The sequence below is a fragment of the Nyctibius grandis genome, chromosome 3, assembly GCF_013368605.1.
Source record: "Nyctibius grandis isolate bNycGra1 chromosome 3, bNycGra1.pri, whole genome shotgun sequence".
NCBI lineage: Eukaryota > Metazoa > Chordata > Aves > Nyctibiiformes > Nyctibiidae > Nyctibius > Nyctibius grandis.
In genome coordinates, this window is record NC_090660.1 from 50735716 (window position 1) to 50807804 (window position 72089).

Here is a 72089-nt window from a genome sequence, read left to right on the forward strand (position 1 = left end):
AAATTCAGCAACGGTAACAAGCAGCAAGAATAGGATTAATCCACTCCTTTGCATAATCTGGAAAATTTTATTATTGTTTTATATGGATTTTAAAAAAAAAAAAAAGACCAAAAAACATATACATTAATTAAACTAGCTGATATATATGTCATTAATTCTTTGGGAATTCTAGAAGTAATATCACTGAAGTGTCTGCCATATTGTATGCAACCTAAACTGGTCAATGAAAATGAACCCATAAACAGTCCTTTCTGTAAGGAAAATAGAGCAGCAGCACTGTAATACACTAGGATTATCATTAATCAGCCATATAAAATGCAACCAGGACAAATAGCCAGTGGAGAGAGTACAAATGAACAAATGTATGGTTGAAAATATGAAGGTTTCTATGCATTCAAGCTCTTTCTAACACAGTAGTTTGTAGGTGTTTGTTAGTTACCAATATCCTTTCTTCTTTATCTTAATAAGTGAAAAATAAAAATAGCAACATAGAAGAGAGACAAATTTCACTATAATCATACTAACACTGATGCACAAACCAGGACTTGCAACTGAAACAACATCATGTTAGGCCTCTGCTTGAGATAAGAAATATATTTCAGAAGCTGCATGTTAATGAATTAGATTAGATTGGCTTACATGAATTTTTCTACTTTGTTATTGTCATTTGCTTGTTGTTATTAAAGCAAGCAAAGACAACACCAAATTCCACAAAAAAAAGAATATCTTTCATTCTGGCACTTTTGGTTCTGCTCAGTACTTTGAAGGACAGAGAGTTTTGTTTTTCTCAGGAGTCACTGTTTCAAAATCCTTCTGTAAAGTAGGATTGAGTACATATACCAGATGGTCCTAATGATCTCTAAGGAGATTAAGGAGTATCTACCACATCCGTTGTTACCGTGTTGCAGTGTTTTGTTACCTCTTAATTAAAAGTTTTTACCTATATCAAATTATGGGGTTTTTGTTACAAAATTAATCTGTTTTTTCCGTATTATTCAGCTAACAGAACTGGAACAGAATTTATCCTCATCTTCACTGTAATCTGTTGTTTGAGGTTTTCTTAGTGCTTTAGAAGGCCGTTGTTTTGTCTGCCACTAGTGGTTTATTTTTTCCACCAACAAATATATAACTGCACTATACCACAGAAGCTCTATTTCTTAAACCTCTTATTCTTCCTATTGTTATTCTTGCAATGCTAGGCAGTAACAGGTATTATTTTCACAGAGTAAGAATCACAGGATAGTTTTGGTAGGAAGGGACCTATAAAATCATCGAGTCCAACCATTAACCTAACACTACCAAGTCCACCACTAAACCATGTCCCTAAGCACCACATCTACTCATCTTTTAAATACCTCCAGGGATGGTGACTCAATCACTTCCCTGGGCAGCCTGTTCCACTGCTTGATAACCCTTTCAGTGAAGAAATTTTTCCTGATATGCAATCTAAACCTCCCCTGGTGCAAACTGAGGCCGTTTCCTCTTGTCCTATCACTTGTTACCTGGGTGAAGAGATTAGCACCCTCCTCACTACAACCTCCTTTCAGGTACTTGTAGAGAGTGATAAGGTCTCCTCTCAGACTCCTTTTCTCCAGACTAAACAACCCCAGTTCCCTCAGCTGCTCCTCATAAGACTTGTTCTCCAGACTCTTCACTAGCTTCTTTGCCCTGCTTTGGACTCGCTCCAGCACCTCCATGTCTTTCTTGTAGTGAGGGGCCCAAAACTGAACACAGTATTTGAGGTGTGGCCTCACCAGTGCTGAGCACAGGGGGATGATCCCTTCCCTAGTCCTGCTGGCCACACTATTTCTGATAAAATTCAGGATGCTATTGGCCTTCTTGGCGACCTGGGCACACTGCTGGCTCATATTCAGCAGCCATCGATCAACACCCCCAGGTCCTTTCCCACCAGGCAGCTTTCTAGCCACTCTTCCCCAGGCCTGTAGCAGTGCATGGAGCTGTTGTGACCCAAGTGCACGAGCTGACACTTAGTCTTGTTGAACCTCATACAGTTGGCCTCGGCCCATAGATCCAACCTGTCGAGATCCCTCTGCAGAGCCTTCCTACCATCAAGCAGATCAACACTCCCGCCCAACTTGGTGTCATCTGCAAACTTACTGAGGGTGCACTCAATCCCCTCATCCAGATCATTGATAAAGATATTGAACAGAACTGGTCCTAATACTGAGCCCTGGGGAACATCACTTGTGACTGGACGCCATCTGGATTTAACTCCATTCACCACAACTCTTTGGGCCTGACCATCCAGCCAGTTTTTTACTCACTGAAGTGTACACCCATCCAAGCCATGAGCAGCCATGGGGAATGCTGTGGAAGACTGTGTCAAAGGCTTTACTAAAGTCCAGGTAGACAACATCCACAGTCTTTCCTTCATCCACTAAGCGGGTCACCTTGTCATAGTAGGAGATCAGGTTAGTCAATCAGGACCTGCCTTTCCTAGGCCTGATGGCCTGGTTGTCCTGTGTGTGCCCCATGATAACACTCAAGATGATCTGCTCCATAATTTTCCCTGGCACTGAGGTCAGACTGACACACCTATAGTTCCCTAGATCCTCCTTCTGGCCCTTCTTGTAGATGGGTATCACATTTGCTAATTTCCAGTTCCCTGGGACCTCCCTAGCCAGGACTGCTGATAAATGATGGAAAGGGGCTTGGTGAGCACTTCTGCCAACTCTCTCTGTACCCTTGGGTTGTTCCTATCCACCCCCATAGACTTATGCATGTCTAAGTGGCATAGCAGGTCACTAACCATTTCCCCATGGATTATGGAGCTTCACTCTGCTCTCATCCCTGTCCTCCAGATCACAAGGCTGGGTATCTGGGGAACACCTCGTCTTACTACTAAAGACTGAGTCAAAGAAGGCATTAAGCACCTCAGCCTTTTCCTCATCCTTTGTCACCATGTTTCCTCCCACATCCAGTAAAGGATGAAGATTCTCCTTGGCCCTCCTCTTGTGGTTAAGGTATCTGTAGAAACATTTTTTATTGCCTTTTATGAAAGTGGTCAGATGAAGTTCTAGCTGGACTTTGGCCCTGGTAATTTTTTCTCTACATAGCCTCAGAACATCCTTCTAGTCCTCCTGAGTTGCCTGCCCCTTCTTCCAAAGCTCATAAACTCTCCTTTGTTTTGCTGAGTTCCAGCCAAAGCTCTCTGTTTGACCAGGCCGCTCTTCTTCCCTGCCAGTTTGTCTTCCGGCAGATGGGGATGACCTGCTTTTAAGAGGACACTCCTTCTTGAGGAGTGTCCAGCTTTCCTGGAGTCTTTTGCCCTCCAGGACTGCCTCCCAAGGGATTCTGTCAACCAGTCTCCAAAACATGCCAAAGTCCGCCCTCCAGAAGTCCAAGGTAGCGGTTCTGCTGACCCCCTTCCTTACTTCTCCAAGAATCGAAAACTCTACCATTTCATGATCACTATGCCCAAGATGACCTTCAACCATCACATCACCCACAAGTCCTTCCCTATTTGCAAACAAGAGGTCAAGTGGGGCACCTTCCCTAGCTGGCTCACTCGCTGTGTCAGGAAGTTATCTCCCACACACTCCTGGAACCTCTTAGATTGTTTCCTCTCTGCTGTATTGTATGTCCAGCAGTCATCTGGTAAGTTGAAGTCCCCCACGAGAACAAGGGCAACTGATTGTGCAACTTCTCCCAGCTGCTTATAGAATATTTCATCTACCTCTTCATCCTTGTTGGATGGTCTATAACAGACTCCCACCATAATATCTGCCTTGTTGGCCTTCCCCCTGATCCTTACCCATAAACACTTGACCCTATCGTCAACATCCTCAAGCTCTAGACAGTCAAAACACTCCCTAATATACAGGGCTGCCCCACTGCCTCTCCTTCCTTGCCTATCCCTTCTGAAGAGTTTATAGCCATCCATTGTTGTGCAAGTCATCCCACCATGTTTCTGTGACAGCAACTGTGTCATAGTTTTCCTGCTGCACAATGGCTTCCAGCTCCTCCTGTTTGTTGCCCATGCTGCGTGCATTGGTGTAGATACACTTCAGTTGGGCTATTGATCCTGACACCTTTTTTGGGGGAGAAGCCCTAATTCCTGTATGTCCACTCTGGGGCACTTCCATGGTTTCTAAATCATTGCTAACCCTTGTGTCCATTGCCGCGTGGCTCTCCATCCCCTTCCACCAGTGAGCTGGCAGACTGAAGGACCTCAGTAGCACACCGTCCCTCAAACACTGGTGTGCTGTCTCTCTAGCAAGCCTGGTTTTATCCCCTTCCCCCTTCCTTACATTGTAATGTAATGTCATGGTTATAATTTAAAATAAATTACTATTATTAAAACACAGGGAATTCAGAACCAAGTTAGACTACCAGCACACCTAAAACTAATATCCACTTTCAAATGATGACAGGATGTCACTTGGTAATGGTTCCAGAAAAAACCTAACAAAGGACTCCTCATCTTTGTGCCAAGAAGGTAAATCTGTTCCTAGTCTACAGGAAACTCGTGATTTGCATTAGGTATAAAAGGAAAATATTACTTTAAAAGCTATAGCCTGTTTATTACAACTGCAACTGATATTCTCATTATTCTGTTCTAAGTACCATCTTCATTATTGCAATCCAATGCAAGTGAGAAAGAGTGGAGAGGTACTTCCTGAAGAATAGGACAGGAACAGAACAATGGTCTCCATTTCTCTCATTCCCTTGGGAAATTATTAGTGATAGCTCATTTGCTCATCTCTGAAAATATATTTGTCTTTTTCTTTTTTCAATGAGAGATTATTCTATTAAAAAATTATCTATTTGTGCATATTACTATAGCAGCTAAAACCTCTGTGCTTTTAGTAATCCTCCCTTTTGCGGCATATTATAATTATAACATAGAGTACAAGGTCATTTCATTTACGAAGACCTTACAAATTGAGTGTAAAACAGGAGACAACTGATGGATAGGGAAAGACAGAGGAGTACAAGGGAATAATGAGACAATGCTAGTCACTGTGATGTCTCAGCAGTCTCAGCACAACGTCACCTTAAACACTGTGAACACTTTTTTTCCTTTAAGCAGGTAACACTGAAATTTAGTTTTTTTATGGAAAGACAAGAAATAGAGGAGGGAATAAGAGATTAATTTCTGTATATTTTACAAGACCTGCTTCTGAGAGTGAGTTACAGTTTGTGGAACAGAAAAAAGGTGATCGTTTCACAAGGGAGCAATTTGATTTATAAAGAATGGCGATATGTGCTGGCCAGAGGCTGGAGGCACTGTCTCAATGCCAAATGAGGAGGAAGATGTTGGAAGTAAATATGCTTTGAAAGGTCCTGAAAGTGAAGGCAAATTGAGTATGTCTGATATAGCAGGGAAGAGAAAACCAGAAATACATATAACTCTCAATTCCATTACATAGCTTTATTTTTTTTTACAATAATTTTCCTACTGTCTGTATTTTCAAGTTAAAGTATTTTCAGACATATAACGGTGTGCAACATGTCAAAATATAAAAATGTTTGTTCCCCCTCAATTTGTCTGAGATGCGGTGCTTGAATATATGTATCATAAGCTATTAACATAAATCAGTAAAAAGGAGACACTGAAACGGACCAAATATTATTTGTGCTCTTTAAGCTGTTCATTGCTGATGGCTAACTGCTGAGTGCATTACTAAAAGGTGGCCAACAGTAGACCAGCATAGCCATATTCTGTACCCTCACTATGTTGATGTGTATATGCGGTGTCTGTCAGATGAGTTTGATAACAAGAAGCTGTTTGGTATTCACTCTGCATGAAATACTGCCCTACAAGCCTGAAATACTTTGTTGAGCAAGGTGGGTAGTATCAGAATAAGCAGCCAAAACACCAGCTATGTCGTAGCCAGAAGCATTTGCTATGGCCCAGTCTGAACACCTGTCTCCCCATTTAAACAGTGATTGAAATAAATTGCTTTATAATACATCAGAAAGATCTCTTTGACTATTCAGCTTTCATTGTTTGAGTTGTCTGTGTTTGGTAAGTACTGCAATAAAATGAATGTTCATTTTCAAGATTAGTTTCTGTGCAAGTTGCTTAACATTAAATACACCTGTTGTACAGAGAGACTCTCCAAGGCCTTTAGGCTTTCTAAACCTCACTCAAGTATTATTTGACAGCCAAGTTGAGCTTTGTTGGCCTTTTCTTCCATGTCACAAATATTATTCTTGCATCTTCAGGTAAATGAGCAATTTTCCACAGAAAACTGAAACAAGAGAGTACCCAAGTCACATTCCTTCTATTGAAGTCTTATCTTGCACTGTTACAGTTTTACAGTTGAAAACCAGAAAATGTTAAGAAATCGGAATGCACACTTTAATGCCTACAATTCTATATGCCTTATTATTAGAACTCTTTTATCTTTTTCTCGGTAAATATACATATGTAGATTATTTTTTAACAGAATAGTGTTCAACATCATGTAAAATTGCTGGAAGGAAAGAAATAGTTTTCTATATGACCTGTCTGTTATTTTAAGCAATTATGGTATTTCCCTTTGCATAAAGATAGGTATTTATAACATTATTATTTAAATCATGATCTTAAAATACATAAATTAACATTTTTTCCTGGACAGATAAAAGGCTCATGGATTTTTCAGGCCTAAAGTAGACGAATATTTTTTCCAATGTGTTTTACAAACTGATTGGCACGTGATAAATTCATAAACCAGACTGCTCCTGCACAGGAAATGTTATTCTTCAAGGCTAGAGCCTTGAAAAGAATGGTGAATACCATTGCCAAGTAAGGTTTTAAGACTTGAAACGTGTATGATAAGGATTTTCAAAATTTTCCTTTTTGCCTCATAGAAGGTGGCTGTTCTTAACTGAGCATTGCACTTTATTTATAATTCAGTTTCACTTATTGTACCAAAAATCACTGAAAAGCCAATAACAGCATATAGTTTGTGCAAAGCCTTCTTTTTCTGAAAGAATACTTTGTGCCAATGAAACTACCTGCAGAAGACTGGAGCTTTCAAGATGCATTTGCCCTTTGTCTGTTTAACTGAAGACAAGTATGCCAGAGGTGGTAAAATCAATTAAGGCAATTTCTATTGACCAGGAAGGAGAAAGATGCACATTTTTGCTGCTTCTTCATGGTACCCTACCACCTTTGGCATTTTTGCAAGCATTTTGCTGAGTTGGGAAAGGGGGAAAGTAGAGGTTAAAAAAAATATCTGCACTGCTCTGTTTCAGCTGTCAGTCATCATGGCCACTAAGGCTAGATGTTCACCCTTTAGGCAGTTCTGTGACTGCAGCTCAAAATGAGCGCTGTCTAAGCAGAAACACACTTCAGGAGGGCCAACTTTGGCCTTTTCAAGCAATTGCTAGGGGAAATCCCATGGGACAGGGTACTAGAAGGTAAGGGGGCTCAAGATAGTTGGTTAGCATTCAAGGACTGCTTCTTCCGAGCTCAAGATCAGAGCATCCCAACAGGTAGGAAGTCAAGGAAGGGTACCAGGAGACCTGCATGGTTAAACAGGGAACTGCTAGGCAAACTCAAGTGGAAGAAGAGGGTGTACAGATCATGGAAGGAGGGGCTGGCCACTTGGGAGGAATAGAAGTCTGTTGTCAGAGGATGTAGGGAGGCAACTAGGAAAGCTAAGGCCTCCATGGAATTAAACCTTGCAAGAGAGGTCAAGGACAACAGAAAGGGCTTCTTCAAATACATTGCAGGTAAAGCCAACACTAGAGGCAATGTAGGCCCACTGATGAATGAGGTGGGGGCCCTGCAGACAGAGGATAAAAAGAAGGCAGAGTTACTGAATGCCTTCTTTGCCTCTGTCCTATACTGCTGGAGGCTGTCCTGAGGAGCCCTGGACCCCTGCGGCCCCAGAAGAAGTCAGGATAGAGGAGGAATCTGTCTTGGTAGATGAGGGCTGGGTCAGGGACCAATTAAGCAATCTGGACGTCCATAAATCCGTGGGCCCTGATGGGATGCACCTGCGGGTGCTGAGGGAGCTGGCGGAAGTCATTGCTAGGCCACTCTCCATTATCTTTACTAAGTCGTGGGCAACTGGAGAGGTGCCTGAGGACTGGAGGAAAGCGAATGTCACTCCAGTCTTCAAAAAGGGCAAGAAGGAGGACCTGGGTAACTATAGACCGGTCAGCCTCACCTCCATCCCCGGAAAGGTGATGGAGCAACTTGTCCTTGGTGCTGTCTCTAGGCACATCAAGGATAGGGGGATCATTAGGGGCACTCAGCATGGCTTCACCAAGGGGAAGTCATGCTTAACCAACTTGATAGCCTTTTATGAGGATGTAACCCGGTGGATAGATGATGGTAAAGCTGTGGATGTGGTCTATCTTGATTTCAGTAAAGCGTTTGACACAGTCTCCCACAGCATCCTCGCAGCTAAACTGGGGAAGTGTGGTCTGGATGATCGGGTAGTGAGGTGGATTGTGAACTGGCTGAAGGAAAGAAGCCAGAGAGTGGTGGTCAATGGGACTGAGTCCAGTTGGAGGTCTGTGTCTAGCGGAGTCCCGCAAGGGTCGGTACTGGGACCAGTACTATTCAATATATTCATTAATGACTTGGATGAGGGAATAGAGTGCACTGTCAGCAAGTTCGCTGATGACACCAAACTGGGAGGAGTGGCTGACGTGCCGGAAGGCTGCGCAGCCATTCAGAGAGACCTGGACAGGCTGGAGAGTTGGGCGGGGAGAAATTTAATGAAATATAACAAGGGCAAGTGTAGAGTCCTGCATCTGGGCAAGAACAACCCCATGTACCAGTACAAGTTGGGGGCAGAGCTGTTGGAGAGCAGCGTAGGGGAAAGGGACCTGGGGGTCCTAGTGGACAGCAGGATGACCATGAGGCAGCAGTGTGCCCTTGTGGCCAAGAAGGCCAATGGCATCCTGGGGTGTATTAGAAGGGGTGTGGTTAACAGGTCGAGAGAGGTTCTCCTCCCCCTCTACTCTGCCCTGGTGAGGCCGCATCTGGAATATTGTGTCCAGTTCTGGGCCCCTCAGTTCAAGAAGGACAGGGAACTGCTAGAGAGAGTCCAGCGCAAAGCCACGAAGATGATTAAGGGAGTGGAACATCTCCCTTATGAGGAGAGGCTGAGGAAGCTGGTTCTCTTTAGCTTAGAGAAGAGGAGACTGAGGGGTGACCTCATTAATGTTTATAAATATGTAAAGGGCAAGTGTCAAGAGGATGGAGCCAGGCTCTTCTCAGTGACATCCCTTGACAGGACAAGGGGCAATGGGTGCAAGCTGGAACACAGGAGGTTCCACATAAATATGAGGAAAACTTCTTTACGGTGAGGGTGACTGAACACTGGAACAGGCTGCCCAGAGAGGTTGTGGAGTCTCCTTCTCTGGAGACATTCAAAACCCGCCTGGACGCGTTCCTGTGTGATATGATCTAGGCAATCCTGCTCCGGCAGGGGGATTGGACTAGATGATCTTTCGAGGTCCCTTCCAATCCCTAACATTCTGTGATTCTGTGATTCTGTGATTATTCCAATCAAATTATTCCTAGGCTATGTGATACAATTACCCAGCTTAATTTGGAAAATGACTTAATTGAAGGATAATTTTCCTTTTTGCATAGAAAGGTCTTGTGTAGGATATTCATAAAGGAAAGTTGAACACTTGACTTTCATACCAGGGTCTCTAAGAAAATCTCTGTTTTAATCAGAAACAGACTTTGTTACAGCTCTTTGCTTTTAGGGAGAGGAGGAGGTTTTAACACTGCAAATCAGCTCTTATATTAGCACAGAATCAACATATAAAAGTGGAAAGACAAAAATGATGTTTTGTCGAAGTTTTTTTCTTTTTTCTCCTTTTCCACAGACGAAAATTGATTGAAAGAAGGGTTCAGCATGAATTGCTACACTTTGCTCTCTCTCGTGCTGACGCTGGTTCAACTTTGGCCATGCTCTCCAAGCACACAGAACCGCAGTGCTCAAAACACGGATCAGTCTTTCACAGCAGTTCGAAGAGTGAAACGTGGCTGGGTATGGGAGCCACTTTTTGTGACTGAGGAGCAGACTTCAATGGTGCCTGTGTATGTTGGACAGGTATGATAATGATTCAAGGACAGTACAAGGTTAGATTTAACATACTGATTAGCAGCTTACTACCTTAACTTGGAAGACCAAGCATCTCCAGTGACCTGGAAATATCAAGAAAGGTAGAAAGAGGAGCTCAGGGTGCTGTAATTAGGCAGCACAAAATCTCTGCTTTCCTGTGACCTGGCTTAGGGCCAGAGAACTCCAAGAGCTAGAGGTTGTGGCAGTACCAAGGACCTTCCTTCACCTAGGTCTGCTGTCAAGGAAACTCCACATTCACTCTGTTACTAAAACTAGTTCCATACACAGCAGATGAAGGTATCAAGCTGAAAAGTTCCTTTCTGTCTTCTGAATGAAAGTTAAGGACTCATTTATCAACATCTGGCAATTTGCTTGTGCTATTTTTGGCACTGCATCAAAGCAGCCATACTGAGTGCAGTGTAGTTTACAAACAGTATTTAGCATGATTTTCTATTACACGAAGTAGCAGCTGATTTACCCCTCATTAATTTTTAATGAAGCAGATTAATACTAAATCCTTTTACCACTGAGAAACTACAGGAATCTGCATGGTTCATTAGATTAATGTAGGTTTAACACAAAGAGCAATTATTTTTTACCCTCCTTTAAAAATGTGCTTTAAGATAATTGTCTTAATGAGGCTTTATCTGCCCCTATTTTCTCTCTCTACTTATTATTATTATTTATTATTATTATTATTTATTATTATTATTTATTTTTGTACACTAGAAGTAACTGTAATCTTGAGATCTAGTTTTCTTTTCTTTAAGGCACTTTCTAGATGAATGAACCAAAGTAAGTTTAACTGCTAATTAACTAGCACTAAAATTTAATTGGGCCCAAAGGGTGAAGTGCTCAAAATTCATTAATTACTTTTTCACAGCCCCTTCAAAGTAACTACTATGGAAGTGTAATGTCTTACTTCTGAAAGAACAAGTGTAGACATACTCATTTTTTAATTAGTATTACTTTTCCCATAGCTAGAAAACAGTTTCTTGTAAAGAAACTTCACAAATGCCATGTATTTTCATACAGCTTTAGAAAAACTTCATAATCTTCCCTTTCTATTTCTCACAGGTTAACTATGGGGAATTTTTCTTGAAGATTAAGGTTAATTTATTGCGGTCTAACCATTGTCTAATCAGACATATTTACTTGCATCTTTTTATTGAGCAGAATATGCTCAGCTTTCAGTAAATGAAGTCATAGCCTATGATCAACACACAAATTTTTAGTAAATAAGGCCCTGAAGGAAACTGCATCAATGAAAATACAAAGGTAGACAGTCTCTGTTTTTAAGTCACTATACCATATCAACTTCTTTTCACAGTCAGATTCAGAGCTCAATCTTAAAATTTCCTTTAACATAGACTCAAGAATAATTTTCTACTATCATGTTTAAAAGAAATGTATCCATCAGCACTGCAGTGGCAGATGTATGAGGGCAAGTACATAAATTCTTGATCCCAGCTCTCGTTTACAACAGAAAGACCATTTATTGTTTTGTGTCTAGCTTAATAAAACAGGTAAACTGAGAACCTTCAGTATGCTTTCTTATCAAATGTAAGAGTCCTCTCATTCAATGTCATGAAAGTCTTTTGTGTATAAATGATTCTGAGTGAAGTGGTTCAACACAGGTTGTGTCTAAACAGCCAGTCCAAGCCATGTTTCCGGTCTCTAAGGGTTAGACGCACTCTGTGATCGCATCTGAACCCCATCTTAGGTTAAAGATCTAGGTATTCATCACCTTTCTCATACTCTGGGGTTCAGGACAAGGAAACCAAGATTTATGTATCAAAAAGAGTCTGTGGTGCCCCTTAGCCAGATGCCCGATTTAGATGGTGTTAAAATGATTTCGGCCAGACCACTCATAAAGGGGTGAACCTGTCCCATATCTTACACACAACTACTCAAGTTGAAAACGTTTGACTTTAAGTTGTTCATTTTTAAATGGTTCTAAATTCTCTAGCCTTGAAAATTCTCTCTTTTGTACTGGCAAGGGGAATTAACTCTGTATAATTTAGGGCTTAAATACTCTGACAGAACTCAGAGCAGGAACTCAAAACTGTTCCTCATATCTCAGAGCAGTGTCCCAGCCACATGCTGAATAAATTATCCATTTGATGCATGCAGACAATTATGCATTATGAAAATCTTCAAAAAGCATGGGCACTGTTCCTAAGAAAAGCTAAAATTATTTTTTCAACTTCAGAAGCTATTACAAAATATGTTGAGTAGATCCAATTGGGAAATGTGTGCTTTACACCCCATAGTTACTTCTTTTCCGCTCTGTGGCCTCATATCCTACCCTGAGCTGTAAGGTTAACAAGCACGAAGCAAAACAGGGAGATTATTGAAGTCAACAGGTAGACATACTATTTGTATGCAAAACCTGCTGCTTTGTAGGAGAAGTAGGTTGAATAAAACTCTCTTCTTTTTGTTGTATTTTTCAATTATTATCCAGGCTCTTAGAGATTTTGACATCTTTTGTTCTAAACCCAAAATAAATAAAGAAAAAATTAGAGATTAATGAGACAATGGAAATTGCTGTTCCCGTAAAATTCAGCTAAAGATGCTTGACATGTTAAGAAATTAAGTTATTGTTATTTAAAAAGTACTGTTACATATTGTTAACATTAACAGAACTATTTTCTTGGCACGAACAAATGCAGCTGGACCACAATGGTCTCCAGGGCTCAGCTTCATCAGAGGAATCATCATCATAAAGTTCATCTTAGCAAGACAACAGAGGATGCAGATCATCCTGGAAGGAAATGGAAAATGTCTATCAATTTGTTTCAGAATATATAATACAGGCTTGTACCACAGAATGGCTTTTCACCTCTTTAATATTTCAACAGAAGTAAACCACCATTGTCTCTCATATTTACACTTAGTATTGCTGAGTACAAAAAGAATATATAAACTTTATATAAAATATAAAACTTACAAAGTAGACCTGTCATTCGTAATAATAAAAAAAACATATAATGTTGAATGACCTTTGCATCGTTTTCAGCAGTTTATGGGAGCTGATAAAGCAATGAACTAAAGTAGGTGCTTACATACATTCCCTTTACTTTGAAGTGGCTGAAGCATTTTTTTTTTCAGGTTTACCATGCATTTATATGTCGGTTATATCAATACTTTAAAACCGAGCCATAACTGGTTGAAAATGTGACAATACCCTCTTTTAAACATTAGTATCCAAGACAGCTCACTAGTGACAGGATTCACTGTAGAATGAAAACAAACAAAGCCTAAAATGAATGTTCCAAAACTTTGTTACTCCCAAAATGTGGCTTATTTTTCTGTTTTGTTCTTGCAGCTGAAATCAGATTTAGACAAGCAGGATGGCAACCTAAAATACATTTTGACTGGGGAGGGAGCTGGAAGTATTTTTATCATAGATGAAAAAAATGGCAAAATTTACGTGACACAAATGCTGGATCGAGAAAAGAAACCCTTCTACACTCTAAGAGCACAAGCAATTAACAGGAGCACTCAGCTTCCTGTTGAACCTGAATCAGAATTTATTATCAAGGTTCGAGATGTCAATGATCATGAACCACAGTTCTTGGATGGACCTTATGTGGCCACTGTTCCAGAGATGTCACCTGAAGGTATGACATGCTGTGACCCAAAGTCTTTATTTCCTGATTTTTTTCTAGATAGCTATGTTGATATAAAATCTTAATAACGTATTTTATAGACTGCCTTTCAGTGAGAAGTAAGCAAACTATTTTACAAGCTTGGAAATTTGCAAAGGTATATGCTTAAACTGAAGGTTGTGCATACCTCTACTTAACATCCATGCCTTTAAATATTTAGGTATCTACATGTGTCCAAGTCCTTTTACAGAATCTGGATACATGCTTGGAATGACTATAGAGAGTTACCTTTCCCTTCAGTGATTCAGCCTTGAAATTGGTACTTTTAAAAATATATTACCATTCAAAATAGGCAGAGTACTATAACCAGTTCGTACTGCAAAGGAGATTTGGGGCTGACAGATTTCACTACTTTTTCAATCCGTATACCACCCTAGTCCCTAGAAAATTGTTCAGTGTACCATTATTGTTACAACCTGCCAGCTCTTCAGGCTTCTACCAATCTGAAAGAAAAGTAACATGTGCATAAACTTTGAAGATCTCTGACCTCAGTTGACTCTTTTAAGGACATAAATATAAGCTTAGCTGAATTGAAAAGTACTCAACAGCATCCTTCAGTCTACTCTGATTCTGCTAAATAATTAAACGATATGTCTTTATTATACTCTGTGTAGTATAAATCATACTGTATTGTAATTGGAAAAGAATCACATTCACATCACAGGCACTCATGATTTCCCCCCAAAGACAGGGATAGTTTCCTTCCTATAAGTAATGGTTTCAGAACAGAAAAGGTACTAATCTGGTGTGGGGCTGGTATGATGACCACCCTCAAACCACGTATGATGCGTACCTATTTATACTGCCAAGCCTCTTTCCTTATCAGTCAGCTTCTCTTCATTTGAATTAGATGGTGTGCAGTGAAGGACTGCCTTCTGATTTTCTAAGCCCATGAATTGTAATTTTTCTGTCAAGAGGAACAACTTAATTCCTGTACCTCTTCTTTCCCACCTCCACACAATTGAACAGGCCTGTACGAGGATCTGTCAGGTATCTGGAAACTTAATACAACAAATACAAAGCAAAGTCAACATCTGACAAATATAGGTGTATATATATACATATATGTGTACATACACATATGCATACATAATGTGTATACACATACATTTAAATCCTTAAAAAATCCAAAGCGTGAGGGCAGTTGACATAAACAAGCATGTTATAGATAGATGCTGTTATCTCCAAGTAGCTATCTTCAAAATCAAAGGAAAACTGGATTCTTTAACTCTTACAGAAAGAATCCCAGTAATCTTTTAAATTTGTACCTCTGTCTCTTTTGGTTGTTTCTATTGCAAATATTACTGAAAATAAATTCAAATATTGTGCTACTTAAAACAGTATGAATTAATGAAGTCATTAATGTAATAACATCAGGGATCACAAAAGGTAATAAAAACTATGTTTCATTCAGTTTTACTCATTCAACTTTTAGGCCAGATTCAGTGAATATTTTACAGGGTGCTGTAAACTTTATCTTCTTCTGCCAGCCTGGATAGCAGTTGCAAGAAAAGGATATTCTTGACTGGCGTTCAGTCAAAAGTGGGGTTAGTATACTAAATTCTGCCAGGAAGTAGCTCACCATCACTACCAGCAATAGCTACAAAAGACATCCATTTAATCCATTTATTTCCTAGTCATCCTGCTTATACCACCTTCTACCAGGGAAATCACGTTTGAGTGTATGACTGTTTCTTCACTGCCACTTTCTTTCATGCAGGCAGACTTATTTGTCTCAAGACTTCTGCATCTGAGCTATTGGTCAAATAACTTTTTCTAACATAATCAGTTGCTTTTTCAGAGGGTACTTTTAGCCTTTGCATCTTGCTCAGTCACTCAAGTTTGGAGAAGAGAAGATAGGTGCCTTGTCAAGGACCTTTGCATTTTTTTCATGTGCTCACAGTAGTAATGGGCCTAATTTATTGTCTAGATTTATCTGCGTATCTTTATCTGGGGTTATACAGATTTAGGACTTTGACAACGCTCTTTTTTATTTTCTTTTTTTTTTTTTCTCTGTGGTAAAACGTTGTTTATGAGGCACTTGGTGTCTTATAAAAATGTTTTTTAAATAGCTAATAATTTAGTATGGCTTGATTTATACTCACACAGACCTGTAACCATTCACAGAAGTATATCAAGCATTGACTTATGGATGCCTTCTATTTTATTTTCCTGTCTTAATGGTGAGCTTCTGTCTTAATGACGGTTATATGGAAAAAAAAGAAAAAAGTTAGGTAGGATGCTACTTATGGTCAAAAACAACAGTAGTAATCTTTTCCCGTATACCTCTGTTTCTCACCTGAAACCATCAACAAGCAGTTGACAGATGAGAAGTTTCAATCTATATTGACTTGATTTGGCTATAAACTGATACCTTAAAAATAAAAGGCTCAGCAGTCTTTATTGAATCTCCTGTGTCTTCTATTATATATTTAAATTCCTAAAATACCATATCAGTTCAGCATAAGATCAATTAGACTGCAAAAACCTTAGTTTATTTTGTGATATTCCTATAAAATAATAATAAAAAATTCCAGAAAAATGTAGAAATATATGAAATGGAAAAAAAATCAGGAGTAATACCACCTCCCATTTCTCAGAATGGGTGAAAAATAAAACAAGATCCCTGTGTGCCTCCTCTCTCAGACATGGACTACCTGAAAGAGTAAAATCAGAGTTTTGCAATCATCCAGTGTATGATATGTGAATCTAAGTCAGTCCTATGGATCTTGACATATTTTCTACATTGCTGCTTCTGTGTTTGACCTCTCCAGCACTAATACCATAGCTATGTCAGAGATCGTTCTTTCACCTACTTCTTCCATGTAGATGCTACTACACTTCTGGCATACTAGTGTATGTCTGACATATAGAATGTAAGTGGAGTGGTATATAATAGTATATGCCTTAACAGTGGTCAGCTCCAATGAAACAGCCGAGCCACACCATGAGGACTTTTCTGGGCTCACTTACCCTGCTTCTCAAAGGGTAGGGTAAAGCACTAAACCTTACAAGGAAATTTCTAACCTCCCAATAGACAGAAACAGTAACCAACTAAAATTTGCAACATTGGTACCATAACAGTTCATTATATCAGTGCTCTTCTCTCAGTAAAACAGAACATCATCTTGTATAATAAGGGATGTAAACCAGAATTAGTTTAAATGGTATGGTGCAATAGAGAGACTTGGCCTTAGCTCTGTTTCAGTGCTCTCTAGCAGCAGTGCAGCTCACTGATGCTGGACCTGGGATGTCCTAGTAATTTCCTCATAAAAAACATGTTCAGGAAGCGTGGTCAATACTTGGGAAAGCAGTTCACGGTTCTGAACATTTTGTCTGAATCTAAGAAAGCAAGGAATGAATAATTCACAGCCGGCCACTTGCCTCAGAGAAACACAGGAAAACAGAAAATAGGTACAGATAATTTTGCTTAAAGTTAGGTACAAATATCTATATATATATATACACTAATGTGTCAACAAATTAGAATACATTTTACTACTTTCTTAGCTCTCTTTTATCTTCAGTACTAAATTTTATTAGGATTTTATACGCTAGTGTCACAGCAAATGAAATGTGTGTCAGCAAATGGACTCTCTTCTGAGAACACAGGACTGTGGTTTTACCTCAGGCATTTGGTACAATTTCACATTAAGTGTCTTCCACATAGTTGTTAAACTTGTACAAATGCAGTATATCTGATGGAATAGTTAAGAGTCAGATGCAATAATATATCAGTACTTAATGTTTTCATAGATTTCAAGCTCTAGTTAGAAAAATGAATAACTATTTGTCTTATGAGGGCCCTATAGTTTACCAAATGGGCTCCAATATTCAAGTGGCACTACTATGTTTTGCACAAGAAGGGTAAAACCGAAGCTGCAGGAAGACAAAAAAAAATCTTATAGAGCAATCAGCAAAATATAGTTTGCCTTAAATGAAGCTAATAAAAAGCAAAAAAAAAAAATGTGTAAGCATGTTTACTATCTAGCTTAAGACATTACTGTGTACATAAAACACATATTTGGGGCTAAACTTTATATCAACATCACATAGACACCCATATTCAAAAATGCATGTTTGAAAGCCCACATATTATTCAGTTATTTTGTCTCTGCCATGATATCCATTTTCACATAAATGTTCTGAAACTATATCATGATTGGATTGTCAATTATATCATGTCATGGCTGGGCTGTCAAGAGGTGGAGTTTTGGGGTTTTGTTTGTTTGTTTGGGAGGAGGGTTATGTGTTAATTGATTGTTTTAAAAGATATTACTTGTATTTGATCAATTATTCTTCTCCCAACCACAGAGTTACAAAAAATGGTTTTTTTGAGTTTTTGAGTACCTAATATTAACACTGTAATTTCTATCACTGAAATACAGATGTCTAGGTAAACATGATTCCATTCAGCAAATGGCTTGCTTTGTTTGCTGCAGGTTAGATGTATAAAGAAATACAGGCTTCATGGCAGTGAAAAATTAAAAACTGAAAAAGTATTCTAAACCCAGGATAACATTTTTCTTCTTATTATTACATAGTCCATATTAAATGTAGAGGTATATATAGTGATCATAAAATCTTTCTCCTAAAAAACTGTGAGAAACCATAGTCCTCTCTTTACATGGTTTCCTGCCACCCCAGTTTAAAAACAGTTTTCCTCCCGAGAGGCAGGAGATCTGTTATTTCTTCCCTCCAGGTTGACTCCCTCTTTACCAGATGCCCCTTGCCTGCTCACTTTTCCATTATATCCACCAGCTGCATCTCGCTGAGCCCAACTGAGCAAATTCCATGCTTCTGCCTTTTGTTATATTCTGGAAAAGTCAACAGGCAAGCAGAAAAGTAGGCTGGGGCTTAGAGAAGCAGCAAATGCTGTTTTAGATTCAACATTTCTTTCTAGTAGTTAGAAACTGTGCAGAAGATAAATCTACCTTTAAATGACAGAGAGATGCAAAAAACTGCTATGATAACTTTGCAGTCCTATATTTGTTGGATTTTGTTCCTGATTTGTTAAATATGGTGCCTAAACAAGTCCATTTCTAAACGTGGTTGTGGGCATTTGGGTTTATTTAGTAGAAAATGGCATTTATAACAGACTGTACCTATTGGATTATTCATAGTTCTTGAACCCTTTCTAGCTAGCACTCCATTTTTTTTTCAAAGCAACTGCATTCTCGTCATGATAAATTGTCTTAGAGGATGAATTTTCTGTATTACTTAGAACAGTTTCCATAAACCATAGATGATAAGAAGTTAACAGTTGGGTAGATGAGGATTTCCTTTACCCTTCAGTCTTATTAAAGAATACTGTTATTTCTGAAGCATGTATGTGCCCTGATTAAATATTAATCTGTCATTTTATCTTTAAATTTCTTTAGGGCAATAGGGAGCGATATATATACATGTATATGTCTATACACACACCTAATATACACCTAAATATGAGAAGTTTGGTATTGCAAGTATGTTTTGAAGGACATGTAACTCCAAAAGTTGGTGGCATTTAATAACATTTTACTGTACCTGCACTCTTGGAGAAGATAACATGCATTATAGAATCACTTGGAGTGCTGCTGAATAAATAGAGAAAAAATGTAAAAAGTATTTTTTTAAATAATCAAAATATATCATTCAGCGTAACCTTGTATGAGAAAGTCTTATTCATTTCTGTTTAAAAATAGAACTATTGAACTGCTAGAAAGCTCAGAAATTAATATATTTGTTTTATTGGGGATAAATATCAACTTTGAGCTTGCCATTAAAAAGGTATTTCTGGTATAACTCCTTGCACTCCATCATTTCTTTTTTTCTCCTCCAGCATAACTATACAGCTATATTGGTAAGCAGGTGCAACCGTGTGAACATGTGCCAGAAAGTTTTAGAAAGTAGCTTGATTTCCCGCCGTTCCTCATGAGAAGTGATATTTGTATTCTTATGCAGAACCTAGGTGAGGAAAAAAGACAAAATAATTATTACCTTACAAAATGATACTACTGTGAATATTTTCTTTTAAATTACAATCATCACTGATGGTGCCATGAGATTGCTGTCAATCTTGTATCTAGGATATAACCAGCTTCCAGCCAGAGATGAAATCAAGCTCTGCAGATGGATTCTGCTGTTTCTTTTGCTCTGGGGATTCTGCCGTAACTCTTACACTGGGACAGGCTCATTAAAGACTCAAGGATAAAAAATGTTATCAGAGCCTACATGGATGCTTTGCATGCTAATAATTATTTTCTTTATCACCAATGGGCCTACTGGTGATAAAGTATCTGTATTTTCTTCTTTCCATGGGAAACTTCTATACAATACTTGAAGAATGTACAAGGGGAGGAGAAACAATTTCCTGTACTCCATTCACATACCAGAAATTAGGGGAAAAGGCATAAGAAATAGTATTTTAAGCAACATAAATATAATGCTGAAAAGTCATACGCTATTTATTTTTATTTGAATTGAAAATTTGAATGCAACAAGAACAGTTGCTGAGGAAATATTTTCCCTTTTTAATCATAAATTTTAGAATTTGCCATTTGCTCCTGTAAATTTTCAGGGCTGTTTGCTGATATAACTGGTATTTCAAAAGGTTTTTAAAGAGTTTACATTTTGTAATTATGAGACAATTTATACAAGAAGAAAATAAACATAATCTGTTTTATTTTTTCCTTGAGGTACTTCTGTTACACAGGTAACAGCTACAGATGGTGATGATCCTTCTTATGGGAATAGTGCCCGTCTGCTTTACAGTCTCATTCAGGGACAGCCTTATTTCTCTGTGGAGCCAAAGACAGGTACTACAAATGATCTTGTAATTGAAAACATTCATAAACTAACATAAAATGGATGTGAGCAAAAATGTCTTTCTTCATTTCAACACAAAGATCAACTGATACGACCCTACACTTGTACATCTTTGCATAGTTTCTAGATCTAAAAAAGATCAATTCTTTCTCTCATAGGAAGCTAAAATTCTTTCTCTCTAGAGAATCAACAATTTATTTAGCAAACTATCTTGCTAAGGAAAAGAGTTGGATTCTGAGTACCTCATCCAACAAATGCTGGGTCTCTTTAGCTTGGAGAAGAGGAGACTGAGGGGTGACCTCATTAATGTTTATAAATATGTAAAGGGCAAGTGTCATGAGGATGGAGCCAGGCTCTTCTCAGTGACATCCCTTGACAGGACAAGGGGCAATGGGTGCAAGCTGGAACACAGGAGGTTCCACATAAATATGAGGAAAAACTTCTTTACGGTAAGGGTGACCGAACACTGGAACAGGCTGCCCAGAGAGGTTGTGGAGTCTCCTTCTCTGGAGACATTCAAAACCCGCCTGGACGCATTCCTGTGTGATATGGTCTAGGCAATCCTGCCCCGGCAGGGGGATTGGACTAGATGATCTTTCGAGGTCCCTTCCAATCCCTAACATTCTGTGATTCTGTGATTCTGTGATTCTGTGAAATGGACCTAGGAACACTTCTGGGTTAACAGCTCTATGACTCATTATGTGACATTCCTATCTCTATGTTGGAGAAGCCACAGATACGTGATATTCCTCCAAAATCCTTATTTCTGGGGAAGAAAGAAGGTTACATATGGTAGAGGAGATATATGGTGTGTTCTGCTCCCCAGAACTCTAAGCATGTAGAATGGATCTGTCACACAGTGTAGATGTTGTCATGAGTACTAATTCCCAGTATTAACACAGTAGTGCTGTGCACGGTCTGAAATGTAAATTTGTAACTGTCCAATGATGTGTTTTATACTCGTACTATATGGTCAAGTGTTGGGAAAAAATGGGACTATTATATGTTATTATATTATACTTCTCATTTTCAGGGGTCATCCGAATGGCTTCCCAAATGGATAGAGAAACAAAAGATCAGTATTTGGTCATCATCCAAGCCAAAGATATGGTTGGGCAACCAGGGGCATTTTCAGCAACAGCCACTGTTACCATCAACCTCTCTGACATTAATGACAATCCACCTAAATTTCAACAGCGTGAGTATAGGTTAATTACAGTAGTTGAAGTCTTGAGGAAATTTAGATCTACTGTACCTCTATTAAGTTCACTGACAGGTCTTTTCAGAAGAGGTCTGTGTTTTAACTTCGGCATACATATTTAAATAAAAATAAAATTTAAAAAATTCCACACAAAATCTCAAAAACAAAGAGGAAAAGAAAACCTAGCATTACAAAAGACTTCAGGCCTGCTGTTTTTATTGCTAGGCTTTGGAGACAAATGTCTTACTAAACTGCTTTCCATATAGTTTGCCCTATGTAAACCTAAAATCTGGGCAATGGAGTATTTAGTACCATTTTCACTCACCTTAGAGTCATAGAATCATAGCACAGTTTGCGTTGGAAGGGACCTTAAAGATCATCTAGTTCCGACCCTCCTGCCATTGTCAGGGACATCTTCCACTAGACTTCTCCCGTCTTCATTCTTTGCTGACAGATACTGTAAACTTTTTGGCAAATGATGTGACCTTTTCTGTCCATGGAGTTTCTAGCAGATGTGGGAGCTGCTAGCTGCACTGTCAGGAAGAACTAGTGAAATACAGGTGGGAAGTGCTGCCCTCTACTGTTTTTTCACCCTGTTGGTTCTCCTTAGGTCTTTATTTACTGCTAAAGTGAAGCTGAGAGAAGAGAATGTTGTTATCCCCTGCCCCCAAGATTTATCCATTGCTGGATTAGATCCATTTTTCTAATAAAAGCTGGGGGTTTTCCCAGACTTTCTGAGAGCCTCAGGCCATCATAGCTACTACAGCTATTAACCATGGCAGATCACTAAACTGTGTCAGTATTTGCTTCTTTAGGACTCTACTATATGAGCATCTCTGAAGAGGCTCCTGTGGGCACTACTGTAGGCAAAGTCTTCGCAGAAGACAGCGACATAGGGGAGAATGCAGCCATGAACTATTTCATTGAAGGAGATAGCTCAGATGTTTTTGACATCATTACTAACAATGAGACTCAAGAAGGAATTATCTTATTAAAAAAGGTGAGATCTTAGGAACCTTCTAAAAAATCTCTAAATACTGGAAAGAATTTCCTGAAGCAAGCCGGATGTTTAAAAAGGACCTATTGCTTTGGATTCTGCTATTTTTTGTTTCTTCAGGGTTTGTGATTTGATGGAGATATTAGGGGGATAAAAAGAAACATCCTTTTATTTCTATTTAATTTTTGAATCATTCCTATTACTTCTGAACACAATAGTTGCAGTCAAAGTATCTTAATGTTATTCCTAACTGTGCAACAGGGTGTATCCCATTGAGAAAATGTTCTCTCTCTTCTGTGCATCATCTGTAAAATCTTTATCAATAAATTGTACACAATATTTCCTCACTTCCAACACCTCCTGTTAAACTTAACTGAAGCCAGAATGTTTTACAGGATTAGACAGACAGTGGACTTTTTGTTATGACATGGCTTTGAAAAGACACTAAATACACCCCAAAATACACCGGTTTAGAAATTAAGATATTTAAGAGTCTTTGATACTGTATGATGTATTTTGGAACCAAATCGGAAGATTTCTGGGTCATCTGGGTCATCATCTGAAATGATGATAGAGTTTGATAGTCTAATGAAATCCAGGAGCCTGAAGAACTGAACGCTATAAATTTGGTGGTTTTTATTTCTATTTGGATTTATTATAATTCAGGAAGGTATTTATTTAGTATTTCTTTTTTTTAATTACAGACAATCATCATTATCTGGTAATATAACTACATTTTTATTAAACACTCATTGTTGCCTTCTGGAATTTATTTCCTCTAGACACTAAATTTTAACACATTCATCTTAACCTTTACATATTAACTGATTCACATTGTTTATGTAAGAGTAAAGAATAGTGTTCACGAAGGTTATACCTATGCTGGAAACACAAGTACTAATAGAAGAAGTTGTTTTCCTTAGGGCTGACATTCTACAGGAAGACTTCTTTTACACTGTTTAACTATAACACTAAAGACAGCCTACATGTGAAAGCAAACAATGGTTTAGCACAGTTTAATTTTAAAGTGTGTTTAACATTAAAAAAGAAATCTTAGAAGTAACTACTTTTGAAACACTTCCAAAAGAAGGGTAGCACTATTTTGTCTTTACTTTCACACCACTTATTGAACTGTATTTAATTCAAAAGTGGAGGAAGAAATATTCCACATCTCACTTTCTTTCTTAACAGAGAGTGGATTATGAGAGCAAGAGGAGATATGGTATTCAAGCAAAAGTAGTAAACAGGTACATTGATGATCGTTTTCTGAAAGAAGGACCATTTGAAGACAAAACCGTTGTCAAAATCAATGTGGAAGATGCTGATGAACCTCCAGTTTTCACCTTGGAGAACTATGTGATGAAGATTGCTGAAGCGGCTGTGAGTGGCTCGTTAGTGGGCATTGTAACTGCTAGAGATCCAGATGATGATGACTGCCCAGTCAGGTATCTAACTTATAATGTGAACAGGCCTCAAATATAAATGTAGTTGGGATTCTCAAAGGCTATTTTTGTTCCTTACTTTGGCTCATTATTACAGTTAATCATGCTTTCATTGTGATAGCCTAGGTTATTCCAAAGCTTGTGGTTTAACGCCAGTAGGCAGCTAAGGACCACACAGCTGCTCGCTCACTCCCCCAGCCAGTGGGATGCAGGAGAGTATCAGAAGGGTAAAAGTGCAAAAACTGATGGGTTGAGATAAAGACAGTTTAACAATAAAAAAAGAAAAGAAAAGAAAAGAAAAGAAAAGAAAAGAAAAGAAAAGAAAAGAAAAGAAAAGAAAAGAAAAGAAAAGAAAAGAAGAAAACAACAAAGGGGGAAAAAAACACCCCACCAAAACCCTAAGAAAAACAAGTGATGCAAAAAAAACCCCAAACAATTACTCACCACCAGCCAGCCGATACCCAGCCAGCACCCGAGCAACAGCAGCCTTGGCCAGCCTTCACTCCATCCCAATTTTATTGCTGAGCATGACGTCATATGGTATGGGATATCTCTTTGGTCAGTTGGGTTCAGCTGTCCCAGCTGTGTCCCCTCCCAACTTGTTGTGCAACCTCAGCCTACTTGCTTGTGAGACAGCATGAGAAACAGAAAAGGCCGTGATGCTGTGTAAGCACTGCTCAGCAATAACTAAAACATCCCTGTGTTATCAACGCTGTTTTGGTCACCAATCCAAAACATAGCCCCATAGTAGCTACTATGAAGAGAATTAGCTCTACCCCAGCCAGAACCAGTACACTAGGTTAAATCCTACCCCCTAGCCCAAAATCTAGATAAATGAGTTTTGTTTATGCATCTTTGCAATCACTTTGAGATGGGGTAATATTTTAAAGAGTAACCTGGAGAAGGCTGTGCATAACAGCAGAGCTAGGCTGCCACAGTCAAAGCTGTAAGTGCCTGGAGGTGTTCCAGTCTGTTCCCAATAACTTCTGGAGATATGGAGAGATGGACTCATTGCTGGGAGGGAGACACAGAACAGCTCCACTGGCATCTGCTCAGCTCAGCATGATCAAAAATTTACCAATTCCCTACATCTACCACAACTGCCCCGTAGAGATATTATATAAAAAAAGTCCCTCAGACTTTTAATTTTGCAAAATAATTGCTGTTTCTTAAGGGACAAAACAGGTAATTATATCTTTAACAAAGTGTTTATAATTAATGTATCTTCTTGAGATATTTGACGTCACTGTGTACTGTACAATTTAGACAAGCTAGGATACAGGGACAAATGGATGAGATAGAAAATAACTTCTATCTGATGAGATACAATATATACTTTTGGTGTGTATATTAACTTAGCAGATTCCTAATAGCAGAGAGAGAGATATATATATAGCTACCTATAGTTACAGCTTCAGAGGTTTAGTCAATACAAGGCCATTTGCTATGATTTTACATTCATTTACCGTTATTTAGTAAACTACTCACAGGTTAAATTAAATAAGAATAAATTAAAATATATATGTGCTACTTTATCCAAAAAAAGGGTGTGTTTGTGGTTTATTGAGATGACAGCAGCATCTCCTGTGAAACATTTAAACACAGTGCATATATATGACTTCTTAGTTTGAAATATTTTGATGGAAGTTGCTACAAAGTGAATATGTCTGCATAGTCCCAAAACAGTGACACATATATTGCATCACTGAGTTGTTTTAAAATAGTGCATGTCACTTCTAAAGTAAAGATATATTCATTGGGCTAAGTGCCACGCATATGGATCTAATTTTGAAAACATTTCTATCATAAAAGGCAGCAGTTGCCTATAATACAGAAAACCAGCTGTGTTGCATTGTTGACCACAGTTTTCAAATAAACAAAGTAAGCACAGACATGCAACAAAACCTCACTACATTAATAATAAAAAAATAACTAGAAAATATCCAACATAGATTTTCTGAAAATTATCTATCAAGAATCAGATTACCAAAAAAACCCCAAACAAAACAAAACATTAATGTCAGAAAACCCTAAATAAGCTTTGGATATAGAGGATGAGGAATACTCACATTAAAAAAAACAAAGTAATTGAATTGTGAATCCCTAATATAGGTGTTTAGAAAAGTCACATCTTTGGCTCAGATGATAAGAACTTTCACTGACTGTTGGTTCCTTGATTTATCCTGTTACTGATTTTCAAAACAGACAAAATGTAACTATAAATAACATGTTATAGAGTCATCCAGCTGCTGGCACATAATCTGAGCTGGATCCCTAAGTGCCAACAGAAGACAGAAAGACTTTGTCAAGCACAACTAAAGGTACAATAAAAGAGGGAATAAATGCATGTGGGAATTCCAAACTGGAATGGTAAGAACCTTTCAACTCTTTAAACAGGAATTATTTCCACAAAATACACTCTACTAGGACCTGTGACATACGATCTTTTTTATATGTTATGAAAATTGTTTGTAAATATCCTTTCCATTTGAACCAAAACCTTTGGTGTCTTTTTCAGTCTCTCTCTGGCCTGTGACCAGTGGTTAGACTTTTAACAATTTGAATGGTATGTATGTATGTACATGTGCATATGCATGTCTGCATACGGACATAGCATCCAGAGCCTTTTAAGTGAAGACTCAGGAACACTGGACTCATTTGCAATCATCTCATGCATTAGGATTTTGTACCCTACCTAGGTGACACCTCATTACAGATAGTTGTCTGTCTTTCTTTATAATGCCCATTCCCTTGGCATCAGAGCATGTCAGCAATGATGACAAAATAGATTTGCCATTATACCTCCACTTAGCTGTTAGTGTTATTCATTTCACAAGTGGCACTTCTGCTGTTTCTTTTCACTGAAGTCATTCACCTGCTGTGAGTCTGACTTAGAAGTAAGAACGAATAATGCATTTCAGATTCAGTTCACATTAATATAGATCTGAGACATATTTAGTTTTATAAAAAGAAGAGCTTTGATCTTGGCAGCAGTGAATTTTAAATGTTTATAAGTGTACATTTTTCATGATTTCTGAGTAGTTGCAGCACACATTTATATGTATATATGCACCGCTCTGTTTTCTCAACTGACAATAGGTTTCTATGTCCTTGCTTCTGATGAAACATTTCGGTATTAGGGAATCTCTTTACTTTTTTTGGTGCAGGTATTCTATTGTCCATGGAACACATTTGAAGAGATTGTTCAGCATCAATGAACACAATGGAACAATCATTACAACTAAACCTCTGGACCGAGAGACAGCTTCTTGGCATAACATAACTATTACAGCCACAGAAATAAGTGAGTAAGAAATTTAAGGAACGCTGTGTTTTTTATACTGCGAACTGTAATTGTCCTCTGAATATTCCTTCTTTTAAGTGGAGAGTATATGCTTCTTTCTCATTATATTATTGTTCCTTGCTACATTAAGAAACATTAATAAAATTATTAGTTAAATAGAAGCGGAATGTACTTGAGCTCCAAGGTTCTGTGCTCTTTCATAAAATATGACCTTATAAAAAAGAAAGGAAATTATAATAAGATCGAGACTGTAACACTTTCAAGTTATACTGAAGCATATGAATTGCTCCTGCAGTGCAAGATCTTATGTTAAATTAGACCCTGGCTAATTTCACACCAGATTTTTGACTAGCGTGAAATTAGCCAGGGCCTAATTTAACACCAGTCAGAAACCTGTGGCTCATTAATTGTGAATATAAGGTCTAAATCAGCTAGACTTCTCTTCAGTGACAATTAAATCTGTGAAGCATCTTTTATATAGATTTCACCTGTCAGTTTGATTTGAAAGTCAAATGCAAATTGCCTCTGTTTGTGCCTTTAGTGATCTGGTTGCCCTAACTCTGGAACAACACTCTAGAAAATTAACAGCTAGTGATTTATAAGGCAGTTTAACAAGATTATTGGGATATTATTTAAAAACTAATCACATCCATCCCCAGGAAGAAGAAAAAACATATGAAACCAGAGTCCAATCAATAAATCAGACAGGTTTTGCCATATATTTTTAGCATGTTTTTTTTAATCCTGAATCTCAGTTAAATGCTATTTATTGCTAAGACTACTTTAAACATATATTTTTAAATTGCACTTTTCCCAAAAGGGAGCATTCCCTGTATATATGTAGAATATTACTGCCAGAAGTTTAATATAGGATAGTCAGTAGTCATTTTCATTGAAGTCTTTATTTTGTATTTGGGAATTGATAGTATTTTCTTCCTTTTCAGCTTCTCTGTGAGTTTTTAAACATGAATGCATTTTACTTCTCATGTTGTTGGGCAGCTGGCAGGTGTTGGTAAAATTGATCCCTGGCATATTTTTGTCATGTCTTGAATAGTGCTATGGAAACACAGCAGGATGACGTTGGTCTGGACTTTTATGTTTAGTTAAACAGTGTAATAGGAAAGAAGCAAATGTTACAAATGAATAAGTGTCTCCTGCAGCAAAAGAAAGCGAGTCTTTCACAGTAAGGAAAGTTATTGTAGAGAAACCGAGCCCTCATTATCTTCATATTCTTATTCTTTATTTCTTTAATGATGATAAGGTCACTATCTAAAACACTATATTCAAAAGCATTGAAGTTAGGTCACCTAGGTCTGGGCATACCTGAAATGATTTATGTTATGAACTTGTATCATTTTATTCCTTGAAATATAGTCATAACACACCCTGTGTGTATGAGACATTTGGTGGATGACATTGTGGCTCCACTGAAGTTAAATCAAAATGCCATTAGAGTTCATCCACACAAGATATTCATTGCAGCTGAGACAGATATTGAAACTGCATTACAACAACAACCTCCCTGGGGGTCTGTTAGGGTCCTGGCATACATAAAGGACACAAGCCTTTTGCCTCCATTGCAATGACAGGGATCAGAGATTAGTAAGAGGAGCTTGCCTCTGTTATTGCAGACTTGTGGTATGGATCATCCTATCCTTATGCCATTGAGATAGCATGTTTTAAAGGTACTCAGAAGTAGATCTAATACACTGGACCTTAAACACAAGCAATTGGAACCTGCAATCTGTTAAGTCTTATTCCACTTTATGTTTAAGATGGTTCTAGCTCAAGAGAAATCAAGTTTCCTTTGATCAGTTTTTGCTTGATGGTAGTCAGCTTCTACCTAGTACAAGGCTGAAGCATAAACAGCAGCATTCTAACCATGCATGAGAGCAGGCAATCCTTAAGTCATCAAGTTTACTTAACACTGATTTACTGAATCAGATGAAGACTGACTGACAATTAATTAATTTAGACAAGGAATATCTGCTTCTACTTTCTCTCTATTGACTTATAGATGACCAACAAAGATTCCCAACAATAGGAACTGGCTTGAGCTTACTTTGATCCGCATTTCTCTATACGCCCATTGGAAAAGTGCACTGCTAGTCGTAAGCAAACTTACCCACAAGAGACAACAGTCATTTTCCCAATGGATATTGCAGCTGTCCTTTCGTATTGGATTCCAGACCTACCACATGACTACAGAACTTACAGCTCTTTGAAGGTTTCAGTGATGGATCATATAATTAATTCAATATTTAATTGTCATGCCACTTTGGTCATATATCCTTTTGTTGACGGATTTCTAACTTTTTAGATTAGTCCTTTTTAAAGAAAAAACGTGTCCATTCCCTTTAGGAAGTAAAGAAATTTACTTTAGCTAAAGTTATAATAATAACAACTATTATTATTATTACTGTTGTTATTACTACAAGTTTCCTTTTACTTGCTGATAAGAATGCCAAGCTTTCTTTAATCCTCTGCAAGAACTGAGTTCTACTTTGTCTCTAGAGATGGTTACTGCTTTTCTTTTAACACAGCTCTGAAATAAGCAAGTTACTAATTTTGGTCCCTAGTAATTAAAACATCGACTTCATTCTTCACACTGATCCAGCCTATTGCACTTGGTAATCTGTTCTCTCAGACCTTGTTTTGCAAATTCCAATCTCTCTCATGGAGATTATGACAAAGAAATTTTCTGCTCATTGAAAGATCTTTAGCCTTATGTAGGATATGAGTACAATAGCTGTAGTCAAATTCTGCCAAGTATTTTCCTGTGTAAGGTATAAAAGACAAAATAAGTGTTGCCTACCATCTTCCCCCATTTCAACCAAAGTCGTCATTCAGCTTCACCCTAAATCTTCATTAAATATTTACCAGATACTCATTCCAAGAGTGACTTTGTAATGTGTTGCTCCCTCCCAAAAAAAAACCCACCACCTGTGATTTCAGAAAAATTAAAAACTTCCGTACTGTTATTTTCCAATAGCAATGTGAGAAATGCTCATCCTTGTTATTTAACTATATGTTGAGGTAAAAAAAAAACAAAACAAAACCAAAACCGGAACACAACCCAAATATAGCAAGGAAGTAGAAACAAGACTATTACCAAAAGTAAATAAAAAAGAAGGGTTATTTATTGAAAGAAAACAGATGTGAATGGCAGCTCTAGGCTGAAAGGTACTATCTAAATGTTTGTGCAAGCAAAGAGTAGGCTTTAAAGCCAATATAGTATCCATGAATCTTATGAACAAGAAAGTTAGGAATAGGCCAAGGTCGCTGTGTCCTTCCCATACTACTTTGTATATGACTGAAGCCACCAAAGGTATTCCCTGCCTCCTAATAATTGTTACAAATTTTTGCTTTCAATGCTAATTCAGCCAAATCTCTGCCCTACACATCCGATTCTGACTTAAGTAAAAGAGATTAAGTCCTACACTCTTGGTATTATTTCTAAAAGGGATGAGTGCTACTTTTTATTTTTATTTAAGAAATAAGCTGAGCACCATTTCATTGCCTATTGTATTATTATGGATGTTGGGATTCAACAAGAGAAATGTCATCCCACAAAGAAGTATTTTTGAGATGACTGACAGACCATGAGCTTTGGTAAATTAGCACGACTGTAATGATTTCACAGGAGGAATAACAATGTGAAACTGCTGAGTATCTAGCCCTTTATCTCTGTGGTAGTTGCTCTTGCTGCCTTTTCCTTTGGCAAAAGACTCAAAGTTATCAGCACAGATTCCATGAGATCCAAGAAAACAAATGTTTGCTCCAAGCAACTAGTGAATTATACATTAAAAAAGCAATGTAAGAACCAACCAAACCCACACAGTTTTAAGTGAGGCAGAAAGGAACAGGTTTTGGTTTTCTCTTAAAGATCCATTTTACTAATTTAAGAAAACGTCTTAAGGACTTCTGAAGAGGTCAGAAGCAGTGACGCTAGCACCCATCATAAGGCATATTTTAACTATAGTGAATATTGTTGTGAGTGACATACTTCTGGTTTAGACAGAATAGATTGAGATATTGATAGATATTTAGGTTTATAGATATTTAGTATTCCTGGAATGTTTTAAGATTATTTTATTCACTGGAAAAATATCTTCATTACGGTCCTTACCCAACAACATGTCCAACTTAATGTGAACATTACTGTTGCAGTGAAACTTCTTGACTACTAGAGTAATAAATTACATTGTGGGGAAGGCAGACATTTCTCAGAGCTATGCCATGTAAGTGAGGATTCAATATGCTGATAGACAAAGAACTTCCGAGAGGTATTCAGTATAGGATCATAGAATCATTTAAGTTGGAAAAGAACTTTAAGACACCGAGTCCAATTGTAAACCTAACTGTCGGGTTCCGGATTTAAGGTCCGCCTCCAAAGCAAATGTAGAAATAAAATGCAGACAGTCCCCGTCCGCCCCCCCTGCTCCCCGAGAGAGAGAGAGAGAGAGAGAGAGACCCGCCTAATTAGTAAAAAAGGAGCAACTCTAGAAATAAAACGCAGACAATCTCTCTTCCAAGAGAGAGACCCGCCTAATTAGCAATTCCAGTGCAGCCCACGTGCGGTATGCCTGGTTCAATGCAGACAGCCCGCGCGCAGGGCCCGCAAAAAAAATATAAATAATTCCAGTGCAGCCCACGTGCGGCGTGCCTGGTTCAATGCGAACACCCGGTATACTTAACCTGCCTGTAGGTAAAGCACCCCCAAAAATCCTGACCCAAAATATTAAAGATTCGTGATCCTTGAGTTCGGACAAAGCACAACCGAGGCACGGTATCAACAAACTTGGCTCTGACTTTATTAGGTCCAACAATGAGGCAACTCAATATTCAAGGAAAAGAGAGAGAGGTAAAAGAAAGAAAGAAACAGAGAAAACAGTTGAAAGAGAAAAAATATTCACCACCCTGAGATCCAGCGGCGTCCCGCGGGAAATTCTTCCTTCCTACTTGGAAGATGGCGGTGGGGTCCCGCGGGGTCGAGCGATCCAGCCTCTTTTATAGAGTTTTTCGGCAGAGTCATGTGACTGGGAGCCGTCAGTCAACAGTTCGCACCAATCACAGGTCCGAAGGCGAGACATGTCCGGTTCCTGTGCCGTAGGATTGGCCCCTTGCCAGGCTGTCACCGGAGACACACATCCGGAGGCGGGTGGAGGGCGGGCGCCTAGCTTATTGCGTCATCTTGCATTGCCAGGCTCAGGCATTCCAGGCAGCCGCCATAAGATGTCGCCCGAACACGTGGTTTATGATTTCTGAGACAATGCTCAAAAGGAAGGGGACAGATCCCCACACTAACACAGCCAAATCCACCACTAAACCATGTCCCTAAATGCCACATCTACACATCTTTTAAATGCCTTCAGAGATTGTGACTCCACCACTCCACTGGGCAGCCTGTTCCAATGCTTAATAACCATTTCAATGAAGAAATTTTTCCTGATATCCAATCTAAACCTGCCCTGGTGCAACTTGAGGTCGTTTCATCTCGTCCTATCACTTGTTACCTGGGAGAAGAGACTGATACTCACCTGTCTACAACTTCCTTTCAGGTAGTTGTAGAGAGCGATAAGGTCTCCCCTCAGCCTCCTTTTCTCCAGATTAAACAACCCCTGTTCCCTCAGCCACTCCTCATAAGACTCATAAGACTCCCTTCACCAGCTTCTTTGCCCTTCTTTGGACTCGCTCCAGTACCTCAATGTCTTTCTTGTAGTGAGGGGCCCAAAACTGAACACAGTATTTGAGGTGTGGCCTCACCAGAGCTGAGCACAGGGGGACGATCACTTTCTTAGTCCTGCTGCCACACTATTTCTAACACAAGCCAGGATGCTATTGGCCTTCTTGGCGACCTGGGCACACTGCTGGCTCATATTCAGCTGGTTGTCAATCAACACCCCCAGGTTCTTTTCCACTGGGCAACTCTCCAGCCACTGTTCCCCAAGCCTGTAGCATTGCATGGGGTTGTTGTGACCCAAGTGCAGGATCCGACACTTAGTCTTGTTGAATCTCATACAACTGGCCTCAGACCATTGATCTAACCTGTCGAGATCCCTCTGTAGAGCCTTCCTACCTCAATCAGATCAACACTCCTGTCGAACTTTGTGTCGTCTGCAAACTTACTGAGGGTGCACTCAATCCCTGTATCCAGATCATTGATAAAGATATTGAAGAGAACTGGCCCCAACACTGAGCCCTGGGAAACATCACTTGTGGCTGGCTGCCAACTGGATTTAACTCCATTCACCACAACTCTTTGGGCCTGACCATCCAACCAGTTTTTTTACCCAACGAAGAGTGTACCCATCCAAGCTATGAGCAGACAATGTCTCCAGAAGAATGCTGTACCTGCAGATCTTTATTCCCTTGGTTTCAAGTGACATATTTATAAGCATTTTTAGTACATAAATATTTTTTTCAGCCTAGTCTATATACAACTTTTGTACTATGAAACTAGTATAGTTAGGTCTGGCTTTTCCTTGTCTGAGGTATTTATAGCAATAAAACCTTGTGTAAATGCAGTAAATGAAGGAAAAGTGTGCCTTATATTAGCAGAGTTTATTTTCCTTTCATACAGAAATAAGCCATATTGACACATCTTTTATATCTAAAGCCACAGTAATAAAGTGTAATAATGTACAGTAATAAAGTACATTTTTATAACAGAAGCAGTACAGCTTCTGTGAGTACAAAATGCCTAAGAATTAAACCTGTTGTGCAAATAATACTTGGAACAAAACTATAGGCTCAGACTATGAAGTCTGTCAGCAGTAATGCCTTAGACATGCCTGGGCAAAATCAGATTTCTTTCCAAATACGTGTTTGGAGACCAGTGGATAGAACAGCTCTGTTGTTCCAAAGTCTCAGCTTTCACCTGTGGCCACTGCAATTACTCCATGTCTAGCAGTGGTAGAAATATTTTTTACAGCATGTGAATTTGATGAAATTTTCTCCCAAATCTTCAAAATTTCAAAACACTAAAGAAGAAGAAGAGTAACAGAATTTCTTGAAGGATTCACAGAATGACAGAATCACAGAATGTTGAGGTTGGAAGGGACCTCTGGAGAACATCTAGTCCAACTCCCTACCACAGCAGGTTCACCTAGAGCACATTGCACAGGGTCACGTCCAGGTGGGCTTTGCATATCTTCAGAGGAGGAGACTCCATAACCTCCCTGTGCAGCCTGTTCCAGTGCCCATTCTCTTGACATCCAGCCTTAAGGTATTTGTAAGCATTGATAAGATCCCTTCTCAGTCTTCTCCAGGCTAAATAGACCCAGCTCTCTCAGCCTCTCCTGATAAGAGAGATGCTCCAGTCCTCTGATCATCTTTGTAGCCCTCCACTGGACTCTCTCCAGTAGTTCCTTGTCTTTCTTGAACTGTGGAGACCAGAACTGGACATAGTACTCCAGATGTGGCCTCACTAGGGCAGTGTAGAGGGGCAATAACCTCCCTCAACCTGCTGGCTACACTCTTCCTAATGCACCCCAGAATACCATTGGCCTTCTTGACCACAAGGGCACATTGTTGGCTCATGGTGAACTTGTCCACCAGAACTCCCAGGTATTTGTCTGCAGAGCTGCTTTCCAGCAGGTCAACCTCAAACCTGTACTGATGCAGGGGGTTATTCCTCTCTAGGCACAGGACACCTTTGTTGAATTTCATTAGGTTCCAGCTCTCCAGCCTGTCCAGGTCTCTCTGAATGGCAGCACAGCCTTCTTGTATATCAGCCACTCCTCTCAGTTTTGTGTCATCAGCAAACTTGATGGGGGTATGCTCAGTCCCTTTGTCCAGGTAATTAATAAGTTAAACAGGACTGGAGCCAGTACTGACCCCTGGGGAACACCGCTAGCTACAAGCCTCCACCTAGACTCTGCGCCACTGATCACAACCCTCTGAGCTCTGCCGTTCAGCTAGTTCTCAATCCACCTCACTGTCCGCTCATCTAACCCCCACTTCTGGAGCTTTCCTATGAGGATGTTGTGGGAGACAGTGTTAAAAGCCTTGATGAAGTCAAGGTAGGCAACATCCACTGCCCTCCCATCATCTACCCAACCATTGTGGTATGCATGATGTTAAGAGATGTAAGAAAGCGCAGCTGCCTCCTCTAGCCACTCCGGCCCAGAACCCTCCTGCCCAGCTGCTGGAGCACAGCGCGGTGCCTGGGGACACAAGGTCTCTGCCCAGCATCAGGACATTTTCATGTTTGCAAGCTCAACCCGTAACAAAGCTGAGCACATGTCCCAGAGACACACACACAGAGGCACAGAGAATGCTGACTTGTCTGGTCACACAGACTGCCACAGACAAGGTGCTGCCTTCAGCAGCATCTACATACATGTCGTACATAAACCTCAAGGACAGACAGCCAATCCTGTCCTCCTCGTCGGCTGGAGAGGCAGAAGGTCACTGGTGCAGGTGCACACACATACACACATGACACTCTCCAGGTTCACAATCACACACATACTCATGGATCCCTTCAGTACTTGCACAGACCCTCTGCCCGGACCCCAGGTCTTCTTGCCTGCTTCATGGGTCCCCAACTCACCAGCTAGTCCATGCTCGATTCTTGCTGGCAAAACCGCAGCACTCACACCCTCGTCCCTCGTGCACCCCACATTCACAAGTCCCCCCTGAGCATACCAGCATGGACCCCCCCTGAGCACCTGGTCTGGACCCAAGGCCCCCCTACTCACTGTTGAGTGCAGCCTAAAGGTTACTAGAGAAAACACACACACACTTCATGCACACACAGTTTGGGTAAGATACAGACATTCATCCCCTGTGCCCCCCCCACTCATTCCAGTAGCTGGTACCACGGGCAAGGGGTGCCCACACCCCCATCTGACTCCAGTAGCTTGCACCAGTTTCCACTCACACATACACAGGTCTCACCAGTAGCTGGTACTTAGTCCCTGCAGCACACATACACATGCAAGGATAGAAAGTGAGATGATGCAGAGAGATAGCTAAGAAAAGTCTGAAGAAGAAGATATAAGATGGTGGGACTGACTGGTGATCAGGCGCAAGGCTCAGCCAGACAAGAGTACTGACAGGCCCCGTTTTACATGCAACCCGCTCCTTTTATACCCCTTTCTGTCTTCCCTCTCTTTGTTCCTCTCTGTATGTCCGTCATGGGTCTGTGAAGCTCCACTGATACCCATGCCCCTCGAGGTCTGTGATCCCTCTAGTTTACAGTCTTATCAGTTGCAAAGTCCAGTTTGGTCTACCTGGAATTATTGCCCTGTGGTTTCTGGATAGCCCACCAATTATTGTGAGGTTTGTTTCTTGTCATTGTCTCCATGTTTGTTTTGTCAGGTCTGTGTCTTGGTATATTTTGTTTCTGTTTTCCTCTTTTTCTCCCTCAGTTTTCCAAGTGACAAGGTCCTCGATCTGATAACCTCGCAGGAACAAACTTTCTCACACTCTCATGTGCTCCCATCAATTATTGTGTCTGACCAGGTTTGGTTCTTGTCAACCCCTCCCTTATCATTTGTCCCTCAGGTTTGTGTCCCTGTATGTTCTTGGTTATGACTTCCTCCTCTTCTTATTAACTCTTGTTGCATTGAATAAGGTCCTTGATCAGATACCCTTAGAGGAGCAGACACTCTCCTTATGCATACCCTTACATATGACTAGTACAGTAAATTGTTCTGCATGAGCAAAACCACATTTAATTTCTTCAGAGATCTCATTTTTTTACGTTTAAATCATTTTCTGACTTGGTAACTGAAAGAATGAACAAATCCAAAATTTAACATTAAATATCCCTATATATTTCATAGAATCATAGAATGGTTTGGGTTGGAAGGGACCTTAAAGATCATTTAGTTCCAACCCCCCTGCCATGGGCAGGGACACCTTTCCACGAGACCAGGTTGCTCAAAGCCTCATCCAACCTGGCCTTAAACTCTGCAGGGGAGGGGACATCCACAACACCTCTGGGCAACCTGTTCCAGTGTCTCACTACCCTCATAGGAAAGAATTTCTTACTAATAGCTAATCTCAATCTATCCTCTTTCCGTTTAAAACCATTATCCCTTGTCCTATCACTACAAGCCCTTGTAAAAACTCCCTCTCCCGCTTTCCTGTAGGCCCCCTTCAGGTACTGGAAAGATGCTAGAGAGTCTCCCTGGAGTCTTGTCTTCTCCAGGCTGAACAGCCCCAACTCTCTCAGCCTGTCTTCATAGGAGAGGTGCTCCAGCCCTCTCATCATCTTCATGGCCCTCCTCTGGACTCATTCCGACAGCTCCATGTCCTTCTTATGTTGGGGGCCCCAGAGCTGGATGCGGTACTCCAGGTGGGTTCTCATGAGAGTGGAGTAGAGGGGCAGAATCACCTCCCTCGACCTGCTGGCCGCACTTCTTACGGTTGACCTTCTGGGCTGCAAGCACACATTGTTGGCTCATGTTAAGCTTCTTGTCAACCATCACCTGCAAGTCCTTCTCCTCAGGGCTTCTATCAATCCATTCTCCACCCAGCCTGTATTTGTGCTTGGGATTGCCCTGACCCACCCGCAGGACCTTGCACTTGGCCTTATTGAACTTCATGTGGTTCACACAGGCCTACTTCTCAAGCCTGTCAAGCTCCCTCTGGATGGTATCCCTTCCCTCCAGCATGTTGACTGCACCACACAGCTTGGTGTGGTCAGCAAACTTGCTGAGGGCGCACTTAATCCCGCTGTCCATGTCGCTGACAAAGATGTTAAACAGGACCGGTCCCAATACCGACCCCTGAGGAACTCCACTCGTCACTGGTCTCCACTTGGACATAGAGTCGTTGACTGCAACGCTTTGAGTGTGACCATCCAGCCAATTCCTTATCCACTGAGTGGTCCATCTGTCAAGTCCTTGTCTCTCCAATTTAGAGACAAGGATGTCATGCAGGACTGTGTCAAATGCTTTGCATATGTCTAGGTAGAAGGCATCAGTCACTCTTCCCTTATCCACCAATGCTCTAACCCCACTGCAGAAGGCCAACAAATTTGTCAGGCACAATTTACCCATAGAGAAGTCATGTTGGCTGTCACCAACCACCTCCTTATTTTCCATGAGCATCAGCATAGTTTCCAGGAGGATCTTCTCCATGATCTGGCTAGGCACAGAGGTGAGACTTACTGGACTGTAGTTCCCTAGGTCTTCCATTTGTCTCTTTTTAAAATGGGGGTTATGTTTCCCCTTCTCCACTCAGCAGGGACTTCACCAGACTGCCACGATGTCTCAAAAATGGATAGCTGCTTAGCAACTTCATCCACCATTTCCCTCAGGACCAGTGGATGCACCTCATCAGGTCCCACCGACTTCTACATTTTCATGTTCCTTAGGTGGTCTCGAACCTGATCTTCTCCTACAGTGGGCAGTTCTTCATCCTCCCAGTCCCTGCCTCTGCCTTCTGCGACTTGGGTTATGTGACTAGAGCACTTTCTGGTGAAGACCGAGGCAAAAACGTCATTGAGTACCTCAGCCTTCTCCATATCTCAGCTAGCAGGTCTCCTGTTTCCTTCCAGAGTAGGCCCATATCTTCCCTAATCTTCTTTTAGTCACTGACATACCTATAGAAGCTTTTCTTGTTGCCCGTGACATTGTTGGCTAGATTTATTTCTATCAGGGTATTAGCTTTCCTAACCTGGTCCCTGGCTGCTTGGACAATTTCTCTGTATTCCTTCCATGATACCTGCCCTTGCTTCCACCCTCTGTAAGCTTCCACCTATTTCAAGTATACTATTATAATTTAACATGATAGATCGATGAAAAAACAAAACCAAACCTAAAACTCTACCACCTTTTGTAAACAGAACCCCAACAAAGAAAGAAAATGTCCTTTTTCATTTGTATAGGATATATTTGAACTCATTAAAAAGATTTACTATAAAAAGGGTTTGTAGGTCTCAGTGACTTTCTTTTTCTCTGGAGAATATAAGTACAATTTTCCAATGTCTACATTAGTTTAAAATATGTAGTAGATTATAACTTTTGATTTCTGTCTTTGTTTAACCATTAGGAAACCCTGAAAAAATTTCAGAAGCAAATGTGCATATCCAAGTTCTCGATGTTAATGATCATGCACCAGAATTCCCTAAATATTATGAAACATTTGTCTGTGAAAATGCAGTTTCTGGCCAGGTAAGTGTGAAAGAATTAGCCATCAATTTTCTCATTACAATGAAGATTTGGTCTAAGATGTTACTATTTCCTTCAGTATTAATTATTTCAGTACAGGTTGTATTTTTTTCTATTTCCAAAATCAATTCTGTTGATATATGCATAGTTTGAAATTTAGATTTCAGAAGACTGATGTGTATTTTTCTCCCTTTAAAACAAAATCAATACATCTCCTTGTTTGTCCACCAAAACAGGTAATAGAGAAATACAGACAGAAACTTCTGAAAAAAAAAAAAAAAAACAGCATAAAACACAGATTTGATTCATGTTCATGTCACAGAAGTTAAAACTAGGCCTGGTATTTACAGCAACATCATAGCGTAGTCCAGAAGAACCAGACTTAGACCAGATTTAAACCAGATTCATGTGTTCTTTGGTTAGAAATCATTTATTGTGAACTGAATTCAAACCCTGTCTAGTTCAGTGGAAATCTGAAGATCTTTAAGTCACAGCCCTTGCAACACCTTCCCTAGCTGACAGATTATGGGATTGCTGTATTAAGCATCCTTCCCTGGAGTTTTTTTTCATTTCCTTCTCAGTCCCCAGGCACCACATAAGTCAGCTGCCCTAAGCCCCCAGGTACACTGCTGACTCTCCATTTTCCTCCACCCATGTTACTCTACAGCTTTACATTTTCTTTTAAGTGATTCAGTTCTACATCTTAAGTCCCAAACTGTGCAAGAAGAGTGCAGCCAGTCTCTACACAGGAGCCTAAAAGAAAACTGCAAAAAGAAAAACAGGATATTCAAAGTTAAAAAAAAAAAAAAAATTTATACAAAATGAGCAACAAAAAAAAGCAACAACAAAAAGCTATAGACAGAGAAACCTATATGTTTTTTCACCACTTTCAAATATTCTTTGTAAATACAAAAGAGGCCTTTGGGATATCTGTGACGGTTCCGTTCAAGCGTTTTGCTATGTTTTGATTTCTGAATCACAGAGCCTTTCTTTCCACACCAGCTTGGTTTACTTTGACCTTGATTAGTCTGCAGTTAAATAAAGATCTATTTGTAGCAAATGTAATTTCTTTATAGTATTTTGCATCCATTTATATATTTCTCTATTAGCAGTTGGTTGGTTTGTTCTGCAGCTGGTAATTTTCCACTCTGCAAAGGCTACCTCCAGTTCAGAGGTACTTGGAGAAAGCCATTTCTTTTGGTCTTTGGGTAACTCATTGACAGATCAAAGTACGGGCCACTTTTCAATAACAAATTAAATATATATATATTAAGTATTTTTAGTATCACTGGAGAAAATGGCACTGTAAAGAATAGTAGTATTAACAATAATAAACTCTTCAAACATAGGATACAGAATTATTCCTGTTTAACATTGTAATACCTGAATGAGGAATGAGTAGGATATTTTTCCCATTTTACAGACAGTCAAAATGATACTCTAGATTTTATTTTGTCTTTTTTTTTTTTTCTTTTTTCATTACTATTCATTTTTGAGAGTCACAGGCATCTTTAGTTTAGCCTTTGGAGACCACGACAGTAATGTAAAATAATCTTCTCATTAACAGATGATTTTAGGAAGAACAACAGGAAATTACTACCAAAGTGTATAATTATCACAGTCAAAATTTACGATATTTTATTCAATATTTATGATTTAAAACAGAATTGATAGCTGATGTATCTTCTTCAGTGCCATTATTTTTTTTTTACTTTTTTCTCACAGAAAAGTAGGTTCTTTATTTTCATCAGCAAGAAGCCAAAAAGTTCAAAAATGACTCTATATATGCCCTGGTTGTCCACTGAATAATACAATTTACATTTCAGAAGAATCAGTTTAAGTGGTTGAAGGGCTTAATCAGGACATTACATACCTTTTTATCTTAGACGTATTTCTGCAATCAGTTCCAAACAGATCAAGAATCTGCTTATATGTTATGAGTTGAGATCAAAGCTTGTATAGGTATTCTATCGCATTTCAATTTCTAAAATAGCTATCTCTACCCTTCTTGCTGGAAACGATATGCTGAGAGATATTCTCAGTGATGTTCTGCACCTCTGGAATTCACTTGTTTCTCTGATCTCAGCTGAGTTGTGTCTACTTTCATGGGATACTTCAAAACTTATTTGCATCCTCCAGCTTATAGTGTTTGGGGGAAAGGAAGGAAAAGCACTGTAGAGGGAAAGATACTCTCAAAAAATAAATTTTCTCATTTGGATTACTTTTTCTTGGTGTCTGCCTGGTTTACAATAAAAGCAATGTAGAGTCATGCGGCAAATAAGTAATTTTTACATAGCCTTAGAGTATACTAGGCTATGATAAAGAATGTGAAACACATCAGGAATAAAACTAGTTGTTGTCCTAAATATCCAAACTCAGAGGCAATTAACGGTAGCTTCAATCTAGAGAAGAATGCTTGTTTTGAAGTTTTGGATTTTCTGAAAGATTATAAAAAATTATTTGTCTGCTTCTATTCAATGAGTGTTGACCTTCATGTCCCCACATGATGATTTTTTGAGAGTTACACACACGTTTATCTTAGCCTCTGAAAGACAGTCAAACAAAAGGATTACATTTTGACCTGTGGAACTACAATTTGAAATTTGACAGTAAAAATGGAAGTAAAGAAGATAGGTGGTTTTTGGCATCATCTAAATCCATTCATCATGTTTATTAGATGTTTTGAATGGATTTTTCTCTATCCATTTCATGTTATAGTTCTGTACTGTCCTATAATCCAACTCAGCTGTATACCAACCACAAATAAAGTTTTCTTTTGCACATAGAGAAACCACTTTCACTGCACCACCAGTATTCAATATATTATTTTCAAAATAACTCGAACGTGACAGTTGCTGTGTAAAATAGCCTTCTATCCTACTACAGCTATAGCTAATATCAGGTCAAATAAAACAATATTAATAAGACATCCAAAACCAGGATTCCTTTTTTATTGAATCTTTTGACTTTATAACTGTATGTAGACATGGTAAATGATGACCCCAATGTGTTATTAATTCTTTACAGTTACTCTTTATGTGTGTGTACAGTAATTAAAAACTGTTGAATTCTAGAGGCAATATTCTCTAAAAATAATCAGGACACAAAATACACCAAATCTATCCCAAAGCTAACACTAGAGACACCCCAGCAAGAATGGATTTGACCCAGAAATCTTAATTCCCAAAGCATTAATAAATTAACTCAGCCTCAAAATGAAGTTTGAAAGTGTGAAGTAAGCTATATCGCATGTTTTGCATCATATGGAAGCAAGAAGACCATCCAGAATGTATCTATTTTTATGCATCGGAATTTCAGTCCTTTTTGTGGATATTGGTCTTTTTTCATATCATGCAGAAAACTGATTTCAGCTGAAGACAAGCTGCAGAGGATACACCTATATTCTGAATTAATGCTGTCTTCTCTAATGCATATTTATTCTGGCAATTGTGAGTTCCTGTAATTTGGGGATCATGTATGAAGTGACTTTGATGTTGCAGTTTGCTTAATAATTTTTATTAGATTCAAAGAAGTGACTATGTATGCAGAACACTTTGAATTAGAGATAAGAAAAAAAACAAATTTATTTACTCAGTACTTAGTATATAATAAAATAATCATCAGTTTCAGTGAAAGTGAAGAGTATCCTTTTGATATTACTTCTATACATAATGAAATGTTAACAGAAGAATGGAAATCTTTAACCAAATTCTAGGAGTATACGATTAATGTTAAAAAAGAACAGTTTGCTAAAACAAATTCTTTCTAACAAATCACAATGTAAAATGATTTTTGATAGCAGAGCAATGAAAGTGATGAGTCAGTAAGCCAATGTTTATTATTTCACTTTGTTATGTTCTGTTCATCATTTACAAAAAGTATCTGAGCACTGGTGATAAGAAAACAAAAAATTAAAAAGAAAAAAAGCAATGACGGCATCCCTTAGAGTATAGAAGCATGATGAAGCTGTGAAAGCACCTAGCATATATTCTAGCATGGCCTTACTCTAAGCTACACCTGCAGATGAGTGTAACTTCTGACATTTTGAAACAGTAGGCACAATGGCCCATAGAAAATTCCTTTTTCTGTTTTATACGGACCATGATTCAACAACATTATCTCATAGCAGAATGGAACATGTAGGAAGAATATATCAGCATATACAAACAAACATAAAAAGGTACCTAAGTGTCACGGCATGAGCTTTATAATTGTTATTCCTTTGTTGAGATGTACTCCTTTTTATTTATAGCTGCAGAAACATCTTACAATAGACTCAGAGAAATCAGATTAATATCGTGCCAATTTCCTTTTCAAAAAAGAAATAGAAGCAGTCAAAAGAAGAACCTTGGTCTTGAAGTAGAAGGTCTACCTGGAAAATGCAGGTGGTGATTATAGAATGAACATTTAATCTTTTACCTGAACTAAACTCTGATGGTAATCAAACACTATTAAGCAGTGAGAAAAAACCTACTACTTATAAGACCTCTGCCAATTTGAACAAAACTGGTTTTTTACTCCCAAAAGAGATGGGTGATCAGATCTCTTGCATTCTATAAAACACAGCAGAGCTCCTATTTAAGAATGTTGGGTGGAAAACAAATCAAAAGAAGCTAAAGCAGAAAGAGAAAGGTGGCAAATCTATTCTTACTTCCTTCCATCTGTCTAATGGGAATGGTAAGACTATAGTTGGGTATGGAAGGATGCACAAAGGACTCCAAATTATACACTCAGGGTACTCTAGCATCAAAATTAGTGGTACTGATGATTGTTCAGATGGGCAGTCTATGCCTTAAGCTGAACTTAGTAGAGAGAAAGCTCTTAGAAGCAGAAAGGACTGTAACAGAGAAGCTTTCTTCTTCCTTCTGTACATCACCATAATTCCAATTCAGTGAGACTACTCGGGGTTGAGGAAATAAATTTTCAAAGAATTCTGATCAAGACAAATACTCGTTATTTGCAAGACAAACAACACTCAGCTAGACATTCATCCCAGAATGGTTTACAGAAATTCCCTTTTATACAAAATAATTAATCAATGAGAGATCAGAGCTGTTACCAATATCTTAGACTCCCCCATTGATGATATTTATTAGTTGAAAGCACCCACTAATCAGATGGATGGGGAAGTTGAGTACAGCATGCCACATCTTTTTGTGACCTTTGATCAGAGAAGCCCCTGCTGTTCCCAGCAGTGATGTCAGTCTGTTTGGAAAGAAACAGTAAGTGAGGCCCACTCACCATGAACTTAAATCAGTTTTTCAAGAGAAATGGAGTGAATTAATCTCATTTTTAAAGAAACAGACTACTGGATTATTAAAGGTTCTAGATTAATGAGATGACATAAGAAATATTACAGCAATTAAAATTCAGCCTAGTCAATGCAACAACTGTTATAACCTTGCAGAAGCAACACGTCATTCACCCTATCTTCTTGGTGTACCCACTAAAATGTAGAGGTTTTTAAACCTTGTCTCACAAACAATATGTGCAGTTTTTCAGTCTGTGATGCCAGTTTCCCTGGTGAAAGCCTAGAATCTCCGAGGTTAGATGCACAAAAGCCTAGGAAACCAGAAAAAAAAAGAAACAGTTTCCTTCTCTCTGTCTGATTTTTCCTTTAGAGTCAGCAAAATCAGAGCTGCCTATTGCTCTCTGCGTATTTTATAGACTTATATGGGTTTTGCTGAATCTTAGTGGAAGTGATACAGTAAGAAATAAACAATAAGGGTTTGCCCTGCCCTTATGTTCCAAATGTTCTTCTGCTTCTAGGGTGAATCCTTAAAGGCATGCGAATATGCCTAGAATAACTACGGGAGTCTTAGGTTTGTGTAGAAGAGCACAGTACAGATCAAAACAAGGAAAAGTGGGGTTTTTTTCAGCTAGACACATACTCTTCAGAATTATATTGATAGTATCAGATATAGATAAAACTTATATGGGTAAATACATTCTGTATGTAAAGTAACAGAAGATAATAATAAAATAGAAAAACTGTATTGAATTCACAACTGCAATAATTTTATGATTTTCGAACATGCTAGAGTCTTACAAATATACTTACAAAGACATTGTTAATACCTCGTTAAATGACTATTAATTGGAACGATAACTGGAAATATAATAATAATATCTATAATTAATGGGGTTGGGTTTTAGGGTTTGGTAGGTAGGTAATTTTTCTCTGCTGAGTAACTAAACTAAAAAATAAAATAAAAAAAAAAATTAGATGCGGCGAAAATGTCTTTGTATATTACTATATTACTCTGCATATTCAGTCTAGCTTTATAGACCCTGAATTGTACGGAGAGACATACGTCCATACAAAGCTTTTTCTCAGCTGCGGCCATGGAGATTTTACTAGCAAATCATCAGCAAAGGCCAGCAGAGTCTTTTTTCATTTTTGCAGGTATATGACAGAATATTATCATGAAAATGTGTCATTGTGTGTGTTTTAGACTGGATATATAATTTTGTTCTCTATTGCTGTTCATATTGAGTGCATCCTGAGAACTATATTCCCTTATAAAAATTAAGTCTATGGTTTATTATAAAGTAATATTAGGGATCAGTTATTGTTCATCACTGATTTCTTGACCTGCATGCCTATATCTGTATTTGCATCACCTTAGCTATTTTGTTTGCCCTGAGGAAAGGGGAAAAGTTTTCTCAAGAAGCTTCATCCTCTGTACACTGTCATCAGGTATGTCACTGAACAATGACTCCTCTAAATAGTGGTAATAAAAAAATCTTAAAGGTCCTCATTTTTCCATAGAATGAAAATATAGATTTGAAATAAATTTCACATATGAAAAGGGCAGAGTTCTAAGAATACAAAGCTTCTGAGGTATGAGCCACATTTTGCACTCTGCTGTGATGATCACATCAAACTTTGCTTACTTGAAAAGGAAAAGAATGTGTGTTGAAGTCTTAGATCTTTGACTGAAAAATGATTTAATCGGGAAAGAGTTTTCAATGGCACAAATGAAAGTCTGTAGTCACTTCCACTGACTTACTGCTTTGCTTTTAAAGCACTGCTTGTAGCATTCAGATGTTTTCTGGTTTGTGGAAAGTTGAGGCTTCAAGTCTCTTGGGTACAAATATCTACAAGGCATGAGATGATTGATAAAATAGAGACCAAGTTCAAATCGGACACTTTTCTGAAAGTTGGTGGGCTTGCATCATTTTACTTTCCTCCTGCTCAGTAAGGATACTTACTAATATATTCTGACGATCAGGTCATTAAATATTTATTGATAAAAGTATCAAATATAAACTCTTTTTAAGCAGAAATATTGCTAATTATGTTAACTCTAGTGTGGTTTTCTATTTACAGAGTTGAATTATATTCTTTTGAATGAAAACTTATTTTTTATCTTGCAATGGCTATCTAGTTTGACACATTTGTAAATGAAGGTTATTTTGCTTTCTTGAGAAAAAGCAGCCAAGAAGTTCCATAACCAATCTATTACAATATCCAAAATCAACAATTCAGCACATGAACTTTTCACTGTATCTCACTTACTGGAGCGACAATGTATCAGTTGAATGATGTCAATGTGTTTGTGGGCTGGAAGGAAATGGGTTTTGTATAGAGGGATTTGTTCAAATGTAGAATGATATACTTTTCACCTTGGAAAAAAAGGACAAAACACTATATATATGATTACTTTTTCCATTTATGGAAACTTCATTTACCCCTTGTCTTTTGATGCAGAAAATCTTTTACATTTTCTCAAGGTTTTAATGCCTGTCTCTCTCAAACAGATGAAAAATCAAAGCAGAGTATTTGCAGAATATGAGTCTCGATGAGACTGACTACGGGAGGTGTATATTTGTGACTGGATAACATATATTCAATACGTATTCACAGATCACATCTCTAGCATCAACAGTTAAACATACTTGATATGTCCTTTTATTGTTTTAAATGACAAGTAAATACTTTTCTTCTTAAACAATTCTGTTCATCTGTGTTTCCAGCTAATTCAAAGCATCAGTGCAGTGGATCAAGATGACTCGGCAGAAGGTCACCGTTTTTACTTCTCATTGGATCTGGAGGCCACAAACAACTCACATTTTACTGTCATAGATAATCAAGGTGGTGTCATTCATGTAGCTCTTTAAGACCTTCTTAATAAAAGACACATGCTTCTAGTGGTTCTCACATCACCAATTTTATAACAATTTCCACTTAAATAGAAATTGTTGTTATATGAACATGCCATGAGGTGCATTTCAAAAGATTAATTCAGTAATACTAAATGGTTTATTTTCCTTTTTCAGCCAAGTAACATAAGCAACAAAAGACAGTTTTATTTCAAGGAAAGAAAAAATGCTGAGATGAAAAACACACTGATATTACTTAAAATTTATTTCTTAATGTAGGATATGGTGGGAAATGCCAACTTTCTTGTTAAAATTGTCTATTTGTCTAAGAAACCAGGTCACCAGAAAGAGAAGATTGCTGTTAATACAAGTCTGCTACTTCATCACTTCAGCAAGACCAAAATTATAAACACTGATAAATACAAATACAATCTTATTTTCTAATATATTTTAAACTGCATACGCTGATTAATAATGACATCATAAAATGTCTTCTATATGTATTTTAATGTTATTCAGAACTGATATTGATTGAGACTTACAAAGAGTGATATAGAGGGATATCAAGAAAAACCACTCTGAAGTGAAAACATAAATACGATATCTGATGGAATCGCAGGGAGGATGACTGCTTAGAGTCAGTCTGCAGAGACTACAAAGAAGAGCTTCTTCATACTCAGCTGAAGTACACATTGTTCTTATTGACTTTGCTAATTGTTTTAATGTTCTGGCTAGATGAATAAACCAATGGAAATAAGTTTTGGAAAGTTCAGCCTATGTTAAATGGCAAAATACTTCTCTTAATATCTCCAAAGTTAAAGTTATTATATTAATATGTGTTTCAATCCCAGCTTCACTAACATCTCACTTGGTGCCAGGAAGAGATAACATGTTACATTAAGGTCAAACTGTGTACAAGCCTCAAGCCTTTCCCACCTTTGCTCATTCTGGACAAATTCTGAGCAGAGCCACGCACAAGACAATACATCCAGTTTCTTTTGGTGGCTGTTGATGGGGAAAAAAAACAACCCATCTTTTATAACATGGTAGGGTCAGCCCTCAGTCTCTCCCTTTCTGCTGCATTTCATAGAAATGGCTGGGTGAATTGGGATAGTCCTCAGAGTTATCTTCTGAATTGTGACAGCTAGAAGAACTTAAAAGTGAGGGAGTTAACTTCAGTAGACTGTTTGGTTAAATGTATCATACAGATAATGGTAGAAACACTTTTTTTTTCCACATACATGTATGCACACATGCCGTAACTCACCTTGCCATGATAAAAAATCTGACATGTAAACGTTGATGTTTCTTCTTTCCATTACACGCAGATTTAGACAGGGCTAATTTGTTGTGCAGCAAGCTAAGTTTCATATTTGAATTAGTTGGTATGTAGCAGGAGCTGAACTTAAGCTGCTTACTGCGTTTTGTATGGAACTGATTTCTAAACACTAATAGTTAAATACAAAGCAAGGGGGGAGCCTCTAGCAACTTTTCCCTAATTTAGATAGTAGGAGCTCAGCTAGCTCCAGTTTTTGAGTTAGGGAAAGAAATAAAAGACTATTTTAGTGGATTTTTTCCTTCCTTTCTCTTTTTTCCCTTGCCACCTGCTTTCTCCATTTGCTGCCAGACACCCTTTTGAAGCCTTTTGATTGGTAAACTGTCTATATTTCACCTGAGAACTGCTGGACTGGTAACAGCTGGTTACATGGAACCATTTTAAGAACCAATTAGTTAGTCAGAGCAGGTGTCAGGTATTGAACATGGTGGGAGTTTTTTAGCTCTGTACATTAAAAACAGAACTCCTGGGTCAAATTTTATTGTTGCCCCTGGAATATATATGTCAAAAATAAATGCAATTATTTACAATTGACACAAAAAAAAGTCACCACATGACAGTGCCTGGTTTTATTTTTTTAACTTTGTTAGTATGTAGTTTTGCATAGTACCATTGTTTTTAAATAGGTCAGATTCCACTGGAGTTTTATTGTTGTTGTTAAAAAGTGAAAAATGCATATCATGCATTTATCTTCTAGATAACACAGCTGGAATTTTCACAGCAAAAAGTGGCTTCAGGAGGCAAGAGCGGTTTTCTTTCTACTTGCCAATATTAATTCTGGATAATGGAACTCCACCGCTTACAAGCACAAATACTCTCACTATCACTGTCTGCGACTGTGACACCGAAGTTAACATCTTCTACTGTCGATATGGAGCTTTCATGTATGCCATGGGTCTCAGCACAGAAGCTTTAGTTGCTGTTTTGGCTTGCATACTAATACTCCTAGGTAAGTATGAGTAAGAGAAATGACTTTGTTTCCTTTTACAGCAGGCTTGATTAAGTGACAAAGATGTTCCCTTGACTGGAAGCCTGGAAGTACTGTGCTATTGAGAAAAAATGCAATAAGACAAATATTTCTTTTCTGTTTTCTTAACTATAATCCCTCCCCGTCCAGTTTTCAGTAAAGATTGAATTCTAACACAATGTCCTAAAAGTTGGCTTTAGTTGAGTCATGGTTCTACTTGTCTGTATTGGTCCAAAGTCTGTATTGAACCCAGGTAAAGCTGAAGACAGCATTACACAAGGAAATTGGCCAGTGTAAGAATATATTAGAAAGAGTAGTACCCTACTTATTCTGCCTTAGATATGCCAAATGTAGACCTAAGATCAATACAAAATGATAAAAGAAAAAGAGAATGCGATACTCTTAGAAAGCAACTCCAGAAACAAACAGGAAGCTTATCTGTCAATTAATAAGTATGCGTCTCCAGACAGCCGAATGTTAGGCATCTCCTTTTTCCTCTCACAGAACACCAAACTAACCTTCATTACATTTAGGAGTTTGTGGATGTGAAAAGTGGTTTTGGGAGTGTTTTAAATGCACAGGAGTTGGGCTTGTACCTCTGCAAAGGGTCATGCATAGCTGGCGGATGGCACCCAAAACCAGACCAACCACTCAAGGCTGGCTGTTCCTACACTACATGGGGCTACGGCTGATGCAAGACATATTGGAGTGACAGCACTCAGGGAAATAACTTCTTCACCTGGTGATGCATGCAGCATTCGCTGCTAAAATGCATTTCTTTTTTCTCTTTCAGCAAAAAGATATTCCTGCAGTGTTTGATGAGTGATTTGAGGATACTGACACATTATAACAGCAGGCACACTTTACTAATCATTCCCCAAAGGCTAAATATCCATTCTGAAACTCTGTACCTGAGTTAGTGAGGTTAAGGTATGGTAGCTTCTGAGGCCAGGAAAGAAAGAGAAGTGATAGAACCAGGTAGGTTTGCTTTCCAAGGCAAAATTACTGACCTTAGAACTTGGTCACTGATGGTGGTCATGAGCCTGAAGACCAAATCTGAGCTGATGCCAATAAAGCAACAGGGAAGACTTCCAAATCCTTATTGCCTGTGTAGTAATATCGTTCATCCATATTATGCCATGTAACAGTATATTTCATAAAAAAGTCATATCTAAAAATACTACAAAACAATTGATGGATTATGTTAGTAAACCAGTATTTCCACTAGTGGAACTACAAACAAACAGCTCCAAAGTAAGAAAATGAAGATGATAGAATCAGGATTTAACAAAGCAGTGTAATATCAAATCATCATTATAAATTGTGCAAAACTAGCATAAATTGTTTTTTTAAAAAAATCTAAAAAATAATAAGGAAAAATATAACCAGAAACAAGACAAGAAAACTGCAGCATATCTAACTTCACAAATATAAAGTCTGGAAAGAAAGAAGTAATAATAACAGAAATTACATTGCTTTAAGAAACAAAAACTTCCACTGCAAATTATTCTCTCAATGTATTTGTTAATGAGAGCAAATACAATAGTAATAAACTCCTATGTCACTGAAAGAAATACAAAACAATTTTAAGTAAATCCTTTTTTTTTACCATATGAAGGATATCTAGGTAAAGAACATTCTTTTTTACAATTATATAATATGACCTCATTATACAATATGACCTCTACCAGTCTATAAATAACAGCGTACAACACTAAGCATATCATCATTAACTACAAGAAAGCTGAGGCTTGAAAATGAAGGCTTGCAGCTCTACTCTGATGCTGTATTTTGATCTGCCATAGTAGCAATAGAAGACAAGAAAGACAAGCCAATAAAACTAATCTAATTATTTTGACTTTACACCAGTGAAAAAGGAAATTTAACAAGTTAAAAATCACCCATATTCTGTATTCCATCCACAAGGTTACGACTTATTTTCCTTAGTACAAGGAATAGACACGGGCTCTAATTATTTCCTGTTGTACCTTCGACCTCCTGGCTGAATCCCTTGGTGAGAACTCATTGAAATTTCTGCTCACATGGAACCCGATAATTTAGTCCCACAGTTAAATGAGTTGCCCAGAAGCAGCACCTGTTAATTATGAGTCAGCATCTTCATATGGCTTTGGGCTCTCAAAGTTAGGTGACATGCAGGAAACTGCAGAAATAGGATGGCCTACAAAAAATACATGTATTTTTATTTATCCTTATGAACACATTGAATACATAGTGCAAGGATTAAAACAATGGAAGGGTACCTCGTAATTATTATGTCTAGATGGGAGTACTCTTGACCAGACACAGCAAAGTCCAGGGATACACTAGTTCCCCTACTTCCATCTCCTTGTTTCCAAGAGAGAAAACAGGAATGTACGACTGGATTTGTGGTTTCTAGACTTGCCTGCACTCCCAGAGTCACCTTATTTAAATCTGAGCTTTTCTTGTCCCATGAAATCTTTAGTAGTGGCACTGGAAAGCAGACCCCCTGATTGAAGTCCCTGCCTGAGATCTGGCAGTCAGTGTGAGCTTACAGTAAGGCCAGTGTGCATTTCAAGTTTTCTTTGCTTGTTGCAGGATATCTGAACCTGGTCACTTTGTGTCATGCACTTAAGGGACTGAGGATCAGGCAAACTATATCACTGCATTATCCAGGCCATCAGTGGAATTGTTCATCAAGGTTCTCCCTCCAGATGGAATAAATCCTTGGTGTCTACTGGGCCTATGCATGTCACAAAAGTCAAAGCAGGGATACAGATAAATACAGTAATCAGAAAGAAAAAGAAACTAATCTACCACAGTCTTTACAGACTCATATATTTCAAATACATTAAATCTTCAAAGGTATTTTTGTGATTATTTAAAATGAAATAATAAAATTTTTATGCATAATATGTTTGCCACTTATATGTGAAACCTAAAGTTTCATTTTTTTCTATTTTCCTGTATCATCATGTGTACCATTAGAAGAGTACACCATGTAAAGTTGAAACTCTCTGGGTTTTGTAAATATATAACATTGTAGAAATTCTTGTTTCCAATGCTTTCAAATTTGATGTTGGTATCACCCAATCATATGAAATAGTCTACAGTAAATATGTAGAAATAAAGAACTACTTCAGGTTCCTCATATCCCTAAGTGAGGAAAAATCCTGTAGTTTTTGGTAGTTGTATCATGTTATGTCCTGAGTAAAAAATTACAGTCCACAAGCTACTTACTTATTAAATAGAACTGCAGTAAGATTTGATTGAAAACTGAGTTCATTAATCTCTGTGAAAGTCATAGACTATTTCAAAGGTCTAAATTCATTAAGCTAAATTCAATCAGCTAAAAATTAAATTAAGTGGGATTAAAAAATAATGCTTTAAAATAAAATTTAAAAAATCTTTCATATGTGAGAGAAACAAGCTGCTCTTATTCATAAGCCTTTGTAGTAAGTACTGCTACATCATCATGCAAAATTTAGTGATAGTCTTCAAATTTCCGAACCAGTATAACAGAAATAATTGAACCACACCCTGCATAGTCTATGGAACTGAATGATTCAAACAGCTGAGGAGGATATCTTGCTCATTGCCTCATTTTTCATTTGATCTTCCTGGGGCTTTGATCTGAGATAGAGTGAGAGATAAAGAATTTAAATTCTGAATGTGAAATTGATATATTATCTGATAAAGTAAGGCAGTTTCAAAAAGCATAACTTGTGCTTCCATCAGTTTCAAACTCCCATCTACCAAAAGAACCACTCCATTGCATTCACCTATTTTATAAGTCACTTTGCAGCCATTTTCCCACCACACACTCTGCTCATCTCAAACCCGTAAAATCCATAAAAATGACAGCTCTATAAATTTGTTAAGGTAGCTTCACTTTGCAATAGCATTGATATTAAGAAACGTTACAAATTTTAAGTCTTTCTAAGCACATGCAAAGTCTCTGGTTCTGTTTATTTTCCCCCCTTTTTATTTTTCTTTTCTTTTCTTTTTTTTTTTGGTCAGTATTCTTTTTGGCAATTGTAGCCATAAGGCAGCAGAGGAAGTCGTCTCCCTTTTCAGAGAAAATGGAAGAATTCAGAGAGAACATTGTCAGGTATGATGATGAAGGAGGTGGTGAGGAGGACACAGAAGCCTTTGATATTTCAGCACTGAGGACCCGCACCATCATGCGAACGCACAAACCTCGGAAGAACATCAACACAGAAATCCACAGCCTCTATAGACAGTCTCTGCAGGTTGGCCCTGACAGCGCAATCTTCAGACAATTCATTTCAGAAAAGCTTGAAGAAGCAAATACAGACCCTAGTGCTCCTCCATATGACTCACTTCAGACCTATGCGTTTGAGGGGACTGGCTCTTTGGCAGGGTCCCTCAGCTCTTTAGGTTCAAACACGTCAGACACAGATCAGAGTTATGACTACCTTACAGACTGGGGACCTCACTTTAAGCAGCTTGCAGGCATGTACACTTCCCATAGAAGTATGGAGGATTAGTTACTCTTTGGTTTATTGCTTTATTTTCCTAAATATCAGCAACCAAAAATAACTGTGGATTTTTAAAAAGGAGATCATCCCACATTTAAGCATGAAAAATAGAAGCCTAAGGTTTTTTTCTCTGGAAAGTCTTGGATGTAGAGGTCTTTAGAAAAATCACACCAGGTGTGTCATGAGGTGAGGGGATGGAGACTCCTGTTTGAAAATCTTGTGGATATTTAGGTGCCCGAATGCAAACTGTGCTGCTTTGGATAACTAGGCCCCCTTCTGGGTATTGAGAACCTGGGTCCTGCAAGTACAAAAGGAGTAGAAGCCATAAACGGATATTGTAAATATTCTGTCATCCATAAGCTTTAAATTGTTTCCAAAGTTAAGACGGACTTTTGTGGCTGCAGTTGAATATATTCATTAACCAAAGTAAAAATGCATAATTGTATAATGCTTCATTATATAAATATACTTGTGTGGAAAAAGTAGACCCTAGATATTCTAATATAGTTGTAAGAAGCACTCACAGAATCATCTATTTATAGGTCTTAAGATGATAAAACTAAGACAAATGTCTTTGCCTATCAGTGTAAAAATGAAGACCTGTTACAAAACCCACAAGTACTTGCTGCCATTTTAGTTTTTAATGGAGCTATTGGAAAATGTGTAAACCAGTACTTAATTTAGCAAATAAGATAGAAAAAAAAGAAATATGTTCAAGTACGAATCAATATTCAATGTAAATGCTGCAATAGACCACATTATATATTACTGTACTTAGAAAAAAATGCTACCCAATACTGGCATTTTTCCTTTTATTAAGGGTTTAAAGGATGACTGATTTACCAGCACAGATTTATTTTTTTATTTTGGAAAATAAAATTATCTGCAGTAGTCAGTTTTATTCTAACAATATTAAGAATCTTTAAAATGCTAAGTTGATGGTTATAAAATTTTATGTATAACATCAGATAATAAGATAATAAAATGCTTTAATGTTAATCCACTTCTGAAAATGATCCTGAATCATTCTGCGAGACTCAAGTCAGACTTCAAAATTAATTTCACACTGTATTTTTTTCTAACATTCCCTAATGAATATAAAGCTGTCTCAGAATATTTCTTTATTTTTACTTACATCACTACCCAGAAACAATTTTGGATCTGAGGGTCATGAAATATGTTAAAAATGGTCTGTCTGGAAAAAGCAACCTGCCTCTTTTTTATTCACCTCTCTTCCATCAGGTGCTTATTTCATAGCAATTACGTCATGTAATCAACAGATACATTTCCATAGCTAATAGCTGGCATAAGGATAAAGAAAATCATGCAACATTTCTCTTTTTTTTCCCCCATTTTTTTTAAATAAGATTTTAGGTAAGTACTACTGAATTACAGAGAGCCAGGCAAAGCTTATGCAAGGAAAAAACCCAACCAAACAAAAGAAGGCATGTAACCTACAAGCTCTGAAACGTTTGTTGCAATTGCTGTTCAGTGAAGAAAACCAAGGCATGTAGGCTTAGTGGAAAGGTGCCAGTGCAGTTTAAATTCCTGTCAGCTAAAAATAAAACATGTGGAGGAGTTTGAAAATCAGGAGAGATTTCCAATGTGAGGTCTGGTAAGGGCAGAAGCATTATTCATGATATTCATAGCTGGAAAAAAATCCAGGGGGGCATGGGGGCGCATCCGACCAGGTGCATCGGATCATAAAGGGGCAGAATCTGTCAGTATTTCAGGAGTAACAGGAGGATCTCAAGTGTTATCTGTATTGGAGGCCGAAGTGAGCCTAACTAAAAATGAATGGAAAAAGCACCCCATTGTGACTGGTCCAGATGCTCCGTGCATCCTTGGCATAGACTACCTCAAGAGAGGGTATTTTAAGGACCCAAAAGGGTATAGATGGGCCTTTGGTGTAGCAGCTGTAGAGACTGAGGACATTAAACAGCTGTCTACCTTGCCTGGCCTCTCAGAAGATCCTTCTGTTGTGGGGTTGCTGAAGGTTGAAGAACAACAGGTGCCAATTGCTACTGCCACGGTGCACCGACGACAATATCGCACCAATCGAGACTCCCTGATCCCCATTCATAAACTGATTAGACAATTAGAAAATCAAGGAGTGATTGGCAAGACTCGCTCACCCTTTAATAGTCCTATATGGCCAGTGTGAAAGTCTGATGGAGAATGGAGGTTAACTGTGGACTATCGTGGCCTAAATGAAGTTACGCCACCACTGAGTGCTGCTGTGCCAGACATGCTAGAACTTCAATACGAACTGGAGTCAAAGGCAGCCAAGTGGTATGCCACCATAGACATAGCTAATGCATTTTTCTCTATTCCTTTGGCACCAAAGTGCAGGCCACAGTTTGCTTTTACCTGGAGAGGTATCCAGTACACCTGGAATCGACTGCCCCAGGGGTGGAAACACAGTCCTACTATTTGCCATGGACTGATCCAGACTGCACTAGAAAAGGGTGGAGCTCCAGAACATTTGCAATACATTGATGACATCATTGTGTGGGGTGATACAGCAGCAGAAGTTTTTGACAAAGGGGAGAAAATAATCCAAATTCTTCTGAAAGCTGGTTTTGCCATAAAAAGAGGCAAGGTCAAGGGACCTGCCCGGAAGATCCAGTTTTTAGTGATTAAATGGCAAGATGGGCATCGCCAGATCCCGATAGAGGTGATCTGATTCTGGATGAGACTACTTAAGTCTGAACTGTATGTTGTTGCTGCATAAGTGTCTTTCAGGTTAAGACAGTGGTGATGAGACCGGAGCTAGCTTCATCAAGTGGCGTCCAGTAACCTCCTAGAGTCTGACATCTTTAACCTGCAACCCGTGGGCACGAACCATGATGAAAGAGAGACTGCTAGCCAGAGAGACTGCTGAGAGACTGCTAGCCAGATGGAAACCCACAATCCTGAACCAAATGAACTTAATGAACTTTTTGTATAGAGATGAATCATAAACTAGTGATATGTGTATATATATTTGAAAATGAAAAGGTAGTGGTGATCTGAGTATGACGTGAATGGTATGGAATAAGGGGTGGAATGTCCTGGTTTGGCCCAAACCAGGCCAATTAGAGAAACCAAGGTCACTGCTAAATTCCTCACTGCTTATGAGTGAAGAGCCGAAGGGGGGTCACACCTGCAGGGAGGAGCAGACAGGGCAGGTGACCCAAGATTGACCAATGAGGTATTCCATCCCATACATGTCATTCTCACTTTCCTATTTATCACTAACCCACTGCCTCCTGGAGGTGGGGCCCAGGCAGGAGGGGCCCTCCTGTCTCCCACTGATTGGTACCAGCTTTGCCAGTTTCCAGTTAAAAGCCTGCAGGTGTGATGGCAGGGGAAGCTATTGCATTTTGCCCTCTGCCTGTGCTGGGTGGAGCTACTGCATTTTCCCCTCTGCCTGTGCTGGGGAGAGCTACTGCATTTTCCCCTCTGCCTGTGCTGGGGGGAGCTACTGCATTTTCCCTTCTGCCCATGCTGGGGGGAGCAACTCTGCCTGAGGAGGATTTCCAAGCTCTTGATCTTGGTTTTCTACATATTTGTATATATTTGATTATTTCTATTATTATTGTTATTATACTCTTTTTCATTATTATAGTTTATTAAAACTGTTTTAACTTTCCAACCCATAAGTCTCTCTCCCTTTTCCTTTTCCCTTTCCCTTGGTGGGGGGGGAGAGGGTTAACAGAGAGCATCTGACACTGGGTTAATAGCCAGCCCAGCTTTAAACCGTGACATCCTGGTATTCAAACTAAGTCAAACCTGTCAAATTATTTCCACGTATGAGAAAAGAATCACTGAACTGACCTAGTAACTTCACACTTCTTCTAATATACTGTACTTAATTTAGCTGAACAATGTCTGCAAAAAAAGTTTTGTATAAGTGTCTGCTTATTTGAAGGAGGTAAACATTCTGAGGAAGACAAAATTAAACACATAAGAGATATCACAATAATTAATAGTATGAAATTAATAAAGGATAAGTTATAAGCCAGAGTTCCTGATGACAACATCTATTAAACTGTGGAATGGTTTTCCCAAAAGAATCCTTCGTTACCTTTATCTTTTAAAATTCATTAGTATCTAGAATTAGCTGTGCTATTGGCTGAAGTGAAGATTGCAAGTATAGTGCCAGATGGTAAATATATATTAAGCTGTTCATGACCTACCTGAGGAATATAAGGAAGACTTATTGACTGGTCAAAGGAAGTATGATCATACACACTGCTCTTCTGGATGAATGTATTGACGATATGTTCCTGTATATTTCTTTTTCTGTAACATGGTAATGAGACAGGTTGACAAGTGGTGAAATAGATGACAAAACATTGGCTTCCTGTTTCAGTCCTCACTCACAGGGATTCAGAGTGTTGTATTATTGGTCAAGGAAATGGACTATGCATATATTAAGAAATGCTTAACATTCAGGTGTTTGAAGTTAAAAACAAAAGAATAAAATCACTTCATAACACATTGCAGCTTCAGACTCATTGTTGTGACTGGAAAATAGTATTTTATTTATTGATTCACCCCAAACAAAATGTTTAAATTTGATTTTCATTTCGCATATCACGATGTAGGTTTTTTATTACCATAACACTGAGAAGCAATCCTGCTTGCCACTGAGGATAATCTTAGTCTTTAATTCTCATAATATTCATACCGCATTTTCTCACAGATACTGTCATTACACTCCTAGCTTTGCTTTCAAGATTTGCATTGGAAATGTGGTTGTTTTAACACTCGTTCTTAACTGTATGGGGTAACCTTGTCAGATGAGAGTAAAATATTTTTGAAATGACAGCGTGCATTTTATGCTTCAAAGTTATATCTAATATATGCTCTCTGAGGAGTAGAAGTTGAAGGAGTTTATGTGATTTTACATTCTGGCAAAGAATACATTTTACCCTTGATCCAGAATATGAACAAATAGAATAGAAATTCTATGAAAAAGATCAGTAGCTATTAGTAAAGTCTGTAAGATTTCTCTACCAGAAAATTGGTAAATCTGTATTTTATAAAGAAAAATAAAGTGGACTAATGTTTATGAAAAAAGTTGACACATTTTACAACAGTAATTTGGATGCTTTCATATTTATTCAGAAAAAGATTATTCATATATTGGTCTATATCAGCCTTATGACTCATACACAGAATCCAAGGAACAGTAAGATTTAACTATAGTGCACAGAAGGATAAAACATACACACAGAGAAACTGCTTAGATCAGTATGAAACACTTTACCCACAGCAAATAGATAATAACAATAGTCAGAAACATGCATAAGACTCATAAGGATATCTACCAGCAAAAGCAGTTAGATATATAGCACTAAGAACAAATATTAATAAATACAATTAGAAACAATCACTACTTCACAAAATTCTCCAGTAGCAGAAACCAGTACAGGATATAAATGGCTCTTAATTCCACAAACATTTTAATTGTGATTTATGTAATGCTTTAATAATGTTAAAGTTTAAAATGTAAACAATCACAGAATCACAGAATCAACCAGGTTGGAAGAGACCTAAGGGATCATCGAGTCCAACTGTTGCCCTGACACCACCCTGTCAACTAGACCATGTCACAATGCTCTATATGTGGAGGTTCAGATATGATTGGTTTGTAGGGAAACAATAACGTCTGCAGGCATATATCTGACCAAAAGGATACAACAGAAGTTATTGGATTAAAGCTTGTAAGGATGTAAACCTACCCATAGATATATGATGCATCCCTTCTGACATTGTTATGAGTAAATTAATCTCTGTCATCACAAATTCCTCTGAAAATAGGCTGTACAAAGGGCATCTTGGACAACTGTTTTAGTATCTTAGGAGCTGGAACAAGAACTTTTTATATACTGATTCTGTATGTTGGACTTACAAACGTCAAAAATATCCCCCATTATTAATAGTGAGAATACCTGAGATATAAGCAAGAACTGGATGGCCTTGAAGACTGGAGAATAGAAAATGGACAAAATGTAACAGCAAAAATAAAGATCATCAACTCTGGAACTAGTTTTTAAAAAAACATCTGCTATTATACTGGGCGCTTATCCAGTTGAATCATTAAACAGGCAAGGATATTCTAGCTGCTAAAATAACTATGAACTGCCAACAAGATTCAGCCCAGAAAAGCCAAAAAAAAATCAAATATGAACCAAAGCTGTACTAGACAATACAATAGACAAAATCAAATGTTGATCATGAAATTAGATTGAGATTAGATTACCTGTTTAATTACTTGACAGCTCATTCTCTTTTGTCAGACTCTGACCAGCCACACTAATATTGTTTCTGAAACTCACACGTTCATTTAAACAGTAACCCAAAAGTAGTTTCAATATTAACTATTATTAAAGTATTTTCATAGAACAAAATCATGTTACTAATTTATTATTTATTCCATACATGCAAACTCTTTCGCAAGGCCAGACAAGGTGTCCAACAGATGTAAAAGAAGTGATAAAAGAAGTTATCCTTAAACATCTCCTTTTATAATTTCAATAGTCTAATTCAATATGCACACATTTCAATATATATTCGGTGAACCTCATTTCATTGGTTGCAAGTGCCAATTTACTTACTTCACTTATGAATTCAAAATATCATTACAATGACTTTACAAATATTTTATGAGAATTCTTAAAGATCACAGTGACTTTAGTAATACTTTATCCAGGTTCTTGTTGTCAAAGCAGCTTATTCTCACAAAAATCTCAACCCTCTTTTGCCATCACTGAATATAAAAACATCCTAGTTATCTTCTAAATGTAAACATCCTAGTTAGCTTCTAAAAGTATTTGCATCTATTGCAGTTCACCTCACCCAACCTTACCCACCTAAAAATCATTTTAAGTTATTCAATGTCTTTCCTATCCTGTGTTGCCACTCCCTTAGATATCCCAGAAGTTCAGGGCAAGCTGGACACTATCCAGGACTGCAAAATGAGAGGCATCCTTCCTTATGGGGCCGACCTAGACGTAGCAGACATTCCACAGCAAAGAACTTCTGTTAATACATCTCCTTCGTGTCACTGAGGACTCTAACCTGCTGATGAATCATCCCCAAAGCTTCATCTGCTTTCCCCAACCTGACAGGATTTTAAGGATTCTACTTTGTTTTCTCACCTTCATGTACATTTGGGTTTATTTTTAAAAACCTAGTATTTTTCTTTGACAATAATTCCTGTCAGTCTTGAATGATTGCTATTGCTTTGTAGTATTCTACTAACAGCTAAAGGTTTCCGAGTCAGCTCCTTGTGGAGATAGCTATTTTGCAATCACAAATTTCAGGAAATGCAGAGAAAGAGACATGAAATCAAGTCCAAGGGAAGTCAAATGATTCAAGTAGCTGGTCAGCTCCTGAGCTGGAAGCAAGTTGTAGATCCTGAAATATTCAGTTCACTGCCCAGCTCCCTGACTACGGTTAATTCTTTGCAGCTCTGCTTGTGCTTTCTTGGTGAATAATAAAGTAATTTAAAATAAAAATGTTATGTTCCCCTGAGTTGGTCTGTTCTAGTTTTGCAGGTCATTTTGAACAACTTTTTGCATGTGACCAAACCAGATGAAAGCAATGCAACTGTTAGTTTCTTGTTTAGGATTTAAAAGGTACAGCTTTTAGGATTTAAGGGTACAGCTCTGGGAAACACTTTATCTCGTCCTCTCCCTGATATATAATTTATCTAGATCCACCTTTGTCTTGTTGTGCCTTAAAAGAAACAGAACGCCTTAGCAAATATAGGTCTCTCACAATATTCCTTTTTTTTATAGGAGCTTTGTAAATAACAGTCTGCGACTAAGATTCACAGCTAATTGTAGAGAAGCAAAAGGAAATGAGATAAAAGAGAGCTGAAATGTTTAAGGAAATTGCCATTGACTTTTTATCGATTAGTTGTAGCCGAGTTGCAGAGCAGGTTGCTTGAACACCCACCAGTTTGTTAGACAGTATCTTGTTATAGAGAAACAGTTATATTCAAAGGCAAGAATTTACTGTTGGTCTGATTTATGTTTTTATTAGTCCAATTGTTAAAACTTATAGTTCAAATTATATACAGTTAAAGTGCTATATAATCAGACTTCTTCCTCTCTACTCCTTTTTTTCTGGTTTTGTGATCATGCTCCTAAGGCTTCTATCTGGAGCAGGAGGAATGGTACCACAAGTTATCAGCATCACTAGTCCTTTGCTAGGAAGAATCCAACACTTATGTTGATCATGTCTTACTCCTTGCTCCAACATCTGCTTGGGGACATTTTTATATATTTGTTAACTTTCTTTACACCTTAATCTTTCTTCGCTAGTATACAAATCTGAATATACTTTATATAGTTTGTTTTACATAGGCTGAATACTTCTTTGTTCTAAAGCTCATTTTACCCAGCTCCCTGGGTAAAATATTGCATCCCTTTGGTAATCAGAAGTTAAGCACTGGTAAGCTCTTTGTACCCTGTAGCATCCTGTGCCAACAGCAGCATCCTGGGCCAATACTTTCAAGGCCTCTTCTTATTCCGTTCTTTTATTCTATGCTGTGTTTTATTCTAAGCTCATAGGTTCATTCTACAGCAAATAACTCTTTCAAATAATTAAATACAAAAATACATAAATATATATAGTTATACCACACAATTATACAAAGCTAAACAAAGCTAAAACAAATTAGATAATAGTCACCTGATCATTAGATAATTTATTTTATGATTAAACAAGCCAAAACATATCTCCAGTCAGGCCAAGATAAGTCCAGAGAATAGCTGGCAAGTCATGAGGTTTGTGTTATCCTGACATTAAGCTTCTCACAGTGACATCTCCATACTTACTACGTACAAGTCTACAATCTTTGGAAGGTTCTCAAAGGGATATCACAATCAGAAAGTAAAAATTAACTGTCTCGTACAATTTCAAGTATTTCTGCAAGATTAATCATCTCTAAAAGGAGAGGAAAACCCTGACCTTTCTGTTGGTCTGAGTTAACAGGGAAAAAGTAACTGTCACGGTTTAAAGCTGGGCCAGTTATTAAACCTGTGGCAGATGCCCTCTGTTATCCCCCCCCCTCCCCCCAAAGGGAAAGGGAAAGGGAAAAGGGAGAGAGGCTTCCGGGTTGGAAAGTTAAAACAGTTTTAATAAACTATAATAATGAAAAAAAAAATATAATAATAATAATAGAAATAATCAAATATATACAAATATATATACAAAACCAAGATTGAGCTCCCCTGAAGTCAGCCACGTCACCACCGGCACTGCAGGGCAGGCTCCGGGAAGGCCCAGGCTGGGCCTAGCAACGGTCGAGAGCTGGATTCAGGGACGCACGGATCGGGATCGGGGGCAGCAGGAAAACAGACGGAGTCCTCCTTGGACACCGGCCATAGCAGAAAAGGGCGCGACCCTCGTGATCCCCCCCCTTTATACCGAGAATGACGTGTGTGGAATGGAATACCCTCGTTGGTCAATTTTGGGTCACCTGCCCTGTCTGCTCCCCACTGCAGCTGCAACCCCCCTTCGGCTCTTCACTTGTAAGCAGTGAGGAATTCATCAGTGACCTTGGTTTCTCTAAGAATAAGTACAGCAAGAGCCTTACTGCACAACATCCCTACCGGTGCCTCAGCGATAACTACAAACTTCGGGCGTTATCAGTCTTGGAGGCAGACACTGTCTGCAAACATGCAGTTACTTAGAGGAGACTTAGCTGAAAGCAAAAATCACTGAAAGGAAAATTGGCCTGGTTTAGGCCAAACCAGGACAGTAACCAACATTAGAACCAGAATAACTTGCAAGCATTTGACAGAAATGCATTGTCATCCTTGCTATTTCTTCAGGTTATATTCACAATATGAAGTTCCTGATTGTTTACCACATATTTTGGTTTGCAGATTCTTGCCCCCAGCTGCAAAGTTCCTCAGCCTTCTGCTATATAACAGCTCCTATGTGGTAGGGAGTTCAGTTTCACTAAAAAAATCCCAACCAACCAACCAACAAAACACAAGCAGTCTGCAATGCTTATTGCAACAGGATTGTAATATTTATTTTCCATTGTTATTGGAGAGCAGTATGACAACAAGGATTTGATGATTGGAGAGCAAGTCTTCTAAAAAAGATCCACAAAATTAATGCTTCTGCTATAAACTTGCAATATTTTGGAACAGCAGAAATCCAAAGAAGAATCTACTCCGCTGATTTTTTCTTATTTGCTTTTATTTTGCTGTCCAGGAAAATAACATCGTAATGCAAGTCATTATGGGGACAAACAAAATGCACCATATAGCTGTTGTAGCAGACCACTCTGGAGCCCCACTTCATTCCTTGGGGATGAAGCAGATTTTGCAGGCTGTTAGTAATATTGATATAATGGATTAGGCCTGAGTAGCAGGGTAAATGGAAAGCAATATGCTGAAATGGTAGGGAAATGTTACTCTGTGACTGTTCATAGATGTCCCACTCTGACAAGGGTCATATGAATGATAGAATGAATTTGTTAAGATTTACATAAAAAACCCAACAACAACCAAAAAAAGAGGTGTCCAAATACCACTAGTAAACTGGAAGTTGTAGCAGCTGTTTAAGCACGAAGTTTCACATGCTAACATGATTCTCACTGTCATCTCTTTTTCTTAGCTAACTCAGCAGGAAAAGCAACATGTTAGCCAATTTAACTTTAGAGATAATTTTCACCAAATGTAATAGTTACATCCAGAAATATTCTAGCTGAAAGAAGGGAAAGGTACACAGTAAGCAGCATAACCATCTGCTTATCTAGAAAACTGTTAGTACACAGATTGACTCAAAGTATAGGCTTTCTGTTTGATTTTTTTATGATTTAAGAGGTGCAAACAACTTTTTGCTGACACTGTAATATGCATACGTAGGTAGACAGAGCATACAAACTCTTTCTTAGATAAATAACATCATCCTAAACCAAATAATTTTTGCTTATTTCTTTGTTTGATCACAGTGAGAAGCAATAAAACATACAAGAATTGCCTGACTTCCTGGGAATTTAATATTCCCTGCCATTTTTCAGAAGTTGGCATACCCTAAAAATTTTTAAATTGAATCCAGGTATACCTGAAGGACTTTTTGTATTCCTACCTCCTTATGACTGTCTCTCATAGTAACTGCTGAAGGGAACCCCTACAGCCTGTGCCTTAGAGAAGAATGTGGGAGGACAAGAAAGAAAACAGAAGTCATGCAACTCAAAACCAAAATTAGAAATTAAGTCACAAGTCATCTTTGATAACAAAGTGTTTAAAAAAACCCACAAAAAATCTTTTACAGATCTTGAAAAGCCATTAAAAGGTAAGCTTTAGAGATGAATCAGAGATACAAACATCAATGTTCTTTCCTCTGTGATTGTTTTAAAATGACACCATACCTCTGATCTATCCTCTGAGATTTCAAAAGTACATATGTGGTAACAGTGTAAATATAGGAAAACATTATTTTCTGACAAAAAACCTATTTTCTTCAAAGCTATCTACACTTTGAGTTTTTAAGTTAATCTTTGAGCACCTTCCAGGCAACAGTCCAGCTCAATCTGACATTACAGCTTTCAAAAGCTCCCTTCTTCTGGTCTCAGATGCCTTTTTTTAACTGTGCATGCTTCCTCATCAAAAAAAAGCTAATTATCCAGTTTACAACACGTGTTCTAAATCCCTACCACCTGAAACAGATATGCTGAAGCCCCAGTGCGTACTTAACCCTATCCTGTGCAAAACAAGTAGAAAATGAAAACGTACTTACTGATTTTCTTAGAAGGTATTTTTCTTTTTACTGAGACAGGATTCTCAGCTCAGAGTGATCAATCATCCATACAGTGAGAAACCATATTAGAAAAGTCCTTAAAATAATGTCATTGTGAGGATATTTATGGTGATTTTTTTTAAGTATGGAGCTATTTACTGGTGGTAATATTTCATGCAGGTTTGATTAGAATAATTGATGGGAAAAAAAATCACTAAACAGTTGCACTGCTGGAAATTCTGAGTGTTTGTAGAAGCACATGGGCTCATTAAGACTATATTCATACGCTTTAACACTGAGCAGTTTTATAGACTGTTATACTATTGAAACAATTCTGAAAATATTTGCTCAATACTTTTATATGAGTGTTATTCTGCATTGCTGAACTAGCCTAAAAATTTTATTAAGAGCCTTATCAGTTGTCTATTAGGTTTCTGCACCTCATTGTAAAACATCAGAGTAAAGCAGTAGGACTAAGCTCTTGGTTTTTGAACTACTACTCTGATACATCTTCATTTTGCAGTATGCTGTTTGCCGTGTTGAAAGCTCTCATCAACTGAACTTATTTTGCAAAGTTATTGAAACAATCCTGACGAACGATAGCTAGGTTTGCTGGCTTTATTTATCTATTTATTTTTCCTGCTGATTGCAGAAAATAGTTTTTCATCTATTTAAGTAATGAATTTTTGTTGCTTTACAAGAGAGCTGAAGAGCCAGTGCTTACTGAGAATTACTGCACAAGCAGCTTCCACTAAGTAGATGATTATATACATCCTTTCTTGCTCCTGTATTAGCTTAAATACTGATTATTGTGGTTCTTTTTCATTTTCTTTCTTTCTTTCTTTTTCCTCTTTTTTTTTTTTTAACTTAAGATGGTTTATATGGGTTCAAGTCTTAGCATGTAAAGCATAGATGTGCTGTTGTAGGGTCTACTTTATATACCACAGAGCTTATTGGTGGGAAAATCCTGATATCCAGGATTAGCTTCACACTGTGATTAACTTTTCAGTGGCAGCAGGATGGGATTTTTAATTCTAGGTTTTAATAAGTTCATGTCAGTTACCAGTTGAACACTTTGGTTAGAAATACGCTATTCTCATATGAAATGTCTTTACATCTTCTTCTTTTTTTTTCAGCTTCTCATAAAAAAATTCTGCAAATAGTTCTCATTCTTTCTTAAAGGATTCATTTCAAAACAGACTCACACAAGGCTTTCAAACTTTAATATTTCAGTTATTTTCCTTTCCAAGTGATTTTTCTGTCAAACTGCACAAAACTTAGTGCAGCATCCACTGTTAAACAAATCAGGCTTGTTTGTGGCTTACATATATGTGTTCAGCTGGGTGAGGACAGGAGAAAAATGGTAAATTACAAGGACCTAAAAGTTACTTAAGGTGTTGTCACAGTTTTGGAAATGATTGGCTTAAAGCCTGTTGTTGACTTTGGGACATTAGAGAAATAAGAACAATTGTGCTCAGAAAATGTCCACCTATACAGTTCTAGGGGTTAACTTTTGAATCCCAAGCCATCACCCAACAGCAGCCTGTGGCATTGAGTCTGTAAAAGGTGACTGCTCTCTGGTTATGAGATAGTGACTTTATTTTTTATTGTTATCACTATTCTGTATGTGACAGGCTAAAGTATTAGATGCTTTACAGTGAAACTCTTCTTAAAACAGGTATGGATCCATTGTAGAGCTCTTAAGGCCTATATCATTCAAGATCGTTCCACGTAGCTGTGTTATTTTGTCTTAGAAATGCCCGTGAATTCAGTTTTATTATAGGATATTCAAACTTGCATCCTCTTTTTTTTCCCCATCTATCCCATTGTAAGTGCAACATCTATCTGCCTTATGAGCTGCTTTTACCTCCACTTACTAAAAGTATAATCATAGTAAAGCTAATTGTAAAAACAAATTGTTAGTCTGGGTGTTGATCCACACCCTTCGACAGCTGAAAATTATTTACTTTACTGCATTCATAGAAAATAAGGGCGTCTGTGCAAGGGACCGGGAAGGGTTGTTGTGTTCACCAAAAATGCTGTGCAAAGTGATACCCAATGCAGCATAAAGAGCCATGTAGTATGCTCTGCTGTAGGAGATACTACCAGGAAGGTGGCAACAGAAGTGTGGTACAGGTAGGATTCTGTGCAGGAGATGTACCGTTCATGTCACCCTGCTTCATGTGTATGTACGTATGCACGAATAAATAGATAAGTGCAGAGTATAATGTGAATATTCCCACCATCCCCTGATCTGTCCAGATGCCAGCCATCTGTAGACAGAGAAATCATATTACCATACAAGCACAGAAATAAATCCTTATTAGGAAGAATGTATGCCAAATTGGTCTAAACCCAGCTCCAGTATGCAGCTCCAGAGTCATAACTGGCTTACTTGTGGCTGCCTTGACATATTTATGCATGCCTGCCTGCACCTCTCTGCACAGAGGTTCTCTAATATTAGCCTAACCCTGACTTATTCTGTGAGGGTTATTATACCATTAGAGGTCAAATTTAAAAGAGCAGCTTCTCAGGGAAACAGGCATTAGTATTTTGTGATTCTACTATTCTAAGAGCATCCAATAATGCTGCAAATTGCAGAAGTGGACCTTCCATTATAAATCACTTGTTTCTTCAAGTGATGCTCTGTTTTCTAATTAATTGGTCATATAAGACTTACAGAAACTCAGAGCAGGAAATTGCTGAAAATTACGGGAGAGTAGTTGAGCACTTCAAAACAGCCATGAAAGAATAAAGGTTAAATTCTGCCTTTGAGCAGTACTCATGTTGGGCAGACTATAGCCTGAAAACATTCACTCTATGAAATAAACTTCAGCTATTTTTACTCTGCACAGTGCATGGGAAGCCAGATAATTTACTGCAGTAGAGCAGATGCTTGTTTTGTTTTATCATAATTATTTTTATAAATAAAAAGAATGAAGAATAAGCAATCCCAGCCAATGGAGAAATGTTATTGCTATATATGAAGAGCTTTGAAATACTGCACAAGTTGAGAAATTAAAGAAAGAGAGAGCATTACTTTAAAAGACCTCTAAGAAAAAGAATAAAGGAAGAATTCTTATAACAAAAAATAAAAAAAAAAAAAAACAACAAAAAAAAAGAAAGAATAAAAGGGGTTATGGACTGAGACTTTGTTTCTCCACCACAGTGGGTCCCCTGCTGTTCAGGGCCTGCAGTGGTTTCTATAGGAGAGCCAGAGACCAGAGAAAGGGAACTGTAAATAAAATAACGATCTTCCCCCTAAAGGAGGCAGAGCTTAGGAGTGGCAAGAAGCACCCATCTCATCCTCCTCATTGGTAATGAGATCAGAGTTTACGTGAAATGCCTTGCTCTGAGCAGCGCTGTCCGTAAGGAACGCAGATGCACGTTCCTACAGCACTAGGGGGCACACGGCGGCAACTTGTTACCAGACTCATCCTATAAAGCGTTAGACTTCATAAATAAGGGGTATTTGTTTGTGGGGAGGGCAAGGGAGGAGAAATCCACTTTCTGCATGATGGGGATGTTTCTACATCTGTGTTTTACATGGAAAACCTTGGTTGTGTTTTCTAGCACTACAAGAACATGTTCTGGACTATTTCTCAAATACAAAGAGTGATATTTGTTCTTTTTCATACAGTATTTTGCCCACTAAGAAAGGCTAGAGAACAAAAGCAGAGATTATTTAGCCTGGTGACCTCAGGCTATCTGAAGACTACATGGTTTTCTGAATAAACCTCACTGCCTACGCAGTGGTTTGCCTGGCTGACAGTAAGTTAGGCTTGATGACTGATCTAAAAAAAAAACCAAACCTAGTGCTCAAAAAGTTAAATTGATAGACAGAAGGAACATGGTTCCAGACTGAACTGCCCTAAAGCATGATGAGCTTTGCCTGTACAGTCTGTGTAAGGGGAATAAAAAAATTCCCCAAATATTACAAAATGCTAAGAAAGGCAATTCTGATAGAGGCTCACATGCAGTTGGCATCCTTTCCCCTTAACCTGTTTTACAAAATTGTACATGAAGGGTCCATTGAGTCTATGAGGTTGCTTGGCTGTTATTCCAGGACAGATAGCTGGCACCAAGCAGGAATGACAAATTCTTGTTGTTCAGTATGTGACAGGATTTTTATCACCAACTATCACAGCTGATGGCAGTCGCTCATTCAGTTTCATGGAAGTGACTCTTCTTTTTATTCATGTTCTTCTTAGTAGAGGTTTGTGAGGAGAGATGTTTTACACCTATTATATCAGCTCCATATATATATAAAATATGTATATGTCTTCCTAATGAAAATTTGAGACAATAATATTACATTTGTTTGAGTTTGTCAGGTATGATGGAGTTACAGCTTGAGCCCAGAGAAGAGCAAGCCAGTCTTAATATATGTTAACGGTTGTTTTAGTGTGTTTCTGTTTCACTTATTCTAAGCTTTCAAGCATTGGCTTTAATATTAACTTCCTCCTTGATGGCTCTCTTATCATTTCAATTGACATTGTGATATTTTTGTTCTGTGATATATTAACAACTATCTGTAGGAAGCAGCTGTCAAAATAGTATTTTCATTTTCTTTTTAAAAAGAGATTAAATACTTAGGTTTTAAAAATAAAAGTTTTTTGAAGGACAAACCATTGAAAGCTCAAACATTTCAAAATTTTATATTTCTGTTGTTTTTTAAAAATTTTGCTAATAAAAACAGGAAAAAGATCACTAGAAATGAAAAAATCCTCCAAGAAAATATTAGTTTAAAATGCAAAATGCATTTTTTTTTCTAGATATGTGTGAAGTCTTAACATATATCTACACTTTATTCTTTTCTCTCTGAAAATTTTGTTTCGGTTAGGTAATAGTTTCTCTGACTTTGAGATTTCGCAATATTTGTTTTTACATTTCACTGGTAATTTTTCACTCTTCTACTATTTCTTTGAATGAATTTTTTCGGAAGAATGATTACTATGTGCAGCACTCCTTATGAGTTTTGTATTATTTAGCCATTGACCTGCACTGACATATCTGGTGATGGTAGGGGGAAAAGCTTCTAGGTTCCACCCCCCCCCCAGCTCTCCACAAGCCACCTTTAAAGATCTGCATGAAATGCTGAAAACACTCTCATTCTGTTTCAAAAAACAGATTAGAAACTGATTGTCATACAGTGCTATAATTTCACAGAATCACAGAATGGTTGCAGTCAGAAGGGACCTCTGGAGGTCATCTGGTCCAATCCCCCTCCTCAATCTGGGACACCCGTAGTCAGTTACCCAGGACCGTGGCCAGATGGCTTTTGAATATTTCCACAATCGCTCTGGGTAACCTGTGCCAGTGCTCAGTCACCCTCACAGTAAAAAAAAGTTTTTCCTGATGTTCAGAGGGAACCTCCTGTATTTCCGCATGTGCCCATTGCCTCTGGTCCTGTCACTAGGTGCCTGAAAGGAGCCTGGCTCTGCCTTCTTTACACCCTCCCTTCAGGTATTTATACACATTGATAAGATCCTCCCTCTGAGCCTTCTCTTCTCCAGCCTTACTAGTCCCAGGTCTCTCAGACTTTCCTCACAGAAGAGATGCTCCAGTCTCTTCATCATCTTTGTGGCACTTTGCTGGACTCTTTCCAGTTTCTCCGTGTCTCTCTTGTACTGAGGAGCCCAGAAATGGACACAGGACTCCAGATGTGGCCTCACAGAGTGCTGAGTAGAGGAGAAGGATCACCTCCCTTGACCTGCTGGCAATACTTTGCCTAATGCAGCCCAGAATACCATCAGGCATTTTTGCCATCAGAGCACATTGCTGCCTCAAGTTCAACTTGGTGTCCTTTTCTTCAAAGCTGTCTTCCAGTTGGTCAGCCCCTA

At 38.3% G+C, this 72089-nt stretch overlaps 1 protein-coding gene across 1 annotated transcript; it reads left to right on the plus strand.

Moving 5' to 3' along the window:
- The first annotated feature begins 9839 nt into the window (after positions 1 to 9839).
- CDH19 (cadherin 19) lies at positions 9840 to 54753 on the plus strand. Its single transcript, XM_068397259.1, has 11 exons — positions 9840 to 10037; positions 13378 to 13672; positions 20398 to 20517; positions 21561 to 21725; positions 22544 to 22728; positions 23917 to 24170; positions 27335 to 27471; positions 39481 to 39602; positions 47580 to 47697; positions 49739 to 49990; positions 54008 to 54753. Exons 1-11 carry the CDS (start codon positions 9840 to 9842, stop codon positions 54496 to 54498), a joined length of 2337 nt encoding a protein of 778 aa, XP_068253360.1. The 3' UTR covers positions 54499 to 54753.
- Positions 54754 to 72089: the final 17336 nt, after the last annotated feature.

Coding starts and splice junctions, on each gene's coding strand:
- CDH19 (XM_068397259.1), top strand. CDS start 9,840: ATGAATTGCTACACTTTGCTCTCTCTCGTGCTGACGCTGGTTCAACTT. Junction 21,726..22,543: donor TCCACCTAAATTTCAACAGC/GTGAGTATAGGT, acceptor TTGCTTCTTTAG/GACTCTACTATATGAGCATC. Junction 24,171..27,334: donor GATGATGACTGCCCAGTCAG/GTATCTAACTTA, acceptor TTTTTGGTGCAG/GTATTCTATTGTCCATGGAA.